Here is a 72089-nt window from a genome sequence, read left to right as displayed (position 1 = left end):
TTTGCCAGACTCAGGCTCCTCTATCGGCAATACCTACAGATAATAGCTTTTAGTTTAATCACAAGGGATTCGTGCAGGGGCCATTCAGCTAATACATGCCACTTGTTTTTTTAATCTGTTTGATTAACCTTTGTAGCTACCTATAAGACCTAGCTGGTATAACCACTCACCTATATTGCTAAGAAAAAAGATTGGGCATTATTATATTCAAACTGGACATATAAGTCCTTGCGGGGGCGGGGGGGAGCTGTAAAAAACGGGGGAGTAGGGGATATGAAATTGAAAATGTGAAGTCAGTTTGAGAAGTGCTGATTCAGTTTACCAAATCTTCAGCAAATTTTAGGTAGGCATTAAAACAGCAGGTGAGGCTTGCGGCAGCCAAAAAACTAGGGAGAAACTCTGTAGTCGACTATCTCGTTCAGTTTATTTTGTGATTTATTTAGCAGAAAACATTATTGCTTTTTCTTTTTTACTCAAGACAGGATTATTTTTAGAGCAAGTTGACCGCGGCTCTGGAGGTTTTAAGGTCTGGAGCAGAGAACCCACAGCAGGGTGGCACCAGTAATGCGTGGGGACTGCAAGCGGCAAGGGCAGCACTGAGAGCCCAGGGGCCGTGCTGTCAGCTGAGAGAGGTGATGTCACCAGGACCAGCATCTCCCTTGGGTGTCCTTTCTTTGGACGTCCCGTTGCTTCCCCCAGAGCAGCACCACATCACCTCATGCTTTACGGGGCAGCTCCCCAAGAGGACTTCCAGCACCCCCTGCCCTCCGCCTACACTGTTTAGAGCAACACTTTCCCATGCCACTCTCCCATTCATAAACCAGCTGGCTTTTCTGGTCCCTATGGCATCTAGCTCCTAAGGCCCTATATCATTCCATAGGATTTATCCAATCGCGCTTTTCATGATTTCATCAATCCAACCCTACTTCAGGCATGAAGAGGACTTGACTTTTTTTTCTTTAAAATTTTAATGTTTATTCATTTTTGAGAGACAGAGAGAGACAGAGTGTGAGCAGGGGAGGGGGAGAGAGAGAGGGAGACACAGAATCCGAAGCAGGCTCCAGGCTCCGAGCTGTCAGCACAGAGCCCAATGCGGGGCTCGAACTCATGAGCCGTGAGATCATGACCTGACCCGAAGTCGCTCGCTCCACTGACTCAGCCACCTAGGTGCCACAGGACTTGACTTTTCTTTAGCAGACAAAATGTTTGTTCTTACTCTGTGTGGGATTTTCTACCTGCTCCCTTTGCAAGGTGATCTAATATGAAGAGTGTAGTCTTCGGGGTCAGACAAGATGGAGGTGAGAATCTCCAACTTTCTCTCTCTATATATTTTTAAACATTTATTGATTGGTTACAGTACATCAGAAATGGCTAAATTCTTTGTCTCATTAAATAGTTATCCATCACGTTAAACCTATGAGGCAGCTGTTATTATCTCCCACCAGTTCACAGGTGAAAAAACTGGGGCAGAAGGAAACTAAGCACAGCCAGTCAGCAGAGGAGCTGGGATTCAAATCCCAAACTGCCTGCAACTCAGAGCCAATGACCTTAACCATTACTGATTAGCAACTCACTGGATATTTGAGCTTGAGTTAGCTACTTAGTCTGTCCAATCCTTAAGACTCTCTTGTATAAACAGGGATATAAATATCCACTCTACTGGATTCATGAGATTATGTATATGAAGCTACTATCACAGAATCTGGCATTCAAGAGGCTCTATAAATATTTCTCCTTTCTTTTCTGTTCAATTATATTCCACTCATCTTTTACATTCTGTCTCTTTCATGAAGCCTCCTTGGAAGAAAGAATGAACCACTTCAGCCTACAATGATCTCTTCCTCCTGTACAATCCAGGAGTTCTAATATTTAGTTTTAAATTGTGTTCCAACTATTTCCTTTAGGTTAGACTTTGCATCTCCACCTAAAATATTTTGTAGGCAGTAGCTACATATTATTCTGTTCACATCCCCTGTATTTTGCAAAATATGTGGTAAGAACTAGATAAATGTTGGCTGGATTAGCATTATAGCCTCCTGGATATGGTCTAAGATAGATCTTGCTTTAGAAAAAGTACATTTTTGGGGCAGCTGGGTGGCTCAGTTAGTTAAGTGCCGGGCTTGGGTAAGTGCTGGACTTCGACTCAGGTCATGATCTCATGGTTTGTGGGTTTCAGCCCCATGTCAGGCTCTGTGCTGACAGCTCAGAGCCTGGAGCCTGCTTGGATTCTGTGTCTCCCTCCCTCTCTGCCCCTTCTTGGCTTACACACACACACACACACACACACACACACACACACACACACACACATTCTCTCTTTCTCTCTCAAAAATAAATAAATGTTAAAAAAATAAAAACAATTTTTTTAGAACAAGTTCATTTTTTTAACTTTATATATTTTGAGAGAGAGAAAGAAAGAGAGAGAGAGAGTGTGTGAGGTGGGGAGGGGCAAAGAGAGAGGAAGAGGGAGAATCCTAAGCAGGCTATGCACTGTCAGCACAGAGCCCTGCAGAGTCCAACATGGAGCTCAAACTCACAAACCATGAGATCATGACCTGAGCTGAAACCAAGAGTTGGACACTTAACTGACTGAACGACCCACGTATCCCTAGAACAAGAGCTTTCTATATTAGAAAAGGCATTATGAAAAAAAAGATTCGTGATTTATCACTTATCCAGCCTGGGTAACAATGAGTAGAAAATGAGGAACAAACTCTAACTCTCTTTGCTTACAGCCTGTGATGTCGAGGCTAACAAACTCTTGTTATTAAAAAACCAACTATGTCTTCCAAATTGCTATATTACCAGGGAAATAACATTGATACTAGAAAACATTAATAGCACCCAACCTTAAATATGTATGGCTGCAATTAGGATTCAAGTGCTTCACAGATGTGTTAATTATTCATAGCTGGTGATTTCCCTCTGAGGTAATTATAAAGACTATTAAAATAACTGGAATTTGTAGAATTGGCTAACTATTGTGTTAAGCCAATCCTGGGAGTGAGCCAAAATGAGAAGCCAAAAAAATGATTCCACTGATAGAAACCACAGCCAAACAACAGAGGCAACTGATTTAAGGATCCAAACACAGCTCATTCTCTCTGAGTTCTTAAATTAGACCTAAGACCACCAGAACCTGGCCCCGGCACACTCCACAGAAGGAACAAAGTACCAAACCTCATGCCTGGCCCGCTTCCACCCAGAGAGACGGCTTTATCCACAATCCTGGGACCGTACGTGGTCTGCTTTCCATCCAGTACTGCGTAACGGCACAGGCCCTACTTTTGCTTTCAGCTTTTGTATGGACTCTTCTTTAGATGTTCTTAATTTCATCCATTACCTCTTTAAAACATTGACCATCTCCATCTACAGTTTCTCAATTTGGGCCTCTTGGCTTAAGAAGGGTCAACAGGAGTCAAAAGAAGACAACGTCAAGCGGTAAGGAATTCTCTAATGTGGACATAATGGCCATTAGAAGGAGCTAGATGAAGGTTGCCAACCACACAGGTCAGCCAAGTGAGGGCCAGGCTAAATGGAAAGATATCTTAAAGGAAGGAAACCTCAATATAGCTATTTCCGCTATTTCTGAAGAAATGGTCTATGTCTAATACAAATCAGAAACAAACAATTTTAAATGCAAATTTCACACTGCACTTCTGAAAGTTATAAATTTCACCAGAGAGCATGTCAAACAATTTGATTCTGATGTATCCTAATGAAAAGGCATTGAATCAGTATCTATGCTTCCAGACAGGGAAAAGATTTATGAATACCTAAACAAGGCAGGCTGAAAATAGTCTACCCGACTGTGAAAAACTTTTGGACGCAGCTTATGCAACCTCCTGACGTAATGAAGTGTCTCAAGTTTCTCTTCATTCTGTTAAATGTTACTCCCTGTGACACTTACACACAATACATTATACCTCTTATTTCATAGGGAGGATATGTCAACACAAAGTCCAATATTCAGATGACATTTCAAACAGGCAATCCTCTGGAAGTTTCCAAATAGCTTTAGAGTTGGCATAGTATAGGCTTCAAGTTCAAATGACTGTCCCCAATTTTTTCTCTGGACACAAAGAAGAAAACCCATAATATGAAGTTATGAAGTAATGAAGTAATTTATCATGCCACTGTCCTTCAGATGAGATTTCCAGAAGGTAGTGTCTAAATATTAGAAATGTTAATTTCTATTGTTTGCCACGAACATGATTAGGCTACCTCGGTGATGGCCAGATTGTGAAGGATCACAGAGAAGGCAGCTCTTATTATGAATATCTACCAACCGCATTGAAGACAAAGGACCCACATGGTTCAAAAAGCTCTCACGCTACTCAAAAACATGTTTTGATGAAATGGATATTCATTCTCTCTAGCAAGTGTATGTTTCTTATCGGAAAGCCTGAAACAGAAGTCCCAAATTCTCTTCAGGAGTAAAAGGAAAACAATGTCGTAAATAACTATAGTTCCAGAGGCCGCAGGTAATCTCTGGGAAGGTTCCCAGAAATGGACAAAAAAGGACCCAAGGCCATCATCTCACCAGAGGCTATAAGGCAGTACAGTGTTCCCAAAGCAAAGACAAACAACTTACCCAGCCAGAGCCCCTCTTAGTAACGCCAAGTGGTACTAATTCATTACTGCTGGTCACTGGATTCCAGTGAAGGAAACTGAAATGTCATACCTTCATTCACAACATGGGCTCATGGAATTATTTTTTCCGGATTCCTTGGGAAGTTAAAGTATTTGAGAAGAATATCAGGAACTGTTGTTTCAGCCTGTTTTGTGAGTAGATAATTGCCTTCCAACTCCATTATTTCAGGAAATGATGTGTGCGGCATTGTTCTTAGATGGGGGTAGCACTGTGTTTTAGCAAGACTCATACATGCTTATTAAACAAAACAAAACAAAAGCATGCAGTCTAAGTAAGTCACTTCGCTGAACTCAGACTTTTTGAATCTGGTCTCTAGATAAGAGGCTGGCCCCAGACAACCTACCCACATACCAATAACATTCTTTTGAAAGGGTGTAAGCAAAACTTGTTTTGAGAAATGAGAAATTTCACCAAAATTACTAAATGTGGTAATAAATAACTTTGGTGAATTAAGTGCTGTCAAAATTGGTTCAGCAAAGACCTGTTTGAAAGGCTAGGTTTTTCTCTAATTTGGGTCTGAATCAAAGGCCAGCCTGGGAACCAGAAGTAAAACATTTCATCCTGAGAAGTACCTTTGATTCCATGGAATATATTAGCTGATCTTCCTGAAATGTGACATCATTTGTGGTACCAGCTGTATGGGTGTGTCATCTAAGGGTTTACAAAACTAGTATTTCTTTGGCTTTAGTATGTATTTTAAGACCATAGAAAGCAGTCTAATCCAGTTAAGTGCTCCAAGGGGAACTACTACGGACTTCACTTTAAGAAGCTTAATCTACTTACAATCATGACCTATCAACCTTTTTATGGATGGACCGCAAAGAGTGAATTCCCAAATGGATACCTAGAGTTGATGATGATGATAAAACTGTTGAAAAACAAACCAAACATAAATATGGTACTTATAAGTCAGGCTACGTTGGAAATATAGTACGTAAGTTAGCTCATTTAATCCTCAGAACAAACTTATGAGGTAAGTTTTGGTACTTTCACCACCCCTATTTTGCAGATGAGGAAACTGAGGCACAGGGCGGTTAAGTAACCTGCCCGTGGTCACCTAATGAATAAGTAGTGAAGGTGGAACTGAACTCACAATGGACACTTTTACCCCCTCAGTTATCCCATATTTCACGGTTCTCAGATACTTCTGTCTGATTCAGTTATGTATATTACAATTGTCACATCTCCTCTTAACAGAGGTTATTATTTGGATGGTTTGTTAATGAAATGAGAAGTCCTGAGAATTTTCTAGGTAGAGTCTCTATTATGATTCAACCTTCGTTTCCAATAGTTGCAGAAGAGAAGTTTTATTTTCCCCTTGAATAGCATATTACTATATTATAGGATGGGTCAATAAAGAGAAAGCCATTTATATGAAATATCTATGTCTAGCATTGTCACTCAAAAGTTTAAGAATACATTATCTCTAAAGTTTTTTTAAAAAATCCATTACCAAATGTAGAATTAAGCTATTAAGAAATACCTCAGTTCTTACATTTGTTTTTATTCTACACTTAAAAAAAATCAGGTATGAAGAAATACAGGTGAAGAGTGCTAGACTACAGCATTTCCTCTCATCCACCTACCCATTCACCCATCCATCCATCCATCCATCCATCCATCCATCCATCCAATCAATAAGTCCCACATGCCAGGCACTGTGAATACAGAATGGGTAAAACAGACAAAGTTCCTGCCCTCATGGGGCTTATATTTTAGTCAGGGGACATTAAATACAAATGTGAGGGTGCTATTTTAGGCTGAGTGGTCAGGGAAGGCCTCTCTGAGGAGGTGATGTCTTGACCAGAGTGCTAAAGAAAATGAGGAAGGGATTCTTGATTGGATATGGGGCAAAAGCGTGTCAGTCAGAGGCTCCTGGGTGGAAATGAGCTTGGATAGGTTTGAAGATCAGCAAGAAGGCCAGCATGCTAGATGAAACTAAGCAAATGTGCACAGGGGTGGGAGATAAAATGTGACACAGACAGGACCTCATAGGCCATGCCATGAAGCACGGATTTTGTTGAGTGGGAGAGGATGTCATTAGTTTTAAGCAGGTGAATGACAATGCTCTGATCTGTGCTTTCTGAAAGACACATGTCTGCTGTGAGGGAAATGAATTGATGGGAGCAAGAGAAAAAGCATGGAGACTGGTCAAGAAACAGTAGTCTAGGATCTAAGATCTAGGTAGAAAACCGGTAGTGGCTTAGACTAGAATTGCAGCAGTGAGCTGGTAAAAACTGGTGGTTAGACTTGGGATATTATATGAAGGCCGAGTCAACTTGGCTAAATGATGTACTGGATGTGGTGTGTGACGGAAGAATCAAGCACAATGCCGAGATTTTGATCCAAGCAACTGGATAAATGGTGGAGCCTCATACTCATGACATTTGGAAGGGTGGGAGAGGGACAGTTTGGGAGGAAGGGGCATCAAGAGTTCTGCGGAGACAATGAAGTTTGACACCTTTTAGATATCCAAGTAGAGACGCTGACCAGGTCTATTTTTGAATGTGTGAGGGGAAAAGTCAGGGCTAGAGATATAAATTGGGGATAAAGTCATGGGACTGGCTGTAGGCAAGAGAATAGTCTGAGCCTTAGGCACATATAAAATTAGAGGTTGGAAAGAAGAGGCATACCCAGAGAAGTGGAAGGAACCCTGGGAATGTATGGTGATCAGAGAGCCAAGTGGAGAAAGTGTTTCTAGAAGGAGGGAGTAACCAACAGTATCAACTGCTGGGGTAGAAAACTGTGAACTCATTGGACTTGTCTTGATAGAGGCTGCTGGTGACCTTGACAAGAGGGGTTTCAGTGGAGGAGTGGTACTGAAAAGCAGGCTGGAAAGGCCTCAAGGGAGAATACAAGGTAGGGTAAGTGGAGACAGCAGCAATTTTTCAGGCATTTTACTGTAAATGTGAGCAGATAAATGCAGCAGTAGCTAAGGGTAAATGTGGAGCCTCTGGAGGGCCTCGTGAGTCTAGATGGTAGTTTTAACACATTTGTAATCTGTTAAATTAATGATTTTGCATCATCTCTAAATTTTTTATCTTTTCATCTGAAAAAATGGAAGTAAATTAGTTTAACTGGTTATAACCTATGTTTGAAACATGCATTTTTCTTCTGTACACATTAAAATTTTTTTTTAATGTTTATTTATTTTTGAGCTAGAGAGAGACAGAGTGCAAGCTGGGAAGGGGCAGAGAGAGAGGGAGACACAGAATCCAAAGCAGGCTCCAGGCTCCAAGCTGTCAGCACAGAGCCTGACACGGGGCTCAAACTCACGAACCGTGAGATCGTGACCCGAGCCAAAGCTGGACACTTAGCCAACTGAGCCACCCAGGCGCCCCTCTTCCGTACACATTTAATCAAAGTTTTGTTTTGTTGCTTTTTTAGGATACAAGGCAGAGTACAAATGGGCATCTAGACTTGGCTCAGTCGGTCAGCTGGCCATAGCAACTCTGAGTATTGCCTCTTACTTTCCAGTAACAGTAATCACACTTTAAAAGGGAACTTGCCCTTTTATTTACTAAAATCAAATCTAGATGCTCCTAGGTGGGCGGTGCAGATGAAATTTCTACTGGAGAACAGTAACCAGGCCTCCCAGGTATAATGTCCACCTTCTCCCTTGGAGATTTCTCCCTGCTATTACCACCATGTATGATGCCAAGGGACACCCACTTCCCAAAATCCACCCCCCCCCCCCACACACACACCACTGAGGTCATGTTGGAATATTGAAAAAAGGTTTCACCAAGGATTTGGAGGTTACAAAGTGGAAATAGCATAAAATAAAACTAGATAATCTGGTTTATAAAACATAACTCACTCATCTTTGGCTCAAGTACTCCTATCGAGAGACTCCCTGACTAGCTCCATGTAGCAGAGGTTACCTGTAACCCTAACCCACCAGGAATGCCATCAAGTGTGCCCAGATTTCTGAAAGTACAGAGGAGAAGGGAAAGGGAGGGGAGAATGGAGGGATTTTCAACCCCTTTGGCCCTAAGAGTTACCACTTTCTCAGGTGATTGACAGTAGTGTCCATGCATTCCAGCACTCAAGTCAGTCTCACTCTGGGACCTTAAGAAGATACTTACAAGAGATTGTAAGACAATAAACCCAAGAGCAATGCAAGAGCTATATACATAGACACATGTATCAGATATAGGAAGGTGTTTTGTTACCATCTTATAATTGTAGACACCATTGGGACCTGGGATCTCCAACACCACCTTAACTCACTTCATGGTAACCCAGATCTATGATGGGAAGACTAGTTTGGACATGAAAGAAGGGAAGAGGGAAAAAAATGAAAATAAACCCTTAGGAGTTGTTCTCTACAGCCACTTGTCATTTCTCAAGACTCAAAGAAAGCCCTTAGGCGGCACCCTCACAGCCAACTCAGTCACCTCACAGAACGTCCCACACTTAAAAGAAAGAACCTCAGGGGCACCTGAGTGGCTCAGTCGGTTGAGCTTCCGACTTCGGCTCAGGTCATGATCTCCGGGTCTGTGAGTTCGAGCCCCGTGTTGGGCTCTGTGCTGATGGCTCAGAGCCTGGAGCCTGCTTCGGATTCTGTGTCTCCCTCTTTTTCTGACCCTCCCCCATTCATGCTCCATCTCTCTCTGTCTCAAAAATAAATAAACATTAAAAAAATTTAAGAAAGAAAGAAAGAACCTCAGACAAAATGTATGAAGTTCATTGAATCTGCAAATGAAGATACCTTTATCCAGTGGTGGGTTTAAACAGCTATCATTGTCACCTGAGTACATTTTTAAAAATTTTATTTAAATTTTAGTTAGTTAACATACAGTGCAATACTGATGTCAGGAGTAGAATTTATGGATTCATGACTTACATACAACCCCCAGAGCTCATCACAAGGGTGCTGCTTAATACCCATCACCCATCTAACCCATCCCCCCACGCACCTCCCTCCATCAATCCTCACCTAATGACATTCAAAAATGTGTGAGTGTGCACGATGGTGGTAGGAAAGGGTGCTTCTTTTCTGTCATCTGCTTCCTATTGTTAACAAATCATGTTAAGAATTCCAAAATCTCTTCAGCACCAGAGAAGAAACTGTGCCTTCATTTGGAAATAAGGTGGAGAATTTTCTGTTTTGAGGCAGTAAGAGTAGCAATAGAAACGCAAGCTGACTGGTGTGAGGCCAGGACTGGCGACAAAGAAGGATTTGGCTTAAACTAGAGAAGTCTCTCTTCATGAACTAAGGGATTTCTCCTTCCTCTGTTCCTATCTGGCAACATTACCTTCAGAGCTACAGCAAGAGGGGTTCATTCCAGGTCTCTCAAGTTGAAAATCTGGGTACATTTAAATTTTATTAAAAAAAAAATTAAATATAGTGGCTTACATCATTATATACTACTGGTTCTACTACTGGTACCATAATATTTTGAGACCTAATAGTTTTGTGGGCTAGCTAAGAGCCTAATCACTATGTACATCATTATTTCCATCTAGAGATTCATTCCAAGTTCCAAACAGATGACCTAAATTTTGGGGGAAAAAATATGTATATATTGGTTAATTGGGAGTAATTGTGTGTGTGTGTGTGTGTGTGTGTGTGTGTGTGTGTGTGTGTTTCAAAGAGGTTAAGATTTCAAGTTTCTATTTTTGCAGTATATAGTTCACGTTAAAAGCTTCCTAAGAGAAATAGCAAATAATAAATTAGGTGATGATAGACCAGAAACCTGATGGTATGTATACACTAAAAATAATGGAACACATTAGTCTATGTATTTCTTCATATTCAATCATTATAAAACACACATGTAAGTAGCGTGGATAATTCAAATCTTCCTTAACAAACTCATGACTAGCTCTGTAATATGGAGAGAATTTCCCTTGTTTAAATCATAGTCAGCACATGTTCTCAGCATGGGATATAAAACAGCATAAAACACATTCTTTGTCCTTGAACAATTTAGTCTTCTGGGAAAGGAAATGGGAAATCCTTAAACGGGGGTAGCTGCTTAAAACCCCATAGTATTTTCCCACTAATTATATGAAAGCAAAATATCTAAAAGATGAAGAAAAGACCTTTCAATATCTTTTTGACTTTCCTAATTTATAGTGATCGTACTCTCAAAAGCAAGAATTCAGTTACTTGGGAAAACAATTAAGAATCATATAAAAAGGGTAATGGGGCTGATTATCTAAATCTGAAACTGTGCTAGTAATTGGCGTAATATAAATAGCACATAAACATATCTATATATGGATGTTAACAATCCCCACTACCTTAAATTCCAAACCAAGATCTTCATTTCTAACCCTGCCCTGTCTAGACTAGGAACTGCTGTTTTCAGCTACATTCTCAAGATCCATGAGCAGGTTAGTAATTTCCTCTATCAATCAGTCATGCCTCTGAGTCTACAGAGTAACCTTCCTGTAACTTTCATAGTGCCACTTACTCTAATAGTCTCATTACCTACAGGATAAACACAAATTACTAAAGTTGGAAATGATGTGAAAATTTTCTAAGTGATGTGTTTAAGTCCCTGTATAAATTTAGTGATGGTATGACTAACGCCAGTCTTTTGGCTCCCAAACCAGTGTGCTTTCCAAAATCTAGTCTTCCCTATCACTGTTTTCAACATCGAAGAGTCTACGAATTACTATTTTGAATTTGCTGGGCGTATTTCCATCTGTGTTTTTGATAAACAAGGGCAGAAACCAACCTTTATTCACTTCTCCATTCCTAGTATCTACTGAGGAATAGAGTGGCTAGAATATAGGTGCTCCATAAATGCTTATTGAACTAAACTGAACCAGACATATTCTGCCATCCTTTGTTCTCTAAGACCTAATGAATTCAAGTTTTATCTCTGTTAGGAACGATTTCCTGATTATAATTCACAAAGATAATTCCTACCTGGAATTCGCTTGTATATTATGGGGTGTGTGTGTGTGTATACATATACATATATATTTATATATGTAAAATGGCCTTTGACATATTATAAAATATTATGGTCTTTGATATATTATTATTATGGTCTTGGCTTTCCTATTATTATATATATGCACAACTTGATTATAAATTCCTTTAAGATTGAATGCTATATTGACTGTATTTCTCTTGGAATCAAATCCAGACTCTGCACAATGCACCAAGGAATAAATGCTTATTAAATCCTACTTTGGCTTCCATACTAGGTGGGGGAAAAATGCCCTGACAACCACCTCTTCGATTCCTATTATTTTCCACCAATTATATGTTTGTCTCTAAACATTCATTTAGAAATTATAACTCTACCTTTATTTGGAGTACAGGACCGAGTTTTTCAAAAATTCATTTGAAAACATTCCTGGGAATGCTGTTTCTTTCTTTTTTTTTAATGTTTATTTATTTTGAGAGAGAGGAGAGAGAGAGGGAGGGAGGGAGGGAGAGGGGCAGAAAGAGAAGGAGACAGAATCCCAAGCAGGCTCCATACAGTCAGTGCAGAGCCCAATATAGGGCTTGAACCCACAAACTGTGAGATCATGACCTGAACTGAAATCAAGAGTTGGATGCCTAACCAACTGAGCCATGCAGGCGCCCCTGGAAATGTTGTTTCTTGATTTGATTTTCATTACACAGCTGTAACCTAATCATCAGTGCACTAGTCTATATACTTCAGTATAAAGTCCAAAACATCACCTCAGGCTTTTTACTATGTATTTTTACTGCTAATAAAACCCGCACATCAATTATATAGTGAAAAAATATGTATGTTTGAGACAGGAATAAAGTTATGAAAAAATACAATTCTCAAATGTACTCCTAATCCTCCTGAAATCTTGTACATACTTTTCTACATTCTACTATTTTTGCTCAGTGACGTACCTTAAATTCATTATCTCTTACACATCTTTGTTCATAGATGGTATGTACCCATCTACACATAACTGCTTAAATGGAGGGGAAAAGAAAACAAATCTGTTATCATAGTGACACCTGCTGGTTTTAGCTATAAATTTTAGATTCCAAGCAAAGGACACATTCTTTAGAATCAAAATTTTGCTTAGTAAAATTAAACATTAATGTCTTCCATTTGAAGAAATTGTTTATTTGATGTATAATTAATTTTTGAAACAAATTTATTTAATATGCAATTGACATTTAAAACATTTTTGTGATAATAATCTAACTTTATAAACTGTTTTCTTAAAAATGATACATTTCCAAAAAAAAAAAAAAAAAGCTTTTTAAGCCTTTTGGAGTACATGATGTTTTTAAAAAAGTGGTTTGACTTGCAGCTTTCTTTTCAAATTCTCTACAAATATATTTTAAGGGAATGCATTATATTAAATCTTAAAATCATTTACAGGATATTTTCTTTGTAGAATTAGAATTTTAGCAATATAAGCAATTTCATAAAAGTTAAGAATTACATCTATGCAATAGAGAAACTTTTTTTAATGTTTTAATTGTTTTGAGAGAGAGAGAGAGAGAGAGAGAGAGAGAATGCGCACATGAGCAGGGGAGGGGCAGAGAGAGAGGGAGAGACAGAATCGCAATCAGGCTCTGCGCGGCCAGCCTGATGCAGGGCTTGAACTCAAGAACCATGAGATCGTGACCCAAGCCAAAACCAAGAATCAGAAGCTCAACTGAGCCACCCAGGATCCCCTAGAGAAACTTTTAAACACAATCTAGCTAATCTCATATATTGACTTTTTTCTATCAGCTCTACTGAGATATGACATATAACACAGTGTTAGCTTAAGGTGTGCAACATGATTTATGTATATATGTCAAAATGGTCGCCATAATAAGTTAACATCCATCACTTTGCAGTTATAATTTTTTTCTTGTGATGAGAACTTTTAAGGTCTATTCCCTTAACAACTTTCAAATATACAATATACTACTGTTTATTATAGTCCCCATGCTCTACATGACATCCCGTGACTTATTTATTTTACAACTGAAGTTTGTACCTTTGACCCTCTTTGCCCATTTCACTCTCACTCCCCACCCTCCACCTCTGGCAACTACCAATTTGTTTCTGTGAAGTTTTTTTTTTTATTTAGATTCTGCATATAAGTGAGATCACACAGTATTTTTCTGTAACTTAACTTACTTACAATGCTCTTAAGACCCATCCATGTTTTTGCAAATGACAAGATTACCTTCTTATGGCTGCTAAATATTCCAGTGTGTACATATGTATCACATTTTCTTTATTCAACTGTTGATGGACTTAGGTTGTTTCCACATCATGACTACTGTGAATACTGCAATGAAGAGAGGGGTGTAGATATCTCTTCCAGATAGTGATAATGTTTCCTATAAATATATACCCAGATGTGGAATTCCTAGATCCTATGGTAGTTCTAGTTTTAATTTTTTGAGGAACCTCCATACTGTTTTCCATAGTGGCTGCACCAATTTACGTTTCCCCTAACAGCGTGTGAGGGTTCCCCTTTCTCCACATCCTTGCCAATACTTGTTATTTCTTATCTTCTTGATAGCACTCTAACAGGCATGCAGTAAAATCTCATTGTGGTTTTGATTTGCATTTCTCTGACGATTAGTGGTGTTGAACACTTCTCTATATAACTATTGGCCATTTGTATCACTTTTTTCAAAAAATGTCTATCCAGTTCCTCTGACCATTTTCCAATTCATTGTTTGCTTTTATGCTGTTGAGTTGTATGGGTTATGTTTTGGATAGTAACCTATCAGATATGATTTGCAAATATTTTCTCCCACAGTTTTCATTTTATTGATGTACAGAAATAAGTTTTTTGAAAGTAGTCCCACTTGTTGCTTTTAGTGTCAAATGCAAAAAAAATCATCAAATGTCAAAGAGCTTACCTCTATGCCTTCCTTCTTCTAGGGCTTTATGGCCATATATTCAAGTCTTTAATCCATTTTAGTGTATGGTATAAGATAGTGATCAAGTTTCATTCTTCTGCATGTGGCTGTCCAGTTTTCCCAATACCATTCATTGAAGAAACTATCCTTTCCCCATTGTGTATGCATGTGTGTGTATGTATGTGTGTGTGTGTGTGTGTATATATATATATATATATATATATATATATATATATATCTTAAAGTTTATTTATTTTGAGAGTGTGCATGTGCGCAGTGGGGAGAGGGGCAGAGATGGGGAGAGAGAATCCCAAGGAGGTTCCACACTCTCAGCACAAAGCTGGATGCAGGGCTCGATCCCATGAACTGCAAGGTCATGACCCGAGCCAAAATCAAGAATCAGATGCTCAACTAACTGAGCCACTCAGGCCCCCTCCCCATTGTATATTCTTGACTCTCATCATAAATTAAATGACCATATACACATGGGTTTATTTTTGGGCTCTATACTCTGTCCCACCGATGTGTTCCACTGTTCTGATTACTATAGCTTTGTAATATATTTTGAAATACAGAAATGTGATGCTTCCAGACTTGTTCTTCTTTCTCAAAACTGCTTTGGCTTACCGAGTCTTTCGTAGTTCCATACTGTTTTTAGGATTATTCTATTTCTGTGAAAAATGCCATTGGAATTTTGTTAGGGACTACATTGAAATCTATAGTAATTGTATTGAATTTGGGTAGTACAGACATTTTATACATTTTATTATTCTTCCAGTCCTTGAACACAGAATATCTTCTCATTTATTTGTGTCTTCTTCAATTTTTTTCATCAATATCTGGTAGTTTTCAGCGTATCAATCTTTCACCTCTGGTTAAAATTATTCCTAGGTATTCTTTTTGAGATGTGCAATTTGTAAGGCAATTGCATTTGTAAATGGGTTTTCTTAATTTGATTTCTCTTACTTTTATTGTTGGGTGTATAGAAACACAACTGCATTTTGTGTATTGATTTTGTATCCTATAACTTGGCTGAATCTGTTGATTAGTTCTTTAGATCTAACAGTTTTTTGGTGGCATCTTCAGGGGTTTTCTATATATAATATCATGAAAGAGGTAAAACTGTCTCTCTTTGCAGATGACACTGACTTCTCTTACAGTCAAAATTTTCACTCATAAATGGTAAGATTTGCTATGAAGTCTAAACTCCATGCCTGCCTGGTCTCAATCAAACTTGATTTTCTTTTTTTAAGTTTAAGGGAGGAAAGCAATTACTCCAGAGGAATAATGGGAACCACATTCTGTATTCACTTCCATTTTTAAAAAGTATACTATACTACTGCCCACATTGGCTGTGGAGGGGGTTGGCTGGCCAGAAGGGCTACATGCACTGCAAAAGGTTGGTTCTTCTATCCCGTCTCTCCTTTTGCTATTTAAATAAAGGCTGGACCACTTGGGCCTGGTGTGTGTTGACTGTTCTCAGTGACCTCAAATCACACAGCGGTCTCTTCCCTAGTGGCACTTATCTCTTAACCTTGGCCAAACTCATATCATTTTCTATCCTGTGGCACAGCATTTAACAGTAGATGTTTTCCGTAATTCAGAATATCTTAGAACACTGAAATTTCACATATTGACTTATTAGTGTTTGTAGCACATGAAACATTCTTTTTAAAAAAAAAAAAAAACTATGTAATGGTAAAGAAAAATTGGCGGACACATCTATAGTGTGGATTTTCATGATAGTATTTATGGAATATTTAAAAAAAACATTAGGTATTTTTTATCTATCTAATGTACTGCTGCTGGCTCAGTGATAGGTGAGCAAAACACTGTATTACCTATATTTCTACCATTTTACTTTTTCTCCAAAAGAACACAGGGTGTATGTCTTGCTTACAAGGATGAAGTAAGATTAAATTACATGTAAGGCACTTAAAAGCACAATGTACACTGGAAGCTATAAGCTAGGTTATATGAATGTATACTTACCTTAAATCGATTTGGATTATTTCTTCAGAAATAATTATAATCTTGAATTTGTGTGAGGATCAGGTGTTACTTATTAATTTATTGCTCTTATAATGCATCACATTTAAAAATCTCATTTTCTGTTTTTTATGGAACATAAAGATAAAAATTTCAGAGGCCACACTGCTTTGTTAATTTTGCCAGACCAGTGACAAGAAACCACTGTTTTTAGCAGTTAAAATTTAAAAATGAGAAGAGGATGAGCAGGCAGGCAGTGATGTAAGCGATTTTGAGCCTCTCTTCATTCTATGACCTTGAATTACACTGTCAATAAAATATTAATATCCATATTTATCGAAGTTGAAAATTAATGAAATGATTGTAAAATTCCTCTGAAAGACTAAGAAAAAACTACTAGAAAGCACATTTTCTAGAATGGTAGCTTCAAATATTTTCACTGAATTAGTGTTTAAAATATTTTTCTGGTATTTTTCATCCTGAGATATAGACTTATAGCCCCAAATTGCAAAAAAGAGCCTCTAAGGTGCCGTTTCAGGAAAGACAGTCACCATGCTAACTTCCAAAGCAATACAACGCTCTACTTTTAATTTGCAATGGCAACAAGAACCTAACACATCAAAATACATGTACATTTAAAAACAGTTGAGAAAGTGAATGAAGTGTTCAGATGGAAAGCCTATGTGTGTTACAGGAGCAAAGACGACAATTTACAATGTATCTTGGAGGCATTTGTGAGTCCTCCAGGTTTTCATGGCACTTCAGGTTTAATACCACAGATCTAATACCTCTATCTACATAGCCATAGTATCTATCTACATATTCACAAATAACAATAATGTCCTGAAAAGAATCCAAAATGATGTATTCAGGTGAAAGTGATGTAGGTTCAGAAAGACTATTATGCTCTCATTTGTTTTCAGTAGCTCACAAATAGTAAGGAAGACTCCAGCAGAAGTAATAAAAACAATCAAATTAGTTCAGAGATAATAAACAATCAAATGAACAATATTTGGTACAATAATGAAAAGGAAAGGTGTCACCTTTTATACAAGAATATGGACATTTCTTTTGGGGGTAATTTTTTAAATTTGGAAGGGAGAGAGAGTGAGAGAGCGAGCGCACACATGTGAATTCTTACGAGGGGGCAGAGACAGAGGAAGAGAGAGAATCCCAAACAGGGTCTATGCTGTCAACACAGAGCCCAACCTGGGGCTGGATCTCAGGAACCAAGATCATGACCTGAGCTGAGATCAAGAGTTGGACACTTAACCAACTGAGCCACCCAGATGCCCCTTGGGGCAGGTAAATTTTAATATAATAAAATCAACATGTATTTGTCTGACATGCTATTTCTGTGCAGAGAAATCTCACTAGATATTGAATACCAAAAACAATGAGAAAAACATTTATTTTTTTATTCATGGCTGAGTAATGGCAAATTAATAGGAAAAAGTGAAATTCCATAGCATCATTTAGACTGGCAATTGGTAACAGTCCTAAAAGCATTTTCCCATCCCCGTAGCCTGAAAGGGTTCCAGTTTTAAGAAGCCATGCCTACGTGGGGGACAGGAATTACAATTTGGGACTGTCTGCTCCGCCATAACAAAATACTACAGATGGGATGGTTTAAACAAACTTGTTTTCTCACAGTTCTGGAGGTGGTAAATCCAAAATCACAATTCCAGAAAATTCTACCTCTGGTGAGGCTTACAGATGGCCACCTTTTGCTGTGTCCTCCTATGAACTTTCCTCTGTGTGCAAGTGGAGAGAGAGTGCTCTGTTGTCTCTTCCTCTTTTTATAAGGACTTGGTTACGGGATTGGGGCCCCATCCTCATGACTTCGTTTAACCTTAATTACCTCTGTAAAGGCCCTATCTCCAAATACAATCACACAGGGGGTTAGGGCTTCAACATATTAATTTGGCAGGACAAATTCAGTTTGCAACAGGGACTGAGCTGGATGAGCAGTAGGACTGGTGAACCCCCAAAAGGTGTCATTCTCAATGAGTAAACTAGAAAATACCTAAATGTGCCTTTCTTTACTCCAAGGAGATCCATGAAGGGGAAAAAGTCTCCTCTGAGAATGCCTTATCACAGCCCAACACTCACCTATGTTTGAGAATGAATTCACACTACTTCTAAGTGTATGTACACATGTGCATGCATGCAGTGAAGGACAGGGGAGAGAGAGGCAGGAAACCCCAGAGGCAAACTGAAGGGATCCAGGGTTCATCATGCCACAAGATACAAACTGGTGGTGCGAGAAAAATGAAAACACTATCTCCCTATAGAAACATATTTTAAATAAAAACTCCCCAAAATAAAGTTTAGAGGAATACCAACTCATAACCCAAATCACTGATCATATTAGAAAACAAATCACCAATATGCTTGTTTCAGATCAAACAACATACAACAAATTGGTAGATTTAGAGTCACAAAAAAGGAGAAAACATGAAATTATCATATACAGAACATAAACATTTACTATGTCTTAGGAAAAGAAAAGGAGGGGGCAACTGGGTGGCTCAGTCGGTTAAGTGTCTGAATCGACTCTTGATTTTGGTTCAGGTCATGATCTCATGGTTCCTAAGATCGAGCCCTGAGTTGGATTCTGCACTGAGAGCACAGAGCCTGCTTGGGATTCTCTCTCTCTCTCTGCCCCTTAACTGCTCATTCTCTTTCTCACAAAATAAATAAACATTAGATAAAAAAAGAAAAGAAAAAGAGGAAATAATGGAGCTATTTGAAATGACCAGGAATGTTTCAGAAAGAAAGAGACAACACTTTTGGTAAAGAAAAAAACAACTGTAGTTAAAAACTCAATGGGTTAGGGGCTCAGTTGGTTGAGTGTCTGACTCTTGATTTTGGCTCAGATCACGATCCCAGGGTCACAAGATCGAGCCCCACTTTGGGCTTCGTGCTGAGCACGGAGCCTGCTTAAGATTCTCTCTTTCACTCTCCCTCTGCCACTTCTCCTGCTCTCTCTAAATAAATAAATTTTTAAAAATTAAAAAAAAAACTCAGTAAGATATAAATTGGTTAGAGATGGCAAGAACGCAGAATTAGGGAACTGGAAAATAGATTTTTAAAGAAATATCCAGAATTCAACACACTGCAGACAAGAGACAAAATATGAAACAGATATAAAAGGGATTTGAAGAACAGTGGGATGGTAAAATATAAGTGTAATTTGATTTCCTAAAGGAGAGAACAGAGAGAATGAGCAATGTCAATATTTAGAAATAGTAGTTGAGAATTTTCCAGAATTTTGAAAAATCACTAATTTTCAGGTTTAGAAAGCTCAATGAATTTGAATAGGATAATAAAAAGAATTTTGAAAAGATCAAAAATACTGGAATTAAAATAAAAAAGAAAATCCACAGCTAGACACATTGTATTATGATGACTTTAACTGTAAAACACCAAAGATAGACTATAAAGAACCTGAGAGAGAAGACAGTTAGCTTCAAAGGAGTAGTGATCAGCTACAACTGTGACTTCAGAAGCAACAATGGATGCAAGAAGATAATGAAAGAATATCATTAAATACTGAGAGAAAATAATCATCAACCTAGAACTGTAGAGCCAGCTAACTTTCAAGGATAATAAAATGATAAGCTTGTGGATAAATCTAAATAAATACTGACTGTATAAAATAAAATAGCTATTTTTGTAGTGAAACAGATAAAATTAAAATTCTAGACACTAATTCATTGAGGAAATAAAACTTTGTTTAGGAAGATAGGAAAGACACTAACTTTGGATTTCGTTAACTATGCAGGTTAAACTTCTTGGTAAGCACTGAAAGTTAAAAATTGAGTTTTATCTTTTTTTAAAAAACATTTTATGTTTATTCATCTTGAGAGAGAGAGAGAGAGAAAGCACAAGTGGGGGAGAGGCCCAGAGGAGAGACAGAGTCCCAAGCAGGCTCTGCACCATGAGAGCAGAGACCAATGTGGGGCTCGAATTCATGGACCCGGAGATCATGACCTGAGCCAAGATCAAGAGTTGGACGCTAAACTGATTGTGCCACCCAGGCGCCCCAAGTTTTACCTTTTGAACTAGTAGAGGGAGTGTGAATGGAAAAAGAAAGCAAAGGGCGCCTGGGTGGCTCAGTCAGTTAAGCGTCTGACTTCGGCTCAGGTTGTGATCTCATGGTTCGTGAGTTTGAGCCCCACGATGGGCTCTGTGCTGACAGCTCGGGGCCTGGAGCTTGCTTCAGATTCCCACTTTCTCTGTCCCTCCCCCACTCAGACACACAGACAGACACACACACACACACACACACACTCTCTCTCTCTCTCTCTCTCTCTCTCTGTCTCTCAACAATAAATAAACATTAAAAAGAAAAAAAAAGAAAAAGAAAATGAAACTCAATCTAAAAGAAGGCAACAAAACAACCAACCAACAAAACGTGGGCAGTGAGCAAACAGACAAGCACAAGAGATGAGATAAATGAATCCTAGTAAGTTACTAGTTTCAACAAATTTAAATGGATTAAACCCTCCACTTAAAAGATAATTAGATAGAAAGAAAAAAATCCACCTAGAATTTTTGTTAAAAAACACAGATTTAAAAGTAATACAAAACTAAATAAAAAACATTACTAGGGGGGCACCTGGGTGGCGCAGTCGGTTAAGCGTCCGACTTCAGCCAGGTCACGATCTCGCGGTCCGTGAGTTCGAGCCCCGCGTCGGGCTCTGGGCTGATGGCTCAGAGCCTGGAGCCTGTTTCCGATTCTGTGTCTCCCTCTCTCTCTGGCCCTCCCCCATTCATGCTCTGTCTCTCTCTGTCCCAAAAATAAATAAACGTTGAAAAAAAAAAAAAAAAAACATTACTAGGAATAGAAGCTACACTATAAATGTAAGATTTATTCTAAGCTTTGAAGAAAGAAAATGCTAAACTTATATGTACCTAATAAGAAAGTTTCAAAATACAGAAAATGAAAATTGACAGAATGACAGGAAGAATTAGAATATCCACTAGAGTAGGAAATTTCAACATATCTCAGAATCTGAGGGATCACTGAGAAGGAAAACAACAGTGAAACAGATAATTTGAACAACACTGTAAGTTTGTTTAATGGATACCCAATAACTGGAAAACAGTGTATGTTGAAACACTAATGAAACACTTACAAAAACTAACAATATTTTAGGTCATAAAGCAAATAAATTTCAATGTACCAGTCTGATACGGCCCCATTCTCTAACCACAATCCAATTACAGCATAAATTCATTATAAGAACAATTTAAAAATCTACAGGTTATGAAATGAAAAACCACCCGCAAATATGTAAGTCAAAAAAAGAAATCATAATGAAAAACAGAAAATACTTAGGCCTTAAAAACAAATGTTGCTATAGCACTTTAAAAGGACAGAACATTATTTCATTTGATCATTATAAAATAATCCTGTGAGCTACACAGAACCTATATTACCTCTGCTCAACCACATAAACAGTAGAAATGTTGAAAATTAAAGTTAACTTTTTAGGTAAATAAAATATCTATCAAAAGTGCTTTGGAAACTGAGATGTGAGGGAAAATATTAAGGGGAAGGCAAACCAACTGTCTCTTTTACACACTATGTTGAATAGCTCACAAAGTTATAAAGAAAGAACGTACTATCTTAACGTTTAAAGTTCAAGATGCCCACCAATTCATTTTGGTTTAAGAAGTCCTTTAGATCCTTATGTAAAATATACGAACTTATAATGGTATTTATTATTCATATGAGATGAACAAACACCATCAGAAACCTCTGCTGCACGAGTGGATGGAGGAACCAGTTAAGAGTACGTTTGCTCTCACACACACAGTCCTGATTTCTTGGTTATAGCATCTGTTCAAACGGTGCACAGGCAATTAACAGCATTCCAAAAACTGCCTACAGTACAAAGGGAATTTTCATTTAAGGTTCCCCTCCCTTTTCATGTGTGGGCTATTTTTGGAAGTACGGTTTTATTTTTTTCCATCCACTGAAAGAGAATTAAGAAAATTCCAACATGCCTTTGTGTCAGCAAGTGCTCTTTTTTAGTCCAGGTACCAGAGAATGATTGATGAACCTGTCAAGCCTACAGTAGCGGACAGAGAAAGTTGGCAGAAGTTCAGTGTTATTGAAAGAAATCTCAAATACTTATTTCATCTCCTCTATTAACTTTAATCACATTTTCAACATGGAGCCAAGAATGAAGCTTTGACAGGGGGCCATAAATTTACACAAGCAAGCATTGTCACTTTTCTGCAGTAGCAAGACTGAGATAGCACAAGAGAGTTGGGTATTTTCTTTCCTGCCCCTTTCTTTACTGAAGAGCACTAAAAAAATATTTGAAAGATTTACCCATACCTCAAACTCATTTGCCATAAATCTCAAGAAATTATTGCATTTAATTTTGCTTGGTTTATGGCAAATAAAAAAATCAATTTAATTCCTCAATTAGACTGTTAAAAGCAGATTTTTTTTTTTTTTAAAGATCACAGTGATGACAGAATTGGTACATGTTTCATCATAATACACCTGCTTATGAGAACAGACGTTGAACACTAAAAAAGGATTTACATTTAACATGGATCATTTGCTATGTGGGCAAACACTTCTGGTTTATTCAGAGCCAGAATCTTTATATGGTTCCAGAGGGACTCCTTGGCAGATTCTGCTGATTACTCATTAAACAGTTGAAACATGTATGGACATTATTTATCTTACAAAGCTTACCCACAGCAAAACAGACACAAAAACGAGGTAAATGAGGTGAATACTACGGACAAGATTATGGTTCTTGGAAAGGCTAAAATTCAAATATATTTTTGGTAAGCTTTTCCTTCTAAGTATGTTTTAAAAGTTGAAAATGTTAAGTGCCAGAAGGCCACAAAATTTAACAAGTGTGTTTTGTCACTCAGTGAAACACACGGCATTATGCTGAACTGCAAAATCTGTAACCTTTCCCAGCAGGCAGTTCAAAGGCCAACGTGGCCATCTTTGCCTCAGTAGAGACAAGGTTTTGACTGTCCCCTCTCTTAAATATGATCTCTGCTCCAAAGACAGTGGTTTTGTCTACATTACTCATGGAATAATACTGTATAACACTCTTCCAATAGCCAAGGACGTTATGACAGGCAGCTACTGTATCTGCTTCTAAGTCAAATAACTACTGTTCACTCTGTGTGAGAATGAATTAAATTATTTTTCTAAGAAGCCTGTACTTAACAGTTCTCTGAGATGATCAATGGAAAGAACACCCAATGCTGATTAACAAAAAACAAATTTGTACCATTTTTCCTGCTACTCCTCCCCATTCAAATAATCATATGTAGGCACTTAAAACTGGAAAGATGTAGCTCTCTTCTATTAAACACTTAAGACTCCAGTAAGACCTTTCTTTCTTCTGATGTAAGAGTGCCACTGAATATATTGCTAAGCTTGAAGCAGAGGCTAAATGGTTTGGTGGGAACAGTTTTTGGGGGGAAGTCAATGTTTTCTTATTACTTTGTCACTCTTGTGGTTCAAGTTCTTAAAAGGTTGAAAATTTTGCTAGGTCCTTCTCCATCTCGGCATACTGTTCTTTAAGTCTCTCCATGGCTTTTCTGTGTTCTTCATCCACTTCAGCCTGTTTGCTGTGTTGTTCTTTCATGAAATCTTCCCACTGGATTATATGCTGTTTTTCACTAGCTATTAAATGGTCATTAAGAATCTGAGAAAAGAAATTTAAAAGTCACATGACATTTTCCAGACAATTATTCTGCTATGCAGAAGAGACAAACATAACTTTACCTCTTAATATTTGGTTACTACAGCAATAAGTTTGAAAGACACATGCTAAAATTGCATTACAGTTTTAATGTCCAATAGGAACACGACGTATAGAAACATCTAAGGCTTCTCTTACCAAGACTGAACATGGGTAACCATATTTCTGAAATCTCAAAAATATCTGGTATCTTTAAATGACAAAATCAAACACAATCCAAGTAAAAGTTTATGCGTCGATTTCTCCTCAAGTTCCATTTAACTACCTATAAATTTTACATCAAGTTTAAAGAATATATGCCAAAAAGAAGCATTATTATATTAAATTAAAGTGCAGGTCTTCCATATTTAGATGCATGAAAAAAGTAGATTGTGAATCACTGGAAAAGAATGGAAGACATGTCTTCAATTCCATCCCTTAAAGTAAGTAAACACCTAACGCGTCTGCGTCAGATATATTAAGTTCTTCTTGAGATTTTCTTAGTATTTCTAGATGAAGACGAAAAAATTTCCTTTTGAGTACCACGACAATAAAGACAAAACCACGTGTAAGTCAAAAAGGCATACATTTAGTACAATTAAAATTATTATCTTTGAAGATGCACAACAAAGAGCTGAAGAGGAAAAGAGAGTCTGCAAAATAACTTTATCCTTTATCCCTGCCTTAAATGCTCTACATACACGTCTTCAGAAGTTAAGCTTTGATACAGACTAAGTCCTATGAAGCAAACAAAAACTGTGACAGATGCAGACCATAACAAGTTACAAAGCGCCTCAAGTCAGCACTAATTTCCAGCACTCTAATGAAAACAGGACACCTGGTAGAAGAAGACATTGGTGCCCAGGTGCCTGGCCACACCAGAAAGATAGGTAACAGGAAAAAAAGGAAGCTGTGTTTTCATGCTGCCATGTGTCCTTGCTGCTCCGGTTTCTCTCCCCTCTGAGTCCTGATGATAAACAGGATGAAAAGCTGGACGATCCATCATTCTTTAAGTATTTATGAAGCGCATATTTTTGCTAGCTGTTTTGCCTATCTTACCTGCTTCTAAAAACTGCTTTCATAAAATTACATTACTTTCACTTTACAGATGAAGAAATTAAGGTTTAAAGGATACCACATTTCATTTCTTCATGGTCACTCAGCTATGAAGTTGGACTCAAACTTAGGTCTTTGTGATACCCAACCCATGCCTTTTCTATCACAAAGAGCAAATCGGATCTTTCCAGAGGAAGGTTTACACAGGTAGCTAAAAGTCTCTTTCGCAAGACAGAAACAACCATTAGAAGAGCTTTTTCTGCCAATGTGATCTGAAGTTCCTCTGCACCGAGCCTTTTCAAGCGAAAAGAGGCTGGATTAGAGGCTGAGGTTTGAGTTAAAGTCAAATGTTCCCTTTTAGTATGTGTCTCAGACCCTAGGACCTGCACAGGCACTACGGTGGTGGGTGAGAGGGCTAGGGAGGGGTTGTTGACGCTATAAATTTGGGAAACAGGTTAACCAAAATCCATTTACCTTTTAACTTTTCAGCCTCATGGACTACAATTCTCCAAAAGATGAATAAAACATGAAGAATTCATTAAACTCTTTTCATGGAACTTTGGCAAACATATTATATTCTCAGAGAGAAGAAAATGCAAACGAGCTCCCTCAAAAATGGAATCCTGCTTTAGCTGTAACTTACTTTTTAATAAATACAGAAAACACTAACGAAACATGCACGCTCAGATGCTGTTTAACCGCCTTTTCTTTTCTTCTTACTCTTTTAGGATACGTACCATAACTGGTCCAGCCAACCCTGTGATTTGGACCACAAGGCAACAGGCTGGACTCCACTTCCCACCAGAGAGCACTTTTTCTAGTACACCTCCACAGAAAAATGAAGATTTGGGAAGCACACTTCAAATTCTGGTTCACTTGCTACTAGTTGCATGAGGCTGAGCAAGTTAAAGTTTCTTTAACTTTCAAATGAGGAGACTAATACTTTACAGTCATAAATAATATTTATGAAGACCAGAGGTAATACATGTTAAGGTCCTAGCTCAGTGCCTGTGGAGCTTAATGAAAACTGATATTACTATTATATGAATTATAAGCAAAACATCTAGAAGCCAGATCAAACCACTTTTTATCTTCCCCATTTTTCCCTTTAATTTTAATAATTTAATTTCAGGAACAGATTCTTGTAATAATATGAATACAGGCACTCAAATAAAAGTGACTTTCCTCTTCCCATTCCTGTACTCAATTCAATCTTCCTTGATGATTCCACTATTTACCATCTGGTTCTAAGAAAAGACTTTAAGATGTTGCTAAATACTGGTATGTCTATTTTATAGTTTCAGGATATTATGATATTTTATATATATACATATATCCATCCAACTAGCTTTTTCATAGAAGACAGATCATGTCTTGGCCTCACAGTCCAGGTGAAAAGAAGTTGAATGCTGACCAGTTTCTAATCCAGTTGAAAATCTAGTCTTGCTTTCTTATCAAGAAGTTCTTAAAGTCATTCTATTTCATAGCCTCTCACTTTTAATAACAGTTAAGTGCTATGCAAACTTGCATTCTTCATAGCAATCAGTAAAAACAAAAACAAAAACAAAAAATGGAAGGCAGTTTATACATTCATATACTGACAATCCCATACTCTTTATATACATAAATAAAATTTGGCTACCTGGAAATAACATCTTCCTGAAATTTAGTTGAGAACTATATGGTAAGACTTAATCCATCAAAAGAAAAAAAAGATATCAAGAAGTCCAATTACAAGCATTGTGGTGTTCCTGAAAAGCTCTTCTGATTTTGAATCTACTTACCTTACTTTACACATAATTCTTTTCTTTTTTTTATGTTTATTTATTTTTGAGAGAGAGAGACAGACAGACAGACAGAGCGTGAGTATGAGGGGCAGAGAGACAGGGAGACACAGAATCCGAAGCAAGCTCCAGGCTCCGAGCTGTCAGCACATAGCCTGATGCGGGGCTTGAACCCACAGACTGCAAGATCATGACCTGAGCTGAAGTCGGACACCCAACCAACTGAGCCACTCAGGCGCCCCACTTTACACATAATTCCAACCGTTAGTTAACTGGGTTTCCAAAAGTATACCATATTAAATGTCACAAATTAGAAAAAAAATGCTGATAAATGAGACCGGAAGAAATGATAGGCATCAGCCTTATATATAGGGCAGGAGAACCCAGATAACAAAAACTTAAAACACAGTCTTTGAGGGCATTTGGTACAGAAAACCACTCTCTTGGGGTGCTTAGGTGACTCAGTCGGTTGAGTATCCAACTCTTGATTTCGGTTCAGGTCATGATCCCAGAGTTGTGGGATTGAGACCTGTGTTGGGCTCCGTGCTGAGTGGGGAGCCAGCTTAAATATTCTCTCTCCTGGGGCACCTGGGTGGCATAGTCGGTTAAGTGTCTGACTCTTGATCTCGGCTCAGGTCATGATCTCACAGTTTGTGAGTTTGGGCCCAGCATCAGGCTCTGTGCTGATGGTGCAGAGCCTGCTTGGGACTGTCTCTCCTTCTCTCTGCCCCTCCCCTGCCTGTGCCTTCTGTCTCTCTCTCTCGCAAAATAAACAAGCAAATAAATACATAAGTCAAAGGCTCTCTCTCTCTCTCTCTCTCTCTCTCTCTCTCTCCTTCTACTGCTCTCCCTGTGCCCTCTCCCCTGCTCACATTCTCTCGCTCTTAAAAAAAAAAAAAAATAGATTAAAAAAAAAAAGAACATTCTCTCTTTCTCTTAATTCCCTGAGGACATCTCCATATTCACCATAATGTAAAACTGTATATTCTCAGTAATTCCTAATTCATAAAGAAAGTTAGTCTATAACATTTAGTAAATTTTTTGCAAAAACCAGGAAAGTATGAAATTATATATATATATATATATATATATATATATGCACTTATTATTTTCTTTGTGAAGCAGCGTGTGTACATAGTGTGGAGCACGTGCAGGCAGAGGAGGTCCTGGGGGTTCGGGGACATCACGGAGCCTCCTGCCCTCCCCAGGCTGCCACCTACTCTTAGAGCCCTGCAGGTCCCAAAGACCATGGGACTCAGAATCCATCTGCAAAACACATCAGCTGCTTAAATAAGTATGAAAGAGGGGCGCCTGGGTGGCGCAGTCGGTTAAGCGTCCGACTTCAGCCAGGTCACGATCTCTCGGTCCGTGAGTTCGAGCCCCGCGTCGGGCTCTGGGCTGATGGCTCAGAGCCTGGAGCCTGTTTCCGATTCTGTGTCTCCCTCTCTCTCTGCCCCTCGCCCGTTCATGCTCTGTCTCTCTCTGTCCCAAAAATAAATAAACGTTGAAAAAAAAAAATTAAAAAAAAAAAATAAGTATGAAAGACATTTTTAAAGATTTCCATCCAAGATAAAGTTATAAAAGTGGTGTGCTTAAAGAAGATAAAACCTCAGCCTTGTGGTAAACTTGGCTAAAACTCCTAGACACATAAGGTTTTACTGTATACAATAGCAGAAAATGCCCCAATTAGCTGTCTCCTACTTATCACTCAAGCAAAAGGTAAACAGTGTTCTAAGTCAATAGGCGTGAAGGTTATCCTAGGGTGTATCTACTCCAAATGTGAGGACATGCGACCTGGCCAGCTGTGACTTTACTGGTCAAAATAACAAGGAGCTGAGCAGCTGCTTCATCAGAAGCAGCAGATATGCCTCCTGACAGACTGCCACAATACGTCCTCGGTGCCACCAAAGCCATTCTAATGCCAGCATGCGCCCCAGTTCATACACTTAGAAAATCCACAGATTTAGCTTGACGTGCCAATGAATCTGTTTATAATACAAAGAACTCTCAGAAATAAGGAAAAATCTTTTATAAATACTGAACTAACTGTACACTACCATCACCTGTGCCCATCACTTTCAAAAATAGCCATTCTGCTTTTATGTTCAATTAATGGGGTTCCACAGAAGACTTAGTCTGAAGTAAGTATTCCTCTAATTAAAACACATCTGAAAAACAATTCCATCAAACTACAGTTACATTCAAACAGATTCATACAAGTCTAATAGGAAGTGATAGTTCCCCTACATACATACCAAATCCTTTCTCTAGGATCCTTTTTCCTGGCATTATTAGTAGTTCAATGAGTACTGAAGATTTTTTCCTGATGTTTATACAAACGTATTTCTTTAAGAACAACAAAATGAAGTCCTATTACATAGGATGGTCTGCAGCCTTCTCTTTTCAGTAATGACACAATATGTACGAGAGGCACAGCAACAGCAGGAGGGTGGGAGAGCTCTGCCCTGGGTGCAAGCAATAAGAGAGTGTATTGTCTGTAGAGAATTTAAATCAATGACACAAACAAATGAAAGACTGTGTTTTATCATCAGCAGGCACTGACAATACTGAAAAATGCTGGTGATAAAATACTCCTAAACCAAAAATCTCTCTTTGGTCTAAAGCTCTAAATAATTACTGAGGTTACTGTCGAATTTTAATAATATGTTTCAAATTAACACATTTCTATTGTTTATCCTTTAATAAGTTTTGTGTTTTACACTGAAGTTAATTTAGAGGACTTCTAGTTACATAGCCCGTCCCAGACAAAGGTGAAGTCGGCTATACACGTTTATTTAAAAAGCAAATTCCTAATAATTCAGAATCACTTAAGCTTTCTTTAGATGCTCAGCCCCTCCAACTCCCTGGGAGTAATGAAATATTACTACACTTAAATAATGAGAGTAGAGCAACTGCAGATGAAACCTGAATTAGTTCCAATCCATTATTCTACATTATCTTTTCTTGGTACTTAAACTTGCATATGTTTTTATTTGTACTTAAACTTTTTTATACTGTGGGGACATTGGGAGCCACTAGAATAGTTGCCAAAGAAACAAAGACAGTATTGCAATTTCTGGAATTGATCGTGATATGTGATTTTTATAAAGCTCTTCCAGACTTACTTTATGCTTAAAACTTTTCTGAACTATGTATCTATTGCTTCATGTGAGAAATTTTTCAAAATTATTAAAAAAAGCATTTTTAATCAACTATGACTCAAACCTGATTGATAAATCCGTCAATACTATTTAAATAGTCAAAGATCAAATTAGATGAAGTTATTAATAAATTTGCATAAGAATCAAAAGCAAACTAAAATATTGTTACTCATTACCATAACATTAATTTGGATAATAGGTGCTTCCTTTTTTTAAAAAAAAAAATAATTGATGTACTTAAATTTATTAATCTCTTCTTTTTTTCCTTTGGTGGTGTAATATTTCTTAAATTTTTAATTTTTTTTTACCAGTGTGACTACATACATAAAGTTAAAAAGAACACCACCTGCATTTTTTTTTCTTGTTATTATTCTTTAACATCAGGTTTATTAATTAAAAATAATTTTGTTGGGGGGATGTTAAAACCAGGTCTATTCTAGGTATAAAATATTGTACATACACTGCTCCTATAGACCAATTTCCAAGGTCACACAGTGAGAACAGGGTAGAGTAAGGTTAAAAATCCAGTTTTCTACTCTTTTTGCTATATAATGCTATTTAAATGAAATATTTAAATTATTAGTCTCTCAGGATTAGCAATGTTTTAAAAATGACAGAAACTAATAAGTATTTTACATTCCAGTTTCAAAAGTAATTAAGAGCTTTAAAAAACCTGACTGAATATGCCTGAATAGGCATTAAAAAAAAATCCATAGGCACACACTGTGTACCACCCACTTGGGGACTTATATGTGGGACTCCTGCTAATTTTCAAAACAAAGGTAGAACTAACTTTGCACTAGTTTTTCTTTTTCTAGCAAGAGGTCATATGAAAAAGCACGTGGCATTAAAAATCAAGTCACCCCAGACCAGACGAGTTCACTGGTGATACTACCAAACATTTAAAGAAGAATGAACATTAATCCTTCTCCAACTCTTCAAATAACTGAAGAGGAGGGAAGACTTCCCAACTCATTCTATGAGGCCATCAATGTCTTGAGACCAAAGCTAGACAAAGACACTATAAGAAAAAAGAAGTGCAGATCAATATTCCTGATGAATACTAGCAAGCTGAATTCAACAGCATATTAAAAGGATCATACACCATAAACAAGTATTTTTGGACCATAAGGATGGTTCAATACATGCAAATCAATAAATGAAATATACTACATCAAGAGAATGAAGGGGGAAAAACACAAAATCATGTCAATCTCTGCAGAAAACACATTTGACAAAGTTTTATCTACATGATAAAAACACTGCACAAACTAGTAATAGAAGGAAACTATCCAACATAATAAAGGCCATAGGTGAAAAACTCACAGTTAACCTCATATCCAGTGGTGAAGAACTGAAAGCTTTCCCTCCAGTATCAGGAAGGAGACAGCGATTCTGCTTTTACCACTTCTACTTAACATAGTATTAGAAGTCCTGGCCAGGGCAATTTGGAGAGAGAGAGAGAGAGAGAGAGAGAGAGAGCGAGCGAGCGAGCAAGCATCCAAATCAGAAAGAAAGAAGTAAAATTATCTGTTCTTACAGACAACATGATATTATATGTAGAAAACCAGAAGATTGCAACAAAGAACTTACTAGAATAAACAAAGTCAGCAAATTTTGCAGGATACAAAATCAATACTCAAAAATTAGTGCATTTCTATACTCTAACAATGAACAATCCAAAAAAGGTATTAAGAAAATTCCATTTACAACAGTATTGAAAAGAATAAAGTATTTGGGAATGAATTTAACCAAGGAGGAAAAAAGATATACACTGATAACTATAAAACATTCCTGAAAAAGAAATTAAAGACACAGTCATTGGAAAGTCATCTCATGTTCATGGACTGGAAGACTTAATGTAGTTAAGATGTCAGCACTATCCAAAGTGATTTGCAGGGTCAATGGCATCCTTATTAAAATCCCAATGATGTTTTTTGCAGAAATAGAAGAATTCATCCTAAAATTTGTATGAAATCTCAAGTGACACCAAATAGCCAAATCAATCCTGAAACAAGAATGAAGTTGGTTTCACACTCTATTAACCATGTGTCCAGGAGGCTTTGACATCTGGGACCCTTTTTGCCCTGGAGAGACTGTCCCTCCCAGGGCCAGCCTATTCCTAGAGATAGTAAACAACTCCCCACAGCATACCTTTTATATGCAAGCTAACCAGCCCAGAGCCTATACCCCAACCACCTCTACTGGGCTCTCACCCTCTGGGCCACTATCCACCTGCCCTAATCACACAAGGCCAGATAGCCAGGGAGAGCCCTATGCCCCAGAGTCTGCTGAACTCATTCAAATTAGCCAATCCTAAACCTGCTAATCCTGCCTCACATGTTCCTTCCTGCTGCAACTACAATAACCTATTTTCCCCACTCTCTGCCTCCTGACTAACTCTGGTGCTTCCTCATAGGGTCCCATGTGCATGGCAGGCATCCTCTTCTTGGGAACTATGAGTAACAAACAACCTTTCCATGGCAACCACCCCCTTATCTGTTGGCCTCACCATATCTGAATAATAATAAAACCTACATTTTATAAAATACATTTCCTGATTTCAAAACTTACCACGAAGCTACTATAATCAAAATAGTGTGGTACTGCCACAGAGATAGAGAGACCATCAGAATAGAAGAATTAAGAAATAAACCCCTGCATATAAGGTCAAGTAATTTTTGATAAGGGTTTCAAAACCATTCAATAGGGAAAGGGCAATCCTTTCAACAAATGGTGCTGGGAAAACTGGATATCCACATGCAAATAAAAATGAAAATGAACCCTAGCATCATATACGAAAATTACTCAAAATGGGTCAAAGATCTAAATGTTAAGTCCTAAAACTATAAAATTCTTAGAAGAGAGGGATGCTTCAAGACATTGGATTTGGCAATGACTTATTTGTTAGAACACCAAAAGGATAGACAACAAAAGTAAAAATAAACTGAACTTCATCAAAATTAAAAACTTTTGTGTATCAAAGGACTCTATGAACAGAGTGAAAGTCAACCCATAGAATGGGAGAACATGTTTGTAAATCATATATATGATAAAGGGTTAATATCCAAACTATATAAAGAACTCCTACAGGGGCGCCTGGGTGGCGCAGTCGGTTAAGCGTCCGACTTCAGCCAGGTCACGATCTCGCGGTCCGGGAGTTTGAGCCCCGCGTCGGGCTCTGGGCTGATGGCTCAGAGCCTGGAGCCTGTTTCCGACTCTGTGTCTCCCTCTCTCTCTGCCCCTCCCCCGTTCATGCTCTGTCTCTCTCTGTCCCAAATAAATAAATAAACGTTAAAAAAAAAAATTAAAAAAAAAAAATTAAAAAAAAAAAAGAACTCCTACAATTCAACAACAACAAAAACAATCTGGTTTAAAAAATGGACAAAGGACTTGAATAAACATTTCTAGAAAGAAGATACACAAACAGCCAATAAGCAAAGGAAAAGATACTCAACATCATTAATCCTTAAAGAAATGCAAATTGAAACCATAAGAGACCATCTCACACCTATCAGGACTGCTGCTACCAAAGAAACAGAAAATAACAAGTTGACCAGGATGTGAAGAAAATGGAACCCTTGTGCACTGCTGAAGGGACTATAAAGTAGTGCAGCTGCCATGGAAAACAGGAAATTTTCCTCAGAAAATTAAAAACAGAATTGCCATTTCATCCAGTAAGTCCACTTTTGCATATATACCCAGAAGAACCATGAACTCATGTTAAAAGCAGTGTTATTCACAAAAGCGAAAAGGTGGAAGCAACCCAAGTATCCACAAATGAACAGATACACAAATATGGAATATACATATAACGGAATACTAGTGATCCTTAAAAAGGAATGAAATTCTGATACTTGCTACAACACAGACGAACCCTGAAGACACTATACTAGAGAAATAAGCCACTCACAAAAAGATAATGTTGTATGATTCCACTTAGAAAAGGTGCCAAGAGTAGTCAAATTATAGAGGCAGAAAGTAGAATGGTGGTCGCCAGGAATGGAGGGGGAGGGTGGGGATGGGGAGCTAGTGTTCCATGAGCACAGAGTCTCAGCTGGGGAAGATAAAAAGTTCTGGAAATGGATGGTAGTAATGACTGTAGAACAACAGGAGTATACTTAATGCCACAGATTTGCACACTTAAAAATAGTTAAAATTTATGTTCTGTGTATTTTACCACAACAAAAAAATTCTCAAATCAGGTTTCAGAGTGTTCCTCCTAAATGAAATCAACTGCATTTCTTAAATAAGTGGATACGTTTGTTTTTCTCAAGATAAAATTAGAAAATGCCAACTTTAAAAAAATAATGAGGGGCTTCCGGGGGGCTCAGTTGGTTAAGCCTCCAACTTTGGCTCAGGTCGGGATCTGATGGTTCATGGGTTTGAGCTCCACATCAGGCTCTGTGCTGACAGTTCAGAACCTGCAGCCTGCTTCGGATTCTGTCTCCCTCTCTCCCAGCCCCTCCCCCACTCATGCTCTGTCTCTCTTTCCCTTTCTCTCTCCCAGCCCCTCCCCCACTCATGCTCTGTCTCTCTTTCCCTTTCTCTCTCAAAAAGTAAACATAAAAAAAAGAAAATGAAGAGAAAGTTTATTAATACACCATAACTGTGTACCAGAAGTACTTAGCTCTAATGATTTTATCTCCTTCTACAAGAGAGAAAGAAATAGTAATAAAAATTGGCTTACATATACCTCTTTAGAGATAAATTTAAACAGGTCTATAAATGAACTCTGGGATACATAAAAGTTTTGCATATATTATGTCTAAGTGATTCTTAACTGGGGTGGGGGGAGGTGGATTTTGACCCTCTTGTCCCTCAAATTTTTGGTTATCACAGCACAAGAGGATGGGCTACTGGCATCTAGTGGGTAAAAGCCAAGGATGCTGCTAAACATCCCACAAAGCACAGGACAGCTTCCACAGCAAAGAATTATCTGTTCCAAAATGTCAATACTGCAGAGGCTGGGAAACCCTAGTCTAAGGGAAAACTCTGAATAAGCCAATGAAAGTCTAAGGCCCTTTCAAATATGTCAATAATACGCTGTCACTAATTTTACCTATGCCTTACACCAACAAATAAAGAATTTAATTCATTTAGTAAGAAGTGTCAGAATAACTGCCATCAGTAAGGATTTTAAATAGAATACTACATACTGATCTATTTGTATTTTTAAGCTCTATCAAGAATAATGTATATGCTATTTCACTACTCTCATGAAAAAAATCATGCAGGGGTATAACCAAATCTAATAAATTTCTAGAGACAAGATGAATTAAAGGATTCATGTTTATTTTATTATCATGTCCAGTCTGGTTGAATACGGCTTCACAAACTGACACTTGTGCACGAATCTAAGTTTAAACTACTTACAGATATTAACAGCTCGTTTCCCTTGATGGAATATTTTTCAGAGTCAGTGAATTTTCTAAGCTAGTTGTATTTTCATTTCGCTACTCTTAATGCTAGCTTCCAAAATGCAGCTTTGCGTTAGTGGGTAGTTTTTCAAGACATATGTCAAATAACTGGGGAATGTGCATTTATTGTTCTTCTGAATGTACTTTTAGGTATCAATTGTGGGAAGTGTAATCTGGATGAGTGACGTTTATCATAATTTACTTCCCACAGAATTCCACAAATTGTCTTGACATAAAAGAATTAATGATTAACGGCAATAGTCTATTTTATTCCATTACTACTCCCATCTTTCTTTGTCCTGAGAGGTATTCAAATATACAAAATGTAGCCAAAAGTATAACCAAGGGCAACAATTACCATTAGATTGTAAAATGAAGCTACAGGTCGATTTTGCTTTGTACACCTTTGCTAGATAAAACATTAAACTTTATGTCTACATCTTTTATATATATATATATATATATATATATATATATATATATATGTAATCTGAAACCTCTGCCATGTCAGTTTCAGCAAAAACCAGATAGAGCAGTAAAAAAAAAAAAATGTCCTTAAAGATACATATTTCAAATATTCTGCTAATTAGAGAAGTACTAGAAAAGAAACAAAGACTAAAAGTTTATTGCCCTGAAAGGATATAAGGAATTTTTACTTTTCTCTGAGCTCTGAGAAATACATTTCTGTGTAACTTTCAGCTGGTTAATTTTATTAAATTATCGTGAGAAAATAATCAGAACAGATTCTTTTTTTTTTTTTTTTTTTTAACGTTTATTTATTTTTGAGACAGAGAGAGACAGAGCATGAACAGGGGAGGAGCAGAGAGAGAGGGAGACACAGAATGTGAAACAGGCTCCAGGCTCTGAGCTGTCAGCCCAGAGCCCGACGCGGGGCTCGAACTCACAGACCGTGAGATCATGACCTGAGCCGAAGTCAGATGCTTAACCGACCAAGCCACCCAGGCGCCCCTAGAACAGATTCTTATACATGTAGGTTTCATAAATGGCATACTAATTCTTAGTGAAACACATTTCAGTACATTGTACTGAATGTGTATTCCACATTAAAAAATGGTTTAGTAACATTCTCTGACATAATACCTATAAGAAGTATATTTAAGATCAACATAATCTAAGGGCTTTTATTATTTCTTGAGGCCATTTTTTTTTTTTTCTTTCAAACCATGTGATGGTATCTTAGTATCTTTTAATTTAGAAAATCATGAATGGGCAGGATTCTCAATGCTTCACCAACTCTAACCAGCCCACAGCAGGGCTCTTATCCGCACAGTGAACACCTGCACCTTAAACAAATGGCTGGGCTGGCAGGGGAGAAATGGTGCCTTACATTTGGAGTGACAGACAATCTGCAAAGCTGTTTCATGTAGATTACGTAATACAATTTATCTGGTAAGGAGAGAATCAACCTATCAGGTAAGTAAAACCGGTATTTATTTTGCAGATGAGGAGCTTGAAGGGCAAGGACCTGTCCAAGGGCAAACAGTTGGCTGACAAAAGGAACTACTACAAGTAGAAGATGCCAGTTACTTCTTCACCTAAGCCGGTCATTCTCCTGCCTATATACAGTTAATACACCAAATGTGATAAAAGTTCCAAGTGACAAGAGGAACTATTCCAATTATAATTTTAGGTTAGTTATGTCCAAGAATGACAAAAATTGACATTTAATCACAATCATAACTGCACTGACAATGTCTTAGGAAGACCAATAATGTGTGAGTGCACATTCACATGAATCTGCTTAAATCACAAAGCAACGTGCTACCACAACTTTTTTATTTTATTTTGAAAACCAAGAGAATTGCTTATTTACAGGAATAGCCAGTACAGCCAGAGTTCTATCCACTAGTATTTCTGTTTAAACAGAAATACTCCTGATGCCCTCAACAACAAACCGTTCAATACAGCATTCAAGACTCTACAATTATCTCTGGAAATACCCATTTAGATACTCTACATATCAGCTGCGTGAGACTGCTGACTTCTCACATCTTTTACCTTTGCTTACACTGTATTCCTTGCCCTACAATATCTTTCTTCCCATCCTCTATCAAACTGAGTTCCTATCAAACTTGAGTCCCTACTCAAGGCTGGGCTTGAATGTCACCATCTTCTGAATACTTTAGCCAAGATCCTACAAAGTTCTTCGAAACTTGATCACAGCTCTTAGTTTATCCTACATTGCACTAGTGTTAGTGGTTTGGGGCTCCCTCTTCTAGACTGCTAGTTCCTGAGTGTATGAACTGCCTTACACTCAACAAATTGAAATATCCCCACTGGCACCTTGCAGAGGAGAGAACTAAAGAAACACATCCGGTGTCAGCCTGGCATGGCCTATGTAAGGTCCTGTGCTTGTCTTTACAGTGTTCTCTGGACATGATGCAAGCATGACACCGTAACAGATGATCCTGCCCGTGGCCTTGCCTTGCCATTTTATCAACACGCTCAATGGCCCTGCTTCCTGACCCAGCCTGCTGTGACCTTACACCTCTCGGGCAGCCTTCCCACCTGCCTGAAATGTTTAGTCCTTTCACTAAGGCCTAATTCACCAAATTGCTGAATTTTAAACTCTGTATCAATATTTAGAGTTGAGCAGAGGGTACAGCAATGTAAACTCTGGCATGGTTTATTCCACTGTATTTTTATATACAGTGCAGATCTGAACTATTATTGTGGATTAACCATAGCACATTCCAGAGAAATGGAGATAGCAACACTTATTTACCCACAAAAGATACTATATTCAGAGTGACTCAGTATTTTCAGCATTTCTTAAAAAGTGTATCTTTATTAGTTCAGAACAATGAATAAGTTATAAAAATACTTTATGGAAACTGTAAGTGAAAATAGCAAATGATCACAGGACCTTAAATTCTTGTGTTGTTTTTCTACATCTAAACTTACTTAAGATATACTTTCAATAAGCAAAGCATTACCCAGCAAGTGTTTCGCATACTCTTATGACTATTCATTAAGTAACCCATCCACGGGCACGAATGCTTCCTTTTCTAGAAGAAATACACATAACATCCTCATCAGTGCTTCAGGCTCAAAGAAAAGATTTATATTCCCAATCTGGTAGGCATTTTTTGTTCCATGTAAAAGTCTTATTCTCTCTCCTCAATGAGACAAATACTGCTTTCAGGGAATAGTTGGAAATGTTGAAAAGGAAAAAAAAAAAGAGATCTGCAATTTGAATTATAAAAATATGGGTGGTACAATCAAGTGTTCATACCTCCTGAACACATCTTCAATGAATCAGCCATTTTTAAACCTTTTAAATCACTGCATAAAGAAAACAAATTCAGAGACTTTTTAAATAAAAAGCAACTGCTAATAATATGATGATAATAGGAGTTGTAGGTCCCATTATCCAAATGATGTACTTTTACCTTCTTTCGTTCCTGCTCCTTCTGTTGGAGTCTACAGACTGCATCAGAAGCTGTTTGCACTGAAATAAAACAGACAATGGGTTTTCAATCAGCAGCCCTTGTTCAAGACTTAGCTAAAAGAAACACCCCCAAAACTTGAATTGTTTTAGATCTCAAGAAACTATGCAAAAAAACTGATATTATTTTGGCTGTGATAGGCTGGCTAGAAGGGAAAAAAGAAGTTTTGCCAATATATTTAGGATGTCATAATTAGAACCAACATTATTCATGAGCCTTGAGGTATAAGCCAAGGGCATTTAGGTACTAATTCCAATGACAAGTTGTCAACAATGACTTCAGAATTCTCCAAAAAGATATAAAATGCCTGATAAATTTATCATTACATTCTCATTATGTCTACAATGTCTCTCTGATTCATTAGCCCTCCCTCTCCCTTTTTCTCATTCATACAAACTTCTCTCTTGCAGGCAGTACTTGGTACCCACAAGGCTTCAACAACTTCCCATTCCTGCTTCTGCTCTTGCCTGCTAGTTCATCCTGACTGCCACTGCCAGATTCAAATAAATTTCTCTGGACTGTTTCCTTCGAGTGACTTCCCTTTCTAATGAACCACAACTGCTCATGATAATTATTAGAGTTATTTATTATCACTATGTGCCCAGACCTGTCCTAAGTACTTTCCATGTATTACTCCTCTCAATCCCATCTTCCTAAATTAGGAGAGGATCACTATCCCATTTGACAGATTTCTGGCATCTATAAAAACCTGAGGTACAAACAGTAGGTAATATGACTAATAAGTGCAGAAAGCAGGTTGTAAGGGGCGCCTGGGTGGCTCAGTCAGTTGAGCGTCCGACTTCAGCTCAGGTCATGATCTCAAGGTTCGTGAGTTCGAGTCCCACGGCGGGCTCTGTGTGGACAGCTCAGAGCCTGGAGCCTGCTTCAGATTCTGTGTCTCCCTCTCTCTCGGCCCCTTCCCCACTTGCATTCTGTCTCTCTCTCTCAAAAACTGAATAAAAATTTTTAAAATTTTTTCAAAAATAAATACAATCAGATCCCTGCCTCTAAAGGCATGGCTCATACCCTCAACATTCTCCTCTTGTGATCTCATCAATGAAACTGGTTTTCAACCATTAGTTCTTCAGACCTCTTCATTTACTGAACCCATTTTATTTCTGTATACAAATGTTTTCACTTCACTGTTTTGCACGCAGGTGACAGGGAGCTGTAGTCAAATGTAGAGTTGAGCACTCAGTTGTGTAACTTGCATGTTTGCTTGCTCACTCATTCACTTGCCAAATATCGAGTGAGCATTTGCTATGAGCCAGGCACTGTCACTGTTGCTTTTCCTAACACCTCAGCACCTCAGTTCGTCATTTGTAAAATTAATGGAACAACTAATGAGAGGACTTCAGAACTGACATTAAATGAGATAACAGAGTGGATACTAGGCTGACAAGTAATTTAAATATTAATAGCACTTAGAGAAGTTCCTCACACATTGTAAGCAGTCAAGGAAGGTTGTTATTACTATTATTCTACTTACTATCCCTACTGAAAATGCTTTCCTTAGTCCTGTCTCCTAATGACAATGTTTTACTTGTCTTACGAGAACAGTTTATGGTGTCCTGGCTTCATAATAAAGCCCTCCTAGATTAAGCCTTTCCCTATAAGGATTTTCTCTTATTTGAAATTCCTTTACCAGGTATGTGGGTATTTCACCACTTTACCTTGCATTTGCTTACACAGAGGTTTAGTAGTGTTTCACAACATGCCTTCCTCTCCTACCCAAACCTAGTCCCGAATAGGTCCCAAGTTCCTCAGCAGGGCAGGGACTGTGACTTCCCTTTCAGAAAAATGTTAGGTCCCTCCCTGTGAGAATATGGTAAAAGAGGAGGATTCTGCTTTTAAAAAGTAATGTTTTTATCAGTAGCCATTTATTTTAGTTATATCAAAGATAATATTTTAGCCCTGAAAATTATGTTCCCAATCATTGTTTGTTCTAACAGAAAAGATGAAAACAAAACAAAATGGGAGCTGATTAGATCTGCCTTCTTTCTGTGGCATATTAATATTACATCATTCTTCCCAAGCAGTGGTTCTATCATTTCCTGATTGGATTTTTTTCCCCCTGACTCTGAACATAACTTAAAAAAAAATCCATTCTGTGGTCTTTGGGTGCTTCATCATTTTCAGATCATTCTGGGCTTAACCTAAGAGAAGAATTACAAGACTATGACATTATTTTGTCATCTGTTATGTCCTTTAAAATTTTAATTAGAACACATCTGACAAAGGCACACTTTTGTTCCTTACAGGGATTGTCTTTGTGCTCAGACAGAACGCCCATTTTTAGAAATTTCAGTCCCTTAGAAGTTGCTGACTTTTTAATTCTTTAGCCACAAAATAAGAAAGGTTTACTTTCTAAATTTAATGAAACCTGCTTTTCTAAAATACAAGAAAATCACGTGACCATACCAAACATTCCTTCTTCATGATTAGAGACCCCAAGAGGAAAAGGCCTATTATTCAACCTTCCTATCACTTCCACATCACTTACTGGTTGTACCTAATGCAGCAGGAAGCCGTTTCCCCTGTTGTCTGCATTTCAGGAGACCATACTTATTTTAAAGAGTCAAGAAATGTCAAATTACTTTCTCTCAACCAAAAGATTTTTTGAAATTAGCACCACATACAGTAGTGCCACATACGATAGGTGACAATGTCCCGACTGTCCTCACACAAGAAAAACAAATACATTCTATCATGATTGGTATGTGTGAACCTCAAATACATACATAAGCAAGTAACTTTGGCTTGGTATTAGATGTTAGCTGAATTCTCATTCATTCATCTCAAGGAACAAGTAATTACTTCGGAACTCCACTGTTTTAGGTGCCAGGGGTACTAGAGAGAACAATCAGAGTCCCCGAACTCATAGAACCTATATTCTGGTTGAGGAGACAGATAGCATATAAATACTTAGCATGCCAGGTTGGGGTGGATACTCTGGAGGAAAAAGCAAGGTAAAGAGACCAGAGAATGCCAGAGCGAGGGAACATGATTATTACAGAGTAGCTAAGAAGTTCTCACTGCTGACACCTGAGCAGAGATGGATGGGAAATGAGAATGTACAAAAATCTGACAAGAGTATTCAATGGAGCGCGTGAGTGAGTCAGTTAAGCTGCCAACTTTCGCTCAGACCATAATCTTGCAGTCCGTGGGTTCGAGCCCCACATTAGGCTCTGTGCTGATGGCTCAGAGCCTGGAGCCTGCTTTGGATTCTGTGTCTCCCTCTCTCTCTCTCTCTGCCTCTCCCCTGCTTGCGTTCTGTCTCTCTCTCTCGAAAATAAATATTAAAAAAAATTTAAAAAAAGAAAAAAAGGCTGACAAGAGTATTCCAGAGGAAGCAAGTGCAAAGGCCCTGAAGTGGAAGCACGTTTGGCACATATTAGAAGAATAAGGAGGCCAGAGTAGCTCGAATGAAGTGTGGGAAAAGAAAATGGAAGGAAATAAAAGAGTGGGCGCCATTATGCACAATCATCTAGGCCACTGTGAGGAGTCTGGCTGTTCTGTAAGCCAAGAGGAGGAGATTCTGATATAGTAATGACAAGAGCCAAATTACATTTCAAATGGATCATTCAGGCTCCTATGTGGAGAACAGATTATAGGCAGGAAAGGCATAAAGATGAGTTATGTGGTTACTAGAACAATCCAGGTGAGAGATCAGAGTGGCTTAGACCAGGGTGGCAGCAGTTAGTGAAATGGTGAGGATGGTCAGATCCCAGTTATGTTCTCAAAGTTGTGCCCAAAAAATCTGTTAGTAAGCTACATGTGAGCAGAGGTAGGGAGAACAGAAAAGGGAGAGGCAGTGCGTGAAGAGGATGCTGGTAAAAATTCTAACTAGTAAAGTGCTATAAAATTTTTGGTTAATTTTAGGGACCTGGGTAGTTCAGTCAGTTGAGCGTCAGACTCTTGATTTTGGCTCAGGTCATGATCCCAGGGTCGTGGGATCAAGCCTCATGTTAAGCTTTGCTCTGAGTGTGGAGCCTGCTTAAGATTCTCTCTCTCTCTTCCTTTGCCCCTCTCCCCTGCTTGGGCTTTCTCTCTCTCCCTAAAATAAAAAAAATAAAAACTGGTATTTTAAATCATTGACTTCTTAAACATTTCTAGGTAGAGACAGATTGAAGCAAAACCACACAAACTTAGTCCCCTAAATCACTCACAAATAAAAAGTTAAAAAAAAATAAAAGGTAAAAAATTCCATCACTTACTGAACAGGGAAAAATTATAATTGTATACTATAAACTTTGAAATGTGGTATGATGGCCAAGAACTGAGATTCCTAACCCCTAATTATTTCATCCCCCAAAGGTCAGAAAAAGAAAATAAGTTGACAAAATTGTTAGAACTCTAATATGCTTTAATTTGTACAGAAACAGATATGAGGGGTGGAGAAAGGCTCATAATATGTGAGAGACAGATGAAACAGACACAGCCTCCCTTCTGAAAGAAAACCTAATAAAATTGTCCATAGGTGCTCCGTTATACAAAATCTCTCTTTATTAAAAGAGAGCAAACATATTGCATGAAATAAAAATTGAAAGTACAGGGCTAAGGAAACAAACAGAATTATAATATCATCATTAAAGATCCAGTAAACAAATGAGAAGGAAGTCAAGAGTCTAAGACTAAATAAATAAGTGGCAGCATTAGGACTTCAGGACAGAAAGCAAATACTATAAACCTTGATCAAGTTAAAAGTGAGGTTGGGGAAGAGAGTGGTGAGGGAAGCTGTGAATGTCTGAATGCCTCCAACTCTCAAGGCACTAATTAATGCAGAACTAATAACATCATGACTCTAACTTCTAAATGTTTTTTATAATTATTTTTCCTTGAAGGATTTTTTTTTTTTCAATGTTTGTTTATTTTTGGGACAGAGAGAGACAGAGCATGAACGGGGGAGGAGCAGAGAGAGAGGGAGACACAGAATCGGAAGCAGGCTCCAGGCTCTGAGCCATCAGCCCAGAGCCCGACGCGGGGCTCGAACTCACGGACCGCGAGATCGTGACCTGGCTGAAGTCGGACGCTTAACCGACTGCGCCACCCAGGCGCCCCTTGAACGATCTTTTAGTAAATACTATCTTTTATGCAAAAGTGACACTTATTTTAAGGTATTTCCTTCAGTTTTAAGTGCCTGTTGCATTAAATTCAAATAAAATTAAAAATTAATACCTAAGCTTAAAAGGTGTATGGCCCTCCCCATAAGACAAAACAAACAAACAAACAAAAACAAAACAAAAATAAAAACAAAAAAAATAGAGGTGCCTGGGTGGCTCAGTCGGTTAAACATCTGACTTCAGCTCAAGGTCGTGATATCGCCAGTTTGTGAGTTCCAGCCCTGCGTCCAGCTCTGTGCTGACAGCTCAGAGCCTGCTTGGGATTCTGTGTCTCCCTCCCTCTCTTCCCCCTCCCCACTGGCATGTTCACTCTCTCTTTCTCCCTCTCTTTCTCAAAAATACACATTAAAAAAAAAAAAGTGTATGATCTCATTATCAAATGCGCTCTCTCCCTCATACCGGCCCAGCTATTCATTCAGCTATCATGTCTCTATCCATCCTTCTATTTGGATTTACACAAAGATGTCTAAAATGATGTTCACCAATGTTAAAAAGCAATGGTTATTTTCAGGTAGTTACTAGGGTGATTTATTGCTCTCTTCCCTTTTTTTTTTCTCATTACTTAAACATACATCCTTCTGCTTAAATAATAATAAAAAAATAAAGTCATGTCTCTCTAAAAAAAGAGGGAAGCAGGTAAGGAAAGAAAATTTCCTATGACCGTGTTAGTTAGCGTAAGGAAAACCCACAGGCTCTGTCCTTCTTACTCTAAAATCAAGGTCTAGGTCCTTAATACTAAGGCAAGATCTCCAGACAACAAATGTGGTGAAATCCGTAAGTCTATTAAATAATTAATAAGCAGGGCATAGACACTAATACTGTTTTCAGGATTAAAAAAATAACATAAAGGCTGTCTCTTTTTTAATTTTTAATGTTTATTTATTTTTGAGAGAAACAGACAGAGTGTGAGCAGGGAGGGGCAGAGAGACAGGGAGACACAGAATCCCAAATAGGCTCCAGGCTCTGAGCTGTCAGCACAGAGCCCGAAGTGGGGCTCGAACCCACAAACCACGAGATGATGACCTGAGCCGAAGTCGGACGCTTAACCGAGCCACCCAGGTGCCCCCATAAAGGCTATATGTTGATGACTTTATGGGTTGCTTTTTTTGTACCCTCCAAGAACTCTCATTTACTGTTTGTGATTTTTAAAGGAACCACAGGTAAGTTTTTGTTCTAAAGCTTCTGGTCATCAAATCCAAAGACACTATACAAGGTGGGTGGCCACACAGCCAAAAGCGGAAACAGTTCCAAGCTGAGGATTCTGTAATAGGTCTACATTCCAATAACTCAAGATGTCCCCACCTTACTGCTCCACAGTTACCTAGCTCTGCGCAACATGTGAGACCAGCAGCCGGAGGTCCACAGCTGCAGAGTTCTGAGTGGCACAGCTGACCGCACCACCAGCACAGGAAGAGATAAATGTGGCAGCTGTATTAACAGGCACAAAACAAAACTTAACTCATCACTAGGCTTGTAGAGTACTACTTAGACCAGAATATACTCCACTACATTCCACATAAGCTGGCTTGCATGATTTTGTACAACTCCTTGATGAATCAGTATTGAAAATAAACAAGCCAGCACTCTGACTTAAAATGTCAGATTTTTAAACGTGCAATTCCCTGGGAACGACAGATGGGACCAGGCAAAGCTTTAAAATTAAAGCACATAATCATCTCCATTCTACCCGTGCTCATAATACTTAGCAGAAAATACTTGGGCTGAAGCCTACTGAAGAAGCCTTCCATGCTTCTAGTAGGAAAACACCTCCAAAGCCATTTTTTAGGTCCACAGAGCTAATTACACCCAGAGTAGTCCACAGATCTTAAAACCTTAATTATCGGGGTGCCTGGGTGGCGCAGTCGGTTAAGCGTCCGACTTCAGCCAGGTCACGATCTCGCGGTCTGGGAGTTCGAGCCCCGCGTCAGGCTCTGGGCTGATGGCTCAGAGCCTGGAGCTTGTTTCCGATTCTGTGTCTCCCTCTCTCTCTGCTCCTCCCCCGTTCATGCTCTGTCTCTCTCTGTCCCAAAAATAAATAAACGTTGAAAAAAAACAAAACAAAAAAAAAAAAACCCTTAATTATCAACTTTGGATTTTATGTGTTTTAATTCTTCCTTTCAGGATACACTTACAGTCTGAATTCCATTTTACTAGTAATACTTTTCTATTTCATTGTGGAGACTACTTTTAAGAGGCTAGTCTTCACATCAGAAGTTATGTTAGCCCAAGAATGAATTAAATCAAAATAACCATTCACAGATTTTTACCAAGTTTTACCCAATTTATCTTTATGACTCAAAGTGTAGAAAAGAACAGTTACAGGCACATCTCAAATGCATACATAAGTAGTCTTACTAATAATCGAGTTTTTTAGTATAATATCTACAATGTTTGTCAGGGTTAAGGAAGTAATAGTCTGAACAAACAAATGATGTGTGTACTAAGATGCAAAAGCCTACAATCAATTTTAGACTTTCTGCTGTTTCGTTCAAAGATACCAAATGTAATCTTGGGCATTTATTCTCTCCGAGCCCCTTTTAGCATTAGAGTACATGAGACTAATTTGGACCTGAAGACAAACACTTGCTAATTTCAATTATTAACCAAATCTCCCTACTGTATTCCTTCACAGGTCATTATATTACTGGCTAGTTTTGTTTTCTCCCCACCCCCCCCCACCCCCCAGAAAGATACTTTTTCATTTGCACTTCAGTAATCCATCATTATTTGCCAGCATTATCTACCCTCACACAAGCTGAACAGTGTCAGTATGGATCTAGATCCAAGGAGAAACCTTGAGTTTTTGATATACTTCTAATTTTAAAATCAGTTAGTAATAAAACTCCTTTTATTTTATATGTTTAATAAGTATTCTTTTTTAATGTCTCTCCACATTACAATATTTTGCTTAACGAAAAAAGTTATAAAATGTTTACAAACATTTATGATGGGATCCTTTTTTAAAAAAAGTTAAAAATTCTAGTATCCTGTTTGAAAAACAAGTTTCATTTCACTGCCTAATTCTTAGTCATCAAACTTCTTATGCATAATTAAATTTAAAAAAAGGTAAATAATGCTGCAATTTTCTCACATCCTAAAAGGACTGCTTATCTTGTGTACCCCAGATGCACACATCTCACTTTGGAGATTAATGCTCTCAACATCGTTGGCAACACACATTAATCACTAGATAGTCACATGCTCTGTGACAGGGCTTCCATTTTATAGGTTTTGATTAAGAATTCTCTCTCCACCTACCACCAAAACACTGAAGGAAATACATTTTGGCATAGCATTCATTTGAAATAAAACAGCGTTAAAAAACAAAACAAAAACACACAAAAAACGCTGGCTTACATCTCTGGAGAACTTGGCTTAAGTCGTCCTGCATTATTTCTCTACATTTGGGAAGAGTATGTTCATTCGTTTCATGGATCATATTCTTCAAATTTTCAAGAACTCGCATTTCTCGAAGACCCCGTTTTTCCTATTAAAAGAAAGTAAATTATGAATACATATTGTGTCTTAAATCTCAGTAATTACTTTCTGGGATTTCCACCCAGGTTTTGGTTATATGTTATTACTGAAATTTACACAGCTTTCTTCCAATTATTTGGCAATAAATGAAGTCACAACCTGGAGGCATTTTTTAATTATGAAATGCTTCAAAAGCTGCAGTGAGTAATATTTTTATAGCAATGTTTAAAAATGGGCACGAGAAGGGGCGCCTGGGTGGCTCAGTTGGTTAAGTGTCTAGTCAGCTCAGGTCATGAGCTCACCATTCATGAGTTCGAGCCCCACGATGGGCTCCCTGCTATCAGTGCAGAGCCTGCCTGGAATTCTGTCTCCTTTTCTCTCTGCCCCTCCCTCTCCCCCTCTCTCTGTCAAAAATAAACATAAAAAATTTTTTTTAATGGGCATGAGAAATAGTAAATGAACCAAAAGAGGCCTAGATTGTCACATACTTCATTCTGTATAGCAGGGAAATTAAGACACCCTTGATCTAATTTTACTTTTGTTGTTTTTATATAAAATACATAATAATAGGTCCTACTATTACGCTGTTTTTAAAACTAATTCCATTTTTCTCAAAAATGCGTCATAAAGGGAATACTTTCCTATGCAGAAAAGAGTTAACACTGACCACTGTCCTTAGAAAGGCCTGCTTGCATGGTTGGCCTTCGGCTGGGGGCTAGAAACTTGACCAGTAAATAGTTCCCTACACTGGTATAAAACTTTCTATAAATGAAAAGACACATCCGTTCTTCTGGGAGTTTGGAATTTTGATACATGCTGGGCAGAGAGTGCCTACTTAACCAGTCGCCAATCAAATCCCTGGAATCCTATACTCAGGTGAGCTTCTCCAGTAGACATTTCACATGTGTTGTCACAGCTCATTGCTGGGGGACTGAAGAACATCTGTGTGACTCCACTGGGAGAGGACTCTGGGAAGCTTCTATTTGGTTTTCTCCAAACTTCTTGTCACACACCTGTTCCCTTTGTTGATTTTGCTCTATATCCTTTTGCCATATTAAAGCCTAGCTACCAACATGACCATATGCTAAGGCCTATTTAGTCAATCGCTGAACCTGAATGTGGTCCTGATCCCTAACACACCCTGCTTCAGAAAGCAGACTTTAACACTACCTACCACTACACTTGAGGGTAGGCCAGTGACTTGGTTCCAAGGAACAGAGTAGGGAAAGAGAAAAATATTAACTGCACGGTGGAGACAATGAAAGTTGACATCATCAGTGATGTCATGGTGATAACATGTACCCTCTGATGTAATGTGACAAGAAGGGCACTTCCCCAAAACCCATAACCCCAGTCTAATCTGAAAAAAAACACCAGACAAACCCAGATTGGGGGACATTCTACAGGATACTGGCCAGTATTCAAGACTGTGAAAGTCATGAAAAACATGGAAAGAGATAACTGTCACAGACCAAAGAAGGCTAGCAGGACTGACAAGTAAACGCAATGTGGTACCCTGGATAAGGTCCCAGAACAAAAAGAGAACTGTAATGGAAAAACTGGTGAAACCTGAATAATGTCTGGTATTTCATCAATAGTAACATACCAATGTTAATTTCTTAGTTTTTACCCATTTAGTATGGTAATATAAGGCATTAATAGCGACAGAAACTGAGCAGGGGTAAGGTACAGGAGAACTCTTTATACTAACTGAGCAACTTTAATGTCAATCTAAAATTAATACAAAATAAAAAGTTCACTAAAAAAAGAAGGGCAGTTAACTTGACTGTAGAGAAGTAATAAGTTAGTTGTGACACTGGGGTTTTTGTTTTGTTTTGAGCCATTCTTATGGAGCAGCTATGGCTAGGTTTTTACTCTAATATTTCCATAGTAAAAAATTAAAAAGTCATACAAAAGTTGAGAAAGAATAAACAATGAATCCTGTACTTATCACCAATCAACAATTCTTAACTCTTGGCTGATTTTGTTCCCTCTGTAACATTCCATACATCCTCCTACCCACAATCCTAGATTATTTTGAAGCAAATCCTGGACAGCATATAATTTCAACTGTAAATATTTCAACATCTATCTTTAAAAGACAAAGACTCTTCTTAAGAAAAAAAAATACACCTCTCTGCCCCTTCTCCCCTCACTCTCACTCACTTACACACACACTCAATTCTTTAATATCATTAAATATCAAAGTCGTATTCCCATTTCCTCAAATATCCCATTAATGTTCTTTTTGATCCCTGTTTAAACCCAAATCTAAGGAAAACATATATTGCAATTGGTTAGTATGTTTCTTAATTTTTTTTTTTTAATCTATAGATTTCCCCTCCATCACTTTTGTCTTTGCAATTTGTTGAAAAAAGTTGAGTCATCTGTTCTGCAGTTTCCCACAGTCTGTTATTTGGCTGAATGAATCCCCATGGTGTAATTTAACATATCCCTTTGTCTGTTCTCCTTCCTGTAAATTAGTAGTTAGAACTAGAGGCTTGATCAGATTCAGGGTTTTGTTTTGGTTTTTGTTTGCAGGAATATTTCAGAGGGAGGTGGGTTGTGTACTTTCAGCAGGATGTTGGTAGCATTCCGTCTTCATTTATCAGCAGGAATAACCTCTGTAAAGGGAAATTTCCCATAACCACTTGGTTACTCTGAGGAATGTTTACATATGCAAGGCAAAATAAAACACTTGATTACTTCCTCTTACTTAACAGTTTAACTTATTTAACAAAAATAATGATATGGTTCCCTAGTATTCTCTAAAGGTTTCTGTTTGTTCTATGCATTCCTATGACTCATAGATTTAACGATTTTGAAGTTCTTCAAGCCATTACAGTATTTTTCCTTATTGGTGCTCAAACTGTCCTATTTTTGTCCAGTGGGAGCCTAGTTAAGTTGGCTCTGCAATGCTTCAGACAAAATTCTATGTTCTTTAGTAGCCTCTCTGCTTCTGATACGAATGGGTGCTCTAGGCTCACCTAGTACATTTCTAGACTCAGACTTGGAATCAGCAGGTCTCTAAACGCCACTATTTAGAAATCGTACTTAGAGAATGATCACTGGGGGTGCTCACTGCTACCATGTCAGTCATTATTTCTAGGCCTTTTAGTGAACAAGGCTATGAAATAGGTGTTTTTATTTTTTTTTAATGTTTGGTTTTTTTTGAGAGAGAGAGCATTCACATGAGACTGCAACTGGGGAAGGTACAGCAAGGGAGAGAGAGAATCCCAAGCAGACTCCTCACTGTCAGTGCAGAACCCAACACGAGGCTCGATCCCACAAACCAAACCATGAGATCATGACCTGAGTCTAAATCAAGAGTAGGACACTTAACCCACGTGCCCCAAGGTATCTGTTTTTAAAAGATGCATTTTAATGGGGCACCTGGGTGGCTCAGTCAGTCAGAAGTCTAACTTGATTTCAGCTCAGGTCATGATCTCACAGTTCATGGGTTCGAGCTCTGCATCAGGCTCTGCACTGACAGTGCAGAGCCTGCTTGGGATTCTCTCTTTTCCTCTCTCTCTCTGCCCCTCCCCTGTTAGTTCTCTCTCTCCCTCTCAAAAAGAAATAAAAACATTAAAAATAATTTTTAAAAAGATGCATTTTAAGTTTATAATCACAAATTAAGAAAAATAACGCTTTTAATTATACTTCTCAGTCTTATGTCTCTTTGCAGTTCTCAAAACACCAGACAGAACTACAATTTACTTTATCACTACTTCAATCAAACAACAGCAACACTAGTATCAACAAAATGATTACTGAAAACAGATTAAGGGTTTGTTGTTGTTGCTGTTTTGAAGGGATATTCGACTATATATGCACAAATTACTATGTTTTATAGTTACTTGGAACAATTTCTTTCTGCATGGCAATGCCACCATCCAGAAAGACAGGTTTGCTTTTTTACATTTCACTTGATATTTTAGGGATTGTTCCTTAAAAATTTTCTTTTAAATTATGTAAGATATTTACATGTCTCCAAAACTGTATTAAAAAAAATACACACACACACACATATATATAGATCTATATATAGATCTATATATATAAAGTCTAGCTTCTATGTATGTCTTTGCATTGTATTACCTCTTCTCTATTTAGGTAATTCTTTTAAAACTTTATCCTACTACTGTCTTAAGTATAAGGATACACATCCATATATATATATATATATATATATGCGCATATACACATGCATTACATATATATACACAAAGGTATATATAAATGTATATATGTATTTATTCATATGTATAAGTATATATATATTTTCAATTCCTTCTTAAATGTAAACATGATATGACTTTTCTTATTTCACTTTATGAAATTCATAAACACACACACAATGTATATCATCTTTGTGTGATCATGTGGTCTATTTGTTCTTTTTTGGTATATCTTTCAGGATTGAGAAAAATTTGGTGTTTCTGTTCTCATGGTTATGTTTATATTAGTACTTATAGAATACCCTTGGTCTCCATGTATTTGGTTATTGTCAGTTGGTTCCCTACTATAAGCAACAACATTCAAGGCTTCACAAGACCCTCTGCCATCCGTCCATGTCTTCCTCTAGTTTCTGATACCACAGAAGCTTTTTAGCTGTTTAGCTGGTGATTTGGTCATTTGGTATTTTGGGGATACCCTGTCCCCTGGTTTTATTATAGATGTTGCCTGATTTTGCTACCCTAGTAGTTCTGTTTCTATAGACCGATTGAAGCAAAAAAATCCCAAAACAAAACAACACAACAAAAAACTATGTCAAAGCTTGCTGCCATCTTCCCCCCATGGCATTGGAATCTGAATGAATCAAGATTATAAAGATTATTTCATTTCTTATGGTGCATTTTTTCTTTGTCAAGATGTAAAGGAATGGTCTCTCAATTCAAATACAAAGACAATGAAGAACAGAGAGTGGAGTTCTGCAGTTCTACTCAGGGTATAGGTCTTACTTGGGGGGGGTGGTCAATGGATGGGCTTTGGGGTTCCAGAATCCCCTTGAAATTGTACTCAAATTGAATACATATAGGTGTTCTATGCATTTTTCTGGGAGAAAAAAAATTCTTCAAGGACACCTTGACTTACTAATGTTAAGAGCCACTATCAAAGTTAAAATATAAAGTTAAGAATCCCTATGAAAACACCAACAGCGTTTTTCAGAAATACAGCAAAGAATACTGAACTTTGTACGAAACCACAAAAGACCCCAAATACCAAAAACAGTCCTGAGAGAGAAGAACAAAGCTGGAGATATCCTAATCTCAGATTTCAAGATATTCTAGAAAGCTGTAGCAATCAAAACAAAAAGACCCCTACATCAATGGAACAGAATAGAGAGCCCAGAAATAAATCCATGTTTATATAATCAATTAAGCTATGACAAAGGAGGCAAGAAAATGCAGTGAAGAAAAGATAGTCTCCTCAATAAATAGTGCTAGGGAAACTGGACAGCCACATGCAAAAGAATAAAACTGGACCACTTATTTTACCTGATACACAAAAATAAACTCAAAATGGATTGAAACCATAAATATCCTAGAAAATACAGACAGTGATCTCTTTTATATTGGTCTTAGGCAAAAGAAGCAAAGCAAATATAAACTATGGGACTACACCAAAATAAAAAGTTTTTGCACTAGGGTGCCTGCATGGCCCAGTCAGTTAAGCGTCCGACTTTGGCTCAGGTCTTCTCATGGTTCGTGAGTTCGAGCCTCACAACAGGCCCTGGGCTGACAGCTCAGAGCCTGGAGCCTGCTTCAGATTCTATGTCTCTTCTCTCTCTCTCTCAAAAATAAATAAACATTGAAAAAAAAAAAAAAGTTTTGCACAGCCAAGGAAACCATCAACAACATGAAAAGGCAACCTACTAAATGGGTGAAGATATTTGCATATGATATATCTGATACGTGGTTAATATCCAAAATACATAAATAACTTATATAATTCAACACCAAATAACAAATAATCCAATTAAAAAATGGGCAGAGGACCTAAACCAACTTCTTTTTAAGATATATGCACAGCCAACAGACACATGAAAAGATGCTCAACATCACTAATGATCAGGGAAATGCAAATCAAAACTTCACACTTGTCAGAATAGCTAGAATCAAGAAGATAAGAAACACTAAGTGCTGGCAAGGATGTGGAGAACAAGGAACCCTTATGTACTGTTGGTGGGAATGTAAACTGGTACAAACAGTGTGGAAAACAGTATGGAGGTTCCTCAAGAAACTAAAACTAGAAATACCATTCAATTCAGTAATTCCACTACTGGGTATTTACCCAAAGAAAATGAAAACACACGGGGTGCCTATGCAGCTCAGTCGGTTAAGCATCTGACTTTGGCTCAGGTCATGATCTCACGGCTTGTGAGTTTGAGCCCTGCTTTGGGATCTGTGCTGATGGCTCAGAGCCTGGAGCCTGCTTCGGATTCTGTGTCTCCCTCTCTCTCTGCCCCTCCCCTGCTCATGCTCTATCTCTCTCTCTCTCTCTCAATAATAAATAAGCATTAAAAAAAAAAATTAAAAGAAAATGAAAACACACACCCCTATACTACACCATTATTTCCAATAGCTAAGCTATGGAAGCAACCCAAGTGTTCACCAATAGATGAATGGATACAGAAGATGTGGGGTGTGTGTGTGTGTGTGTGTGTGTGTGTACACACGTGCACGCACACTGGAATATTACTCACTCATAAAAAAGAATGAGATCTTGGCATTTGCAATGACATGAATGGACCTAGCACTTACTACGTTAAGTGAAATAAGTTAGATGGAAAAGGACAAATACCATGTGATTTCACTTATATGTGGAATCTAAACAACAAAACAAACAAGAAGCAGAAACAGACCCATAAATAAAGAAAACAAAGAAATGGTTGCCAGAAGGGAGGGAGGTGGGAGGATGGGCAAAATGAAATGAAAGCAGAGGACAAGTACAGGCTTCTACTTATGGAAGAAGTCTCAAGGACAGAAGGCTCAGCAGAGGGAATACAGTCAATGGTACTGTTAATAACATCACATGGTAACAGATGGTAGCTACACTTATGGTGAGTACAGCATAACACCGACTTGCTGAATTACTAATTTGTACACCTGAAACGAATGTAACGTGTTGTGTCAATTATACTTCAATAAAAATAAAGATAAAAAAGAACCACTTATTTAAAGGGTTATTTCTTCTAGCAGGCAAATTGGGAGTCTCACGTTGTAGAAAGGGAGTTTATAGCCTCGTTCATTTAAACAACATATAGGCCCAATGATAGTGTTAGAAAAGATGTTAGAAATTAGAAAACAGTCTCGCCCTTGAACTTACCCTCTGGTACATGCCTGTTTTTATGCTGGTATTTTTGACCAAGGTGTACTGTTGACACTCATTACAAAAGGAAGACTATTTAACATCTATTTAACTGCATATATATTCACATATATTCTGGTGCATAAATATCAAAGCTCAGCACTAATGAAGCTTGGTTTCTGATGTGTAACACTCCATAAAATCACACAGTTAATTTCTAAGTTGAAATGAATAGCAAGTGCTCATGTAATGTTCTTAAAACAGTGCCTGGTTAAGTATGTGCTCAAAAGTGCTAGCAATTATTAATAATATTAGTACAGTTACTATAACCTTTACATTTAAGATGTAATTTGATAGTGTTAGAAAGGAAATGGGAGACCAATATAAGAATTTAAAATTTTCTTTCAATCACTAAACTGGTCAGTCCAACAAGATTTAAAACCATATTGTATATACATATGTTTATTATATGCTAAATATCAGGGACATGCTTTACCCTGATATTTAATAATCTGCCAGTTACTCCAATAATCTATTAACCAAAAATGAGAGATTAGGACATCAAGTGAAATTCTAGCTTGACGTGTCTGCCTTTTGAAGGATTTTCTCTTCATGAATTCAATCCACGTTCAAATTCATCGACACAATCCCTCCTGACTCCTGCAATTACTGTACTTATTTGAATACCTTTGTTTTTTAGCCTCTAATTATAATCATCATTTCCTCCATTTTTTTTTTTTCCTACTTGCTAACATCTATTTTCCTTTCTCAGCTCAAACACCATCCCTTCTATGAAAACTTTCCTCCCAGCTCTGTGGGGAGTTGTTTCTGGAGTTGTTTCCTCCTGAGATCTCAAGTGCTTTGTGCTTATTTTATCATAATAATTCCATCATGAAAATTCACTGTTTATAGGTCTTCTCCCTAGACTGTCAACTTCCTGGAGATAGACTGTTTCTTATTTATTTTTATATACCTACTGTGACAGATAGTTCTGGATCCATTCTCCTCCTCTTTCTTCCTATCAGTCTCCAAGTACTATTTGAGGTGGTATATGTGCCTGTACACAGACTGCTTCTCGTTCCCATCATGGTTGGAGTTCCCAGAGCCACCTTATAAGCATAAGGGTAAGAGCAACACTCCAGGGAGGTAGAAGGCAAAGTTAGAAGAAAAAGCTGACATCATAGAGCCCTAGGCTCCAGGTATTGTGAGAGAAATATAAATACTTGTTAAAGACACTATTTTTCAGGTGTTTGTTACTAGTACCTAAACACATTCCTTACTGATACACGTAGGTAATCAACAACTGTTCAATAAAGCACTGAAGGAATAAAATTTGCTAAAAATGAAATAAGCAATCAGAGGAGAGGTATTGGGGGGATGGGCAAAATGGGTGGACAGTGGGAGTCATGAGCTTCCAGTTACAAAATTAATAGGTCTTGGGGATACAAGGCATAGCACAGGGAGTAGTCAATGGTACTGTAACAGCCTTGTGTGGTGACAGATGGTAGCAACATTAGTGGGGCACACAGCATAATGGATAGATTTGCTGAATTACTACATTCTATAGCTGAAACTAATATAACATTGTGTGCCAACTATAATCAATAAAAAATGTTTTTCCATTGAAAAGATTTATGAAACTAAAAAAAAAAAAAAAAGAAATAAGGAACTTGTACAGGACCATATATCCCCAAAACACATCAGAAATGCTCACTAATGTGGGTCTTTCCTCTGTTCCACATGAGAAGCCACAACATATCCTCTGGGGCTAGAAAGATAATGGTACGGCAGACAATGCCTCTCCCCACTCACACTACCAAGTTGATGCTCATGGAAAAGGCCCTACAGGGATCTCTGTTCAGTGGAATCAAGGATATAAAAGATCTGCATAAAGTCAGGAGAAAGACAGTCAGTCAACTGTCCAGAAATACTAACAAACACAAAAAGAGAGCTTAAATATAACAGAACTTCAATACCTTAAGTAATGCTGCCACCATGTGGCACTTACTCCCCTCCTTTAGAAATAAAATTTTATATAGAAAAAGATGATTGTTGGCCCGTGCATTAACTTTCTGAAATACAAAAACTATAAACATCTGTAGTTTTACATACTAGTCAGATTTTCTTAAGGTTTAAATGCGAGAGAGATGAAAGTTCTAGGGTGCACTGGTAACACTGCTCTGCCACTCCTCTCTGCCCAACCATGCCATCTGGGGTGAATTAGTGGATGCTACTATTTGGACCAAGATAGAAAAGGAACTGTAAATAATGCAGATATATATTCAAATCCAAAGCCTCTAAAATGCTTTCAGCTTTCTTCTAATTTGAGGAGAAATGTCAGAATACAATACACAGAAAATACAGGAAAGTTTCCATGCTATTCCAAACCCTCAGGAAGACCAACCGGGGAGGTTATCGTGTAAAAACCTGGATCAAGTATCTATCAAGAAAAGGAATTATATTACATTTAGTTGAAGGTAACAAGTTAAACTTAGCCGACAAGATATTTTTGAGCCCTTCAGAGGCCAGTCTTCAATGACAATATGAGAATATCTTGCTTCATGAAGGGTGGGTCTGTGTCCGTCCTCTTTATCAGAGCAGCACTGGTTTCTATGTTATGTCTCACACAAAGTAAGTGCTCGAGACACTTGCAAAACAAGCTTGTTTCTATCATACCCAATGTGATAATTTTATTCTCTAGCAAACATCTTTTGTTTTTCTAAGTTTTATTTATTTTGAGAGAGAGAGAGAGAGAGAGATAGGGGCAGAGAGAGGGAGAGAGAGAATCCCAAGCAGGATTCTGCACTGACAGCACAGAGCCCAACACAGGGCTTGAACTCACAAATGAGGAGATGATGACCTGAGCCAAAATCAGGAGTTGGATGCTTAACTGACTCAGCCATCCAGGTGTCCCTAGTAAACAAACATTTTTCTAAGATAACAGTTCTGCCACCTGCTTAGCAAAACTCTATTTTCCCTAAAATCATTAAAAATTGAACTCAAGCTCAAATTATTGTAAATTCTGAGTTAAAACAATTTTTGACTGTATTTGCTACCATCTTTTTCTTAATAACAACAGTTACCAACATTTGTCTAACACCTATGTATCAGGGATTTAAAAACAGCATATCATTTAATCTTCACAAAAACTGCACAGTATATATTGCTCTTCCCATTTTTAAGTGGGAAACTTAAGACTCAGTAAAGCAAGTAATCATAGCTAGTAAGACGGGGGCGGGATTTGAATCCAAAGATGTCAAGCTCCAAGGCCCATGTTCTTTTCATTCCTCAACACAGCCTCCTTTCCAAAGAGACCTTGGAAGGGCTCACGATGCGTAATGCAGGTAATCTCTCTCCTCTGAACACATGCCCATCTTCCCTTGGCAATTATCTTGTATCCCAGTTAGAAGAGGCATTGGCTTCAACAGGAAGTGAGCTCTTAACGGCATAAATGTAAAACTTTTTTCATTTTGAATTCAACATTCAGTTTCACTTGTATAGATAGCCCTTTCACAAAAACCATCTACATTATTCAAAGAATGCTGATATAGGGGCACCTGGGTGGCTCAGTTGGTTAAGTGTCCGACTTCGGCTCAGGTCATGGGCTCACAGCTTATGAGTTTGAACCCCGCGTCAGGCTCTGTGCTGACAGCTCAGAGCCTGGAGCCTGCTTCAGATTCTGTGTCTCCCTATTTCTCTCTCTGCCCCTCCCCCCACTGACGCTCTGTCTCTCTCTCAAAAATAAACAAACATTAAAAAAAATAAAAAAAAAAGAATGCTGATATAGGTATAATGATAAATTTTCTAGGGATAACTCAGCCACTAATTAGCAATGTGCAACTTTTCAATGTTGCTTTCCATCTCTGGGCTCAGTTTCTATGAAGTGGGTTGGGGGGGGGGTGGATCAGAAAATCCATCTTAAGTCCAAAATTCTATGTTTAATACCAAGTAGATCTCTAAAGTTATATTTTAAAAACTATTCAGTATTTCAAATTAATCAGACTAGCAAAAAGAAAAAAAGATAACTTATGAAAAAGATGACTTATGACATCACTAGACATTAGGAAACTCAAATTTTTGTCAAGGCTCTGCTGTTTTTCTTTTGAATCATATTAAGCACTCATAGTGCATCGGACATTGGTTTAGGCATTTTTAATATAATGAGAATAAGGCATTTTTAAACAATCAGGAGTCCTGACTCTTATGGTACCTCTATTCTAATGAAAGAAGACAGGCAATAAACAAATAAATAACAAGAAAAATATCAGGTAGTTATAAGAGCTTATGGTAGGCAGAATTCTAAGATGGCCCTCAAGACCCCCCCCCCGCCACCCAGCGTACACACACCTTCTTTTAGTTATTCTATCAAACCCTAATCTAGGTGCCACTGTATCTATACTCTACAGATTGATTAAGGTCCCAAATAAGCTGACTTTAAGAAAGGGAGATTATGTTCAGTGGGCCTGACTTAATCAGGTGAGTCCTTTACAGAGTCTAGGCTCTTCCTGGCAAGCATGAGAGGGAGAGACTCCACATGAGTGAGACTGATTTGTGGCTTTGAAGATGGAAAGAGCCACGTACCAAGGAACGTTAGTGGTCTCTAGGAGTTCAGAGGGGCCCCTGGCTGGCAGCAAATAAGGAAATGGGCACTTCACTGTATCAGGGCAAAGAACTGAGTTTTGGTACAATCATGTCAATTAGGAAGAGGACTCTGAGCTCCAAATAAGAACAATGTCTGGCCAACATCTTGATTTTAACCTTGAGAGAGTGTGAGCAGAGAACCCAGCCATGTGATGCTCAGACTTTATTCTAAGGAACTGGCAATAATCTTCAAATAGCATAAAAGGGAATCATCTCTGGATAATATTCTGTGTATCCCAGATTATGTGTATCCCACGACAGTAATGATGATGAAATAGCTAACAGTTATTTCTTCCTAGGTACCAGATAACATTCTAAGATACACACACAGAGATGCATTCATTGTGTGAACGTGCATACCTTTAATCTTTCCAACAACCCTGTGAGGTAGGTATTATGCAGATTTTGAGTATGAATCTATTGAACCTAGAAATGATATCTGATGTTGCAGCTCTGTCCCTCTATCTCGAGCGCTCTGTACCACAGGCTTTCTGAAGTTTTTTTTTTAAAATTTTTTTTTTCAACGTTTATTTATTTTGGGGACAGAGAGAGACAGAGCATGAACGGGGGAGGGGCAGAGAGAGAGGGAGACATAGAATCGGAAACAGGCTCCAGGCTCTGAGCCATCAGCCCAGAGCCTGACGCGGGGCTCGAACTCACGGACCGCGAGATCTTGACCTGGCTGAAGTCGGACGCTTAACCGACTGCGCCACCCAGGCGCCCCAGGCTTTCTGAAGTTTTAAAGGATTTATGAAAAGATTCTCTCCTTTTGGTAGGTTTAGACTCCCTGCTTGGAGTCTTATTTGGAAATAAAACCCCAACTTACACAGAACCATGAAATTTTTTGTGCAACACCATTTACCATCTATCTGACAGTAGCTTGGGATGTTGCTGCTTAATGCACAATGAACCAATTATACACGTGTAAAACAACAGTACTATGAAACAGGGTGGCAGGCTGGCACATCAGTAGCACTGGAGCGCAGCATGAAAGGTCGGCTGGCAGATGGTAAAGCCAGCAAGGCAGGGGCCAGGTCAAGCATGCGTGGACTTCATCCTGTGCATAGCAAATACCATCAAAGGGTTTTAAAAAGTGAAATAATGTCTGAGCACTCTGGTGGCATGGGAAACACTGGCTTTGACTGGGCTGATGAAGCAGGCACACAAATCAGAAGGGATGGAGATTTATGAGTAACATCCAAAAGAAATGGTCACTGAATGTGGGTCCTAACTGGGCCGGAACAACCAAGGATGAGTCTCATGCTTTAACCCGAGTGCTCTGGGTGGGTGCTGATGCTCCAACTGAGGAAAAAAAATAGAAAATGGATCTGGAAGACCTACACCCATCAGTCTTTAAAATCTTTTTTTCACTGTATCTCATGTTACGGATGAAAAAAGCTGAGATCAACAGATATGAAATACCCCAGAGCAGGCACCAGAACTTGAGCCCAAACCCCTGCTCCTTCTACTCCTTCCATGAATGGCAATGCCTCCTAATGAGCTCTACTTTGTCTATGTTACAAACACATGAATGGAAATCAGAGATTTTAAAACCACAGAGTTCCCCTTCTATATATTAACACACTAACAACTAGGGCAGCATTTTTACAAAGTAAGGTTTAAATACTCACTTCAAATTCTTTCACAAAATAACGGGTTTCACCTTGAATAACTGGTCTGTGATCTAAAAGCCTTGAATGAATTTCTCCAAGGTCTATAAAGACAAAATGAAATTCAGAGTTAATCCACACTGGGGGGCACAATCTCTATCGTGATTCACTCTTCCCAATTCCCACGAATACATGTAGGTTAAAATCTAGTTTAGACTGGATTTAGAGGAAATCATATCCACTGCCAGTAAATAGGTACAAGTACTTCTGAGAGCAATTTGGCAATATCTAATACAGCTTAGGACCTGCACACCTAGCAGTTCCATGCCTATGTATGTGCCCTGGAAAATCTCTTGCACAAATGAAAGACATTTATAAATGTTTACTACAACATGAGTACGATGTCAAAAGAAGAAAAAAAGCAAACAGCCTAAACATACTCATACAATGGAATACTATAAATCAGCAAATAAAAATGAATACACTGGGGTGCCTGGCTGGTTCAGTTGGGTAAGCATCCAACTCTTGACTTCAGCTCAGGTCATGATCTCACAATTTGTGAGATAGAGTCGCGTGTCAGCACAGAGCCTGCACGGGATTCTCTCTTTCTCCCTCTCTGCCCCTTCCCCGTTCACGCTCTCTCAAAATAAATAAACTAGAAAATAACCCCAATACATTAAGGTTACATTTATTAACATGGATAAATCCCATAAATATAATGCTTAACAGAAAAGCCAGTTTCAGCAGAATAAAGGTATTTACCTAAACTTAAACAACATCTAAAAGACACTTAATTTGGGGACACATACAGAAGCAATAAAAGTAGAAAGAAATGCATGAGAACGGTAAACAGCAAATCCAAAACAGTGGCTACCTTTAGAGAGGCGAGAGGACAACACAATTAAAGCAAGGTACTCAGTGGGCTTTGGGTGTTTATTAAGATGGGTAGAGTGTTCGTTACAGGTCTCTATACTTTTTGACAAGTCTGAAAAAATTAAAGGAAACAGTTCCAAATTTTAACTGTTTTTGGTAAGTCATTCTATTCATTCTACTTTGTAACAATTATATTGTGCAAGGGGTAAACCTCAAAACTCCTAGAGGAAATTAAGTCTCCAAATAAGTAACATGCATCATTCATGTTCATTTACTGGTATAACCTGTTCCTCGAATCTTTTATTTTTGCAGACATGCAATGGGGCAAATTTCATTACTCTATTTAAGGAGTTTATTAGGATACATCTTAGGAAGTATGCTAAGTAAAAAAACGTAAACAGATACGTAACTTTTGCTTAAGTCCTTCAATGACTTATTACCCAGAACACTTCTATAAGAAGGTAACAGGAGTTCATTTTGAAAAAAAGAAAAAGAAAAAGAGAAAGGAAAAAGGTCTATGCTTAAATTTGGGAAACACTAGATAAAATCAAGTTAGACAAGTTCCTTTACCTCAGATCTTCTGGGAGGCGATAGTTACTCATATGAATTATTAATGCCCAAGCGAGGGTTGCACTATGCAGAAATTCATGGACCTTATTTGATTAAGAGAACCTATGTGGCAAATAATATCTGTTCACATTTCAACAAACACCAGTGTCTTTGAAACACAACTGTCTAACAGGCTCAAGTTCACGCCTCGTAGTAGCCACACAGGGTCCTCCATATGCCTGGTTCCAGCCTCATCTCCCCCCATGTTGACAACTCTGAATGACTGGCGGTTTTCCAAACACATCGCGCTACCTCATGCATCCTTGCCACAGCTCGTGCTCTCGTCACCACCGGGAACCTTCCTGAATCCCTGCTCTTCCTTCCAAACCGCTGACATCACACTTCCTTGAAATTTTCATTTGTTCTATTCAGCTTCCTCCAAGGTTTCAAGGAGTGCCCCTATTTTATGCCTCCCAAAGCACCCGGGGCAATTACTTCTATCCTACTACTTACTTACTATATTGTCCTGAAATCATCTCTCTCCTCCAGTGAGTATCTCAGAGACAACATTATTTGTATTACCCACAGAGGATATGTGGGTTAACATGTATTTTTCTATATGATGAGAAGCTATTAGGCTTTGTTGATTTGGGGAGATCTTCTGCAGCCTGATAGAATTTAGGTGGCCTTTGGAGAGAGAATTCAATTCTGTTTAGAAATGGATAGTGATCACTTCTAAAACTGTGCCCCAAAATTTAAGATAGTAAAGACTTGGGGAGAACATACATGTTACTACAGAAATTAAGCCACTAAATATTTTTGTTGTAACATTACAACAACAAAGCAAGCATATAATAATAATTCAGGAGTCCCAAGGACAAATTCTCTAAGTCTGATCATGTAAATGTAAGCTACAGAGTTTCACGTAAGTTCAACCCTAACCCTGCAAAGCATTCTTTTGTTGTTTGATATATAAGATAAAATAATCTTTCATCCTCCAAAAGTTCACACTCTAATATGAGTGTTGGACAAATACCCCTTCACACAAAAGACAGAGAAAAATAAGCACTTTAATGGAAGATCAATATGCCATGTGGCTATGGAACATGAAGAAATATGGTCAATTGTAGAGCTCTCATGATCTAACAGAAGAAGTTTCTCCTCTGGCCCTGAATTTCCAGGCCTTTATTGTAATATCATAAGGAACAATTTACTGCAATTGTTTCTGATAACTCCCACGGCATCACCAAAAAGATGCTCTTCTTCCTTATCAGGTCTCAAAACCACTCCCTCTTTTTCATCCCTGCTTGTCTCACTAGGACTATTTGAACTAACCAGTCACTTTTCTCTATAACCCACTCCACACAGAGTCAGTTCTTGTCATTCCCAGTAGCAATGTTTACACAGTTGCCTCCAACACTAAACTAGCAAGCACTGAACTACTGGTCCTCCAGGAAATACAAAGTTGGGTTCCTGCAAGCTTCTGGTCACATTTTTTTGTCAAACCAAAATGCCACTTGTGTCACACAGGTTTGTTTTCCAACATCCTTGTGAAACATGCCGCTCTCAGTGTTTAAATTTTTTAAAAATATTTTATTTATTTTTGATAGAGACAGAGCACAAGTGGGGGAGGGGCAGAGAGAGAAGGAGACACAGAATCGGAAGCAGGCTCCAGGCTCCAAGCTGTCAGCACAGAGCTCAACACGGGGCTCGAACCCACGAACCTCAAGATCATGACCTGAGCTGAAGTCGGATGCTCAACCGAATGAGCCACCTGGGCGCCCCAACTCTTAGTGTTTACCATCTGCTCTTCCAATAGAATCCTTTTCCGTGTATAACACTTACCAGGTATTCTTAAAGTTCTCCCACAGCCCCTTGACCTGCATAACCTACTTCACCTGCAAGCTGAACACTTTCATCCTGTACCACCTTTGAAAGTATGGCTAGCACTGGACTGAAGAGTTGAACGTTTTCCTGACCTTACACAACTGACCATAAATTTCTGTGGCTTTCAGCTTTACGACAATGCTGTCCACTATGCTCGGTCAATCATCTCAAGAATGCACAAATTTAGCTGCTTTCCCATCACTTCATCACACACTATGAATGTTGCTTTGGCACTTTCTGGAATGGCCGAACGCACAAATTGGTGAATCTCCTTCCTTACTGTGGACTGTTGACTAATTCACATTTATCTCACAGCAAACAGCACTGTAATTCATACCTGAAAGAAACTTGTCTTCTACAGTGTTTTCTCTGTAAGGCACACCACAGAATATGTGTGTACTTAGGGAAAACTAAGCACTACACATTGGGGATCACTTGAAAAAGCAAAATCAGCAACAAAAGCACAAAAATGTGAAAAATATACTAAATAAAAAGCAGAAAGGACACATTTACGGTATGAGAGGTAAAACAAAAAGCAAAGAGTTGCCTTGTTCAGCCTCAACTACAAATGTGCATGTAGAAAAACTCAAATTTTTCTCTCTTCTGTGCATGTGGGAATGACCATGAAAGCATCATCAATATTGATTTTGAAGTTACAAATTCATTTTAGCAATTAGGCAAATTCACAAATACCTAATCCACAAGATGAGGATCCACTGTTATCTGCCTGAGTGCTTTATTTAAAATACAAATCTGGGGCGCCTGGGTGGCTCAGTCGATTGAGTGTCCCACTCACACTCTGTCTCTCAAAAATAAATAAAACATTTTTTAAAAATTAAAAAAAATACAAATCTAACCACATGATTCTCATACTTGCTGGTTAGTTTCCTAATTTAAGAAAAAGTCCAATCTAAGGCAAGAAGTGTTCTAAGGTCTGATTTCCACCAAACTCCACCTCTCTGAGAGTCACTTTGTAGCAATATACGTAATTTCCCAAACATGGCCATGCTGCTTGAGGCCTCCACACCTTTGCTCAGGCTGTTGCAAACTAAGTCCAAAATACCCTTGCCCTCTTTTCTTAATTGCTAACACTTTACTCTTCAGTAAAAAAAAGTTCAGGAAGCCCTTCCCATTTCCCACTCTTTACCTCCTAACCCGCACCCATGGGCCACAAACCCTTGGGCCACAAACCCTTACAGACCCAGGGCATAAGCAGTGAAATCATTTATTTATTTCCTTTTCACTAATTCTCGCAATAAAATTCAACAATGATCTGTTCAAAACCAATGGTCTTCAAGTAAGGATGAACTAAAAACAGACTTTCAGAATGAAGAGTGAATGGTTTCATAAAAAAGCCAAGAAGATTCTAGACATATTTTTAATTAAAACTCACTTTTCAATTAACTTGAAAAAAATTTACCCTGAATAATCTTTTTCTTTTTTTTAAAAAAGTAACACATGAAAGAAACAAAACAAAACTGTGTATGAAGGGATACAATCAACAATGAAAAAGACAACCCATGGAATGGGAGAAAATATATGCAAATCATCCATGAGAAAAGGGGTTAATATCCAGACTATACAGAGAATTTCTACCTCAACAACAAAAACTTGATCAAAAAACGGGTACAGGACTTCAACAGACATTTCTCCAAAGAACACATACAAATGGCCAATATGCACATAAAAAGATGCTCAAATCACTAATCATTAGGAAAATGAAAATCAAAACTACAAGACACTACTTCATACCCATTAGGAGGGCCACTACCAAAGAACAGAAAATAACAAGTGTTGGTGAGGATGTGGAGAAACTGGAACCCTTGTGCCCGGTGAGACTGTAAATAGTGCAGTCGCTATGGAAGACAGTATGGTGATTGCTCAAAAAATTAAAAATAGAATTATCATTTGGTCCAGCAATTCCTGTTCTGGGCATATACTCGAAAGAACTGAAAGCAAGGGCTCAAACAGTTACTTGCATACCTATGTTCACAGCAATATTCACAAAAACCAAAAGGTGGAAGTAACCCAAGGGTCCATCCACAGATGAATGGATACAGAAAATGTGGTATAGACATACAATGGAACATTATTCAGCTTTTAAAGGGAAGGAAATTCCATCACAGACTACAACGTGGATAAAGGACACGTTGAGGACATTATTCAAAGTGAGATAAGCCAGTCACAAAAGAGCAAATACTGTAAGATTTCATGTATATGAATTATCTAAAGCAGTCACACACAGAGGCAGAAAGTAGAATGGTGGTTGCTAGGGATTGGAGGGAAGGGTCAGATGGGGAGTCAGTGTTTCATCCCTACAATGAGTTTCAGTTCGGGAAGATGAAAAGTTATGGAGATGGACGGTGGTGATGGATGCACAACGATATGGATGTACTAATGGCACAACACTGTCCATTTAAAAATGGTTCAGATAAACTTTATATGTATTTCACCGCAATTTAAAACATTTTTAAGTAGCAGTTCACTTAGATCGCACATATAAACATTTATAATTTAGCCCTAACACCCACGCACCACTCTCAACACTCCTAATTAGACTTAAGAGACAACATGAAGTCTACAAATAGCCACAGCCAGCCGTGCTGGGGGCTGTCTACAATCTTGACAGATAAGGTTAAAATAGGCAGCAACCGAAGGATGTCATTCCCTGGGTGGTGCTGAAGGACTCTGGAATCCTACGTGGGGGGGGGGGGGGGGGGGGGGGGGAGGTGTTCAACGCTGCAAGATGTTGGGACAGACAGGACCAGCACAGGGTTAAGAAAGGACGAGGATGAGAAAGTGCAGTATTTAACCGGCAAAGATCCTGTTACGGGAAAACAGGGTTGTTGTGAGCTTTGGGAATCAAACCTATTCAAGTTCTGTGAGAATCCAGGTTGTAACCTTCTCCCAGCATAAAGCCGACAAACCAAATGGACATCTGTAGCTGTATATGGCGCTTTCATGTTTTAAGACGCTTTCGTATATGTTATCTAATTAATCCTTGCATGACCCAGGAGCACACAGGGGCAGAGTAGGTAAAGCGGCCGAACCAAAGTCACCCAACTCCTAAACGACCTGAGGGAGCAGACCCTTCTCGACCCCTAAGCCCGATGCTATATCTACGCGTTACAGCACCGTCAAGAGGCGGCGTCCAAAGAAGTTCTGCGCCCAAAGGTCCGGGGCTTGGGAAAGGGGAGAGGGGGCGGGCCTCAAGACTCACGTCCGCGGGTTTTTCGAAGTAGTAACAGCGGCTGAGTTGGCTGGTTATTATTGGAAGGCACCTGGCGTGGGGAACCATGCGGACTCCGGCCACGACTCCCCCTACCTCCCACGAACGCGAGGCCGCCCTGCAGCCGGGGGGCGCCCCAGGGAGCGGCCCGGGTCAGAGGGCGCCGCCCCGGAGGTGGAGCAGCGCCGGGATCCACCAGAGCGCAGCCCCACTACTCCGTACCCTTGATAATGAGGTGCGCTGGAGAGCCCGCGGTCCCCAGCGAGTCCTTTTTCCTGTCGCCGCCGCCCGGGGAGGCCTCACAACCCACAGGCGTCTCCGTCCCTCCGCCACTCATCGCGACCTGCTCCGCCCACCCGCCTCCGCGTTGCGCCTGCGCAGACCTGAACTGCCCGCCTTCCGGGCGCAGGCTTGAAGCGTCATCAAAGGGCATCGGGGAAGCTGAGTCCACCCAGCGGGCAACAAGTTGCGTTTGGGTAGCCAGAGTTGTAAACTTGAAGAAGCCGATGCCGCCATGCTGGGTTAGGGCAGATGCTGGCGGAATTGGAATTTGCCTGAAAATTAGAGTGAACGTCTGTTATTGCACCTTAAACTGGCTAGAATTTATTCTGGATTAGAGAGATTGAAAGAGAGAAGATACAGCCGCAGAATAATAGCAATATTAGTAGTAGTAGAAGTATATTATCTCTGTTATAGCTGCCACCAATATTTTATAAAGCATTTTGACGTGCGTTGCCGCGTTTGGTCATGGTAGCAACTCGGGGAAACGATTTTATCATTTCTTTATAACAAATGAAGAAATAGGGTTAAAGGTTAAGTAACTTGAGTCTAAGTCTAATCACTTATGCTCATCCGTGCCGCTGTGAAGAAAAAACAAATTTGTTCTTGGCATTTGCGTTTGTGAAATATCCATCGGTTGTGTATTATATGGTCTAAGAGAAAATACACGTCATTATGGAAGAGAAAGATTTGCTGGGCTGCTTTGAATTGTGGTTATGAAGTGTCAGCTTTGGGGATGCATATATCTAATTGCTGCTCTTTGTTAAACTCCATAAAGTTCACCTTGCAGCCTCAACAAGTCTTTGTGCAGACAATGTGCAGCTTTGCAATGGCTCCACCTCCTGTGTTCATCCAGTGGTTCTAGGAATCATCTCTATGTTTTCACTTGTCCCCCAGCCCCCCCACTTTCTGTACAGTCCTTACTGTCAAGGGTCTTGCAGTCGAGTGCTGAAGAAACATAAACCAACATTTAAAATATAAATCCTACAAATAATAGCATGGAGGAAGGTGCAGCACATGTGGGACACACCGGGGGGTGGGAGGTGGCCAGGAGAGACTTCCCAGAGGAGGCACCTATTTGTCCTCAGACCTGAAATGAAGAAATGTCAATCAGGGTATGTGAGAAGAAGATGGAACTTGTGGTTTTCTAGCAGAGGAAACAAGTCCAAAGGCAGAGACATAAAATAGATGGATTAATACATGAAATGTACAGCTGGTTAATTCCAAGTTGTTGCCTCTGGTTTGTAACCTTTCTAGTCTCACTTTCATTTCCCTAGCTTTAGCATCAACCTCTAGAAAATATAATTATTTTTAAAGCCCTTCACTATTCTCCCCCCTTCTAGGTACTTTTCTTACTCAAGTTTTCTTCTGTACCTGCAAACCCAAATTTCCTCTCATAGCTTGTCTTCTCGTGTCTTTGAATAACTGGGGCTCCTGGGTGGCTCAATTGGTTAAGCATGCAACTTGGGCTCAGGTCATGACCTTGTGGTTCACAGGTTCGAGCCTCCCTTTGGGCTCTGTGCTGACAGCTCAGAGCCTGGAGCCTGCTTCTGATTCTGTCTCCCTCTCTGCTCCTCCTCCAATTTCCCTCTTTCTCTGTTTCTCAAGAAAATGAAGAAACATTTAGTGTCTTCGAATTACTGAAAAATCTGAAAAGGCTCACTATGGAAGGTTAATGCTTCTTTCACATTAATGTGGCTGTTATATATGCAGATCCTAGGTTCCATATTCAAAAGTTCTGTTTCAGTAGTTCTGGGGTAGCTCCTACCTCCCCTTACCCAACTGCCGATTGATTATGATTTAAGTGATAGAAGAATTCTAGTGCAGTAGTTAAGACTTTAGAACCAGACCGAATTGGGTTGAAGCTCTGGCTCTGCCATTTGCCTGCAGTTCCTTCCCTGTCAAATGGCAATAAAATATCCATTTATGAGGTTGTGATGATTAAAAAAGATAATACCTATAAAGCACTTAGCACAATGCCTGGCACAAACCAAATGCTCGATAAATGTTATTATGATTACAATAACCTTCTTATCTCCTTTTAAAACCTTGTATAATCTGTTCTCATTCTTACAATCCACCTGTATCACCACCACTAAAATATCTTGTACTTTTTTAGGACTTTATAATTTATAAAATGCTATCACAGACCATCTTCCCCATGTCTCTTAATCTTTTCATGAATCTAGTTGAGGTAGCTATTAAAATACCCATTTTGATGAGTAAACTGAGGTTCAGAGGATACGGTAGAGAGCCTCCAAAGATGACTGCAGTGATTCCTTCCCTCCCTGTGTGCACATGCAACATGCTTCTCTCTTCCCCTCAAGACCTGGAGTTTGTTTCCTATCCCCTTGAATCTGGACTGGCTCTTTGACTTGCTTTGACGAATAGAACATGGTGGGAAAAAAAATGCTGTGCCGGTTTGGGACCTTGAGACACCTGGTGGCTTCTACTTTTGCTCTCTTGTCAGCAAGTCCAGGGTCTCCTGCCCTGAGAACTGAGACAGCACATGTAAAGAGAGGCTGTGTGAGTGAGAACTAAGGCACCAAGCAGTCAGCACCAGGCCGCAGAAATATGAGGGAGCCATTCTTGGTTCCTTCACCCCGACCATCAGCCTTTTGAATGCAGTTGCACCATCTGCAGTGAAACTGATACCACCACATGAAGCCAGAAAGCTGCCTGATCTGTATTGTGAGAAATAATGAATTCTGTGAGAAATAATACAATTTTGAGAAACAGTAAATAAATAAATAGATCCATTAAATTGTGTGTTTCAATTATGCCCTCCCTCTCATCGACAGGATTTAAGATGGCTTACAATGATCCGGGTACTCCCACAGGATGACATCACAGCTACCAAAGAGCGGAACCATGGACAGAGTCTTTAGATGACCAGGCTGGTGCATTACAAGACAGCAAAGCCCAGTCAGCTAGCGGGTCTTTCTACTGTGCCATGGCTGTGCCAGGAATATTTCTGCCTCTTCCCTTTGAACGCTCCCTTCCTTACCCCTCCACCTATTCAACTCAGTAAACTTTATTTATGGTGTATAGTAAGGGATTTGGCTGATCTCTGTTCCTGGTTCCTTGGAGATAACCTCTAAATCTTTGGAATATCTCACTTTAGATATTAACTTTGTTATTCATGGTGGCCTGAGTTTATGCTAGCAAGGTGACTCTCAAAGGCCCTTAGCTGGTTTCAGGATGGGAGCTCAAAGACCACTGTGTGATTAGAGGGTTGGGGCTCTGAGCCATGTAATATCAGTCTGACCTCTGGGGGGAGGGGGGTGGGTCCTGGCAAGGGGGTTCAATCACGTGGCCAATGATTCAAGCATCCATGCCTAAGTAATGAAACCCAAATAAAACCTGTACAAGCCCTGGTGAGCTTCCTACTTGGCAATCTCCCCCTGATGTGCCTAGAGGGTGGGGTATACGGAGCATATAGAAGCTTCCTGTTGGGACCCTCCCAGGTCTCACCTTATGCATGTATTTCTTTGGCTGGTCCTGATTTGTACCCCTTACAACAGAACTACAATCCTAAGTACAGTACTTTCCTGAGTTCCAATGACCATTCTAGTGAATTACTGAACCTGAGGGGATAGAGTGGGCACCTCCAAAATTTGTAGACAGCTAACATGGGTAGCTTGGGAACCTGGAGCTTGTGCCTGGTGTCTGAAGTAAGGGCAGTCTTGTAGAGGATGGTGTCCTTTACCTGTGGGGTCTAAGCTAACTCTGGTAATCAGTGTCAGAATTGTGTTGCAATTGAACAGACACCTACGTGGCAACCATGGTTTGCCAGATAATGTAAGTGCTCTACACATATTAATTCATTTAACTCTCATGTCAGTCTTTTGAAGCAGATACTGCTGTTATTATTACCATCTTACAGATGAGGAGGCTGAGGGACAGAGAGGTTAAAGGACTGCCCAGCTTGCGTGTGGCAGAAACAACCTTGGTCTCTCTGCATGCATTTACATGGGTGAGTAGAGAGTGGGGAAGGGAGATTGGGAAGGAGGGAAGAGAGAAGCC

General features: G+C 38.7%; 1 protein-coding gene across 1 annotated transcript; it reads right to left on the bottom strand.

Moving 5' to 3' along the window:
- Positions 1 to 21519: 21519 nt before the first annotated feature.
- On the bottom strand, positions 21520 to 68158 carry BLOC1S5 (biogenesis of lysosomal organelles complex 1 subunit 5). The gene is made up of 5 exons (XM_030314878.2): positions 68007 to 68158; positions 61268 to 61350; positions 47565 to 47694; positions 39028 to 39086; positions 21520 to 24157 (listed from the first exon to the last, which is right to left on the bottom strand). Exons 1-5 carry the CDS (start codon positions 68119 to 68121, stop codon positions 23978 to 23980), a joined length of 567 nt encoding a protein of 188 aa, XP_030170738.1. The 5' UTR covers positions 68122 to 68158; the 3' UTR covers positions 21520 to 23977.
- Between the last annotated feature and the right edge of the window lie 3931 nt (positions 68159 to 72089).

This window comes from Lynx canadensis, chromosome B2, assembly GCF_007474595.2.
Source record: "Lynx canadensis isolate LIC74 chromosome B2, mLynCan4.pri.v2, whole genome shotgun sequence".
Lineage (NCBI taxonomy): Eukaryota > Metazoa > Chordata > Mammalia > Carnivora > Felidae > Lynx > Lynx canadensis.
The sequence above is the reverse complement of the archived record's forward strand: the minus strand, read 5'-3'. Positions and strand labels throughout refer to the sequence as shown.

Bases quoted from the DNA above. Each gene is read 5' to 3' on its own strand.
- BLOC1S5 (XM_030314878.2), bottom strand. From the start codon at position 68,121: ATGAGTGGCGGAGGGACGGAGACGCCTGTGGGTTGTGAGGCCTCCCCG. The intron at 39,087-47,564 runs GTAAGCCAGCGT...GTTTTATTTCAG, and splicing joins AAGCCAAGTTCTCCAGAGAT to TGCAAACAGCTTCTGATGCA. The intron at 24,158-39,027 runs GTAAAAGTACAT...TTCTTTTCTCAG, and splicing joins AGGAGCAGGAACGAAAGAAG to ATTCTTAATGACCATTTAAT.